The sequence below is a fragment of the Astyanax mexicanus genome, chromosome 10, assembly GCF_023375975.1.
Source record: "Astyanax mexicanus isolate ESR-SI-001 chromosome 10, AstMex3_surface, whole genome shotgun sequence".
In the NCBI taxonomy this organism is placed as follows: Eukaryota; Metazoa; Chordata; class Actinopteri; order Characiformes; family Acestrorhamphidae; genus Astyanax; species Astyanax mexicanus.
In genome coordinates this window covers 14,530,663-14,602,274 of record NC_064417.1, presented here as the reverse complement: position 1 = coordinate 14,602,274, position 71,612 = coordinate 14,530,663, and the positions used below count along the sequence as shown (strand labels likewise).

The following is a 71,612-nucleotide window of genomic DNA, read 5'->3' as shown; positions in this document are numbered from 1 at the left end:
TAAACGCTGAAAACTAAAAATGTTTGGTTAAACCCTGAAATCTAAAAACATTTGGATAAATGCTAAAATCTTGAAAGTGGTTGCTAGGCAGTTGCTAACGTCTTACAGGTGGTTGCTAAGCTGTTGCTAAGCGGTTGCTAGTTATTTGCTAATGTATTACACATGGTTGCTAAGTGGTTGCAAGGCGGTTGCTAAACAGTTGCTTACGTTTTCCTAGTGGTTGCTAAGGTGTTGCTAAGTGGTTGCTAGGCAGTTGCTATCGTTTCTAATGTGGTTGCTAAGCTGTTGCTAGGCTGTTGCTAACGTTTTCCAGGTGGTTGCTAAGGTGTTGCTAAGTGGTTGCTAGGCAGTTGCTAACGTTTTCCAGGTGGTTGCTAAGGTGTTGCTAAGTGGTTGCTAGGCAGTTGCTAACGTTTTCCAGGTGGTTGCTAAGGTGTTGCTAACTGGTTGCTAGGCAGTTGCTATAATTTCTAAAGTGGTTGTTAAGTGGTTGCTAGGCAGTTGCTAACGTTTTCCTAGTGGTTGCTAAGGTGTTGCTAAGTGGTTGCTAGGCAGTTGCTATCGTTTCTAAAGTGGTTGCTAAGCTGTTGCTAGGCTGTTTCTAACGTTTTCCTGGTGGTTGCTAAGGTGTTGCTAACTGGTTGCTAGGCAGTTGCTATCATTTCTAAAGTGGTTGCTAAGTGGTTGCTAGGCAGTTGCTAACGTTTTCCAGGTGGTTGCTAAGGTGTTGCTAAGTGGTTGCTAGGCAGTTGCTAACGTTTTCCAGGTGGTTGCTAAGGTGTTGCTAACTGGTTGCTAGGCAGTTGCTATAATTTCTAAAGTGGTTGCTAAGTGGTTGCTAGGCAGTTGCTAACGTTTTCCTAGTGGTTGCTAAGGTGTTGCTAAGTGGTTGCTAGGCAGTTGCTATCGTTTCTAAAGTGGTTGCTAAGCTGTTGCTAGGCTGTTTCTAACGTTTTCCAGGTGGTTGCTAAGGTGTTGCTAACTGGTTGCTAGGCAGTTGCTATAATTTCTAAAGTGGTTGCTAAGTGGTTGCTAGGCAGTTGCTAACGTTTTCCAGGTGGTTGCTAAGGTGTTGCTAAGTGGTTGCTAGGCAGTTGCTAACGTTTTCCAGGTGGTTGCTAAGGTGTTGCTAACTGGTTGCTAGGCAGTTGCTATAATTTCTAAAGTGGTTGCTAAGTGGTTGCTAGGCAGTTGCTAACGTTTTCCAGGTGGTTGCTAAGCAGTTAATAGGTGGTTGCTAAACCCTGGCTGGGGTGCCGGGGTGTCCAAACTTTTGACTGATAGCTGCTCCATACAGCAGCTCCTCCATACACTCACAGTACTGGAGGAGCAGGGGAGAGAAGGGGTTCCGTGCGCAGAGCTGCTCGTGTGTGAGATGGAACTCTGGGCCCCCCATTCATTTCTATGGGAAAACTTCGTACGACATTTGTACGAAATCCGTACGACGTATCGTTTCGTAAAGCATATTTTCGGAAAGAACTCACTAAGTTCTATAGACCATCCGAATTTCGTCTTCATATCTCAAAAATTCTGACGTTCACAGCCGTTCAAAAATCTTCTAGTTCATTGTCTATGGAAAAAAGGGCGTACGTTTACGAAGTTTTTACGAAAACCGTACGATATATCGCTCCAAAAAGCACAAGCAACGTAATTCACTATAGGTCCCACGATCCCTGAAAGTTTCGTGATTCTACGTTAAAAGCCCTAGGAGGAGTAGCGTTTAACAAAAGTGAGGAAGAATAATAATAATAATAATAATAATAATAATAATAATAATAAGAAGATTACGAAGAACAAGAAGTTGGCTTTTCCAAGCCAACTTAATAAGAAGATTACGAAGAACAATAAGTTGGCTTTTCCAAGCCAACTTAATAATAATAAGATTTCGAAGAACAATAAGTTGGCTTTTCCAAGCCAACTTAACTAGAAAAGGCAAAGTTCGTGAACGAACTTTAAGTTGGCTTGGAAAAGTACGCTAATAATGTTAAAAAGTTAAAACAGTTGCTAAGCTGTTTCTGTCTGAAGAGTGTGAAGAGTCGTTGATATGCTGTTAACTTTTCGCTAAAGACTTAATGCCAAAAAAGCTGAAATCTAAAAACGTTTGGTTAAATGCTGAAATCTAAAAACGTTTGGTTAAATGCTGAAATCTAAAAACGTTTGGTTAGATGCTAAAAAAACTGTTGCTAGGCAGTTGCTAACGTATTCCACATGGTTGCTAAGTAGTTGCTAAGTGGTTGCTAGGCAGTTGCTAACGTATTCCCCGTTGTTACTAAGTGGTTGCTAGGCAGTTTGTGTTTGGAATGTGGTGTGGAGTATGTGTGGTGGAGTGTGGGGTGAGTTGTGTATATCAGGTGTGGAGTGTGTCTGTTGTGGAGTGTTTGTGGTGTGGTGTGTAGAGAGTGTGGTGTGGAGTGTGTGTGGTGTGGTGTGTAGAGTGTGGTGTGTGTGTGGAGTGCATGGGGTGTGGAGTGTGTAAAGGGTGGGGGGGGTGTGGTTTGGAGTGAGGTGTGTGTGGTGTGTGGAGTGTGTGGTGTGTGTGTGTGGTGTGGGGGGTGTAGTGTGTAGTGTGTATGGGGTCTGGAGTGTGTGTGTGGTGTGGGCTTTGGAGTGTGTGGGGTGTGGAGTGTGTGTGGTGTGTGGAGTGTATGTGGTGTGCGCAGTGTGTGTGGTGTGTCCACATGGTTGCTAAGTGGTTGCTAGGCAGTTGCTAACGTTTTCAAGGTGGTTGCTAAGGTGTTGCTAAGTGGTTGCTAGGCTGTTGCAATAATTTCTAAAGTGGTTGCTAAGTGGTTGCTAGGCAGATAATAACATATTCCACAAGGTTGCTAAGTGGTTGCTAGGCAGTTGCTAACATATTCCACATGGTTGCTAAGTGGTTGCTAGGGAGTTGCTAACATATTCCACATGGTTCCTAAGTGGTTGCTAGGCAGTAGCTAACATATTCCACATGGTTGCTAAGTGGTTGTTAGGCAGTTGCTAAGGTGTTGCTATGGTACCTGGGGTGGTTGCTAAGGTGTTGCTAAGTGGTTGCTAGGCTGTTGCAATAATTTCTAAAGTGGTTGCTAAGTGGTTGCTAGGCAGATAATAACATATTCCACAAGGTTGCTAAGTGGTTGCTAGGCAGTTGCTAACATATTCCACATGGTTGCTAAGTGGTTGGTAGGGAGTTGCTAACATATTCCACATGGTTCCTAAGTGGTTGCTAGGCAGTAGCTAACATATTCCACATGGTTGCTAAGTGGTTGCTAGGCAGTTGCTAACATATTCCACATGGTTGCTAAGTGGTTGCTAGGCAATTGCTAACCTATTCCACATGGTTGCTAAGTGGTTGCTAGGCTGGTGCAATCATTTCTAAAGTGGTTGCTAAGTGGTTGCTATGCAGTTGCTAACATATTCCACATGGTTGCTAAGTGGTTGCTAGGCAGTTGCTATCATTTCCAAAGTGGTTGCTAAGTGGTTGCTAGGCAGTTGCTAACATATTACACATGGTTGCTAAGTGGTTGCTAAGTGGTTGCTAGGCAGTTGCTAACATATTCCACATGGTTGCTAAGTGGTTGCTAAGTGGTTGCTAGGCAGTTGCTAACATATTCCACATGGTTGCTAAGTGGTTGCTAGGCAGTTGCTATCATTTCTAAAGTGGTTGCTAAGTGGTTGCTAGGCAGTTGCTACCATATTCCACATGGTTGCTAAGTGGTTGCTAGGCAGTTGCTAACGTTTTCCAGGTGGTTGCTAAGGTGTTGCTAACTGGTTGCGGTGTGGGCTGTGGAGTGTGTGGGTGGGATGTGGAGTGTGTGGGATGTGGACTGTGAGTGTGGTGTGGAGTGTAGTGTGCCTGGTGTGGAGTGTGGGTTGTGGTGTGTGAACTGTGTGGGGTGTGGTGTCTTGAGTGTGGGGTGTGGAGTGTGTGTGGTGTGTGGAGTTGGTGTGGTGTGGAGTGAGTGTAGAGTGTGTGGTGTGGACTGTGTGGAGTGTGGACTATGTGTGGGGTGTGAAGTGTGGACTGTGTGTGGGGTGTGCAATGTGTGTGGTGTGGAGGGTGTGTGGTGTGGAGTGTGTGTGGTATGTGTGGTGTAAGGAGTGTGTGGTGTGGTGTATGTTTGGTGGAGTGAGGTGTGTGTGGGGTGTGGACTGTGTGTGGTCTGGGGTGTGGACTGTGTGTGGTGTGGGGGGTGTGTGGTGCGGGGTGTCGTTTGGACTGTGTGTGGGGTGTGTGTGGTGTGGTGTGTAGAGTGTGTGTAATGTGGTGTGTGGTGTGTGTGGGTTGTGGTGTCTAGACTGTGTGGGGTGTGGTGTGGGGTGTTGAATGTGTGTGGTGTGTGTAGTGTGTGTGGAGTGTGGACTGTGTGTGGGGTGTGGCCTGTGTGTGGTGTGGTGTATGTGTGGTGGAGTGTGGGGTTTGTGTCAGGTGTGGAGTGTGTGTGGTGTGGGGTATGTGTGGTGTGAAGTGTGTGGGGTGGAGTGTGTATGGTGTGGGGTATGTGAGCTGTGGAGTGTATGCGTGGTATGGAGAGTGTGGGGTATGTGTGGTGTAGGGTGTGAAGTGTGTGTGGTATGTGTTGGGCGGAGTGTGTATGGTGTGGGGCATGTGAGCTGTGGAGTGTGTGTATGGTATGGAGTGTGTGGGGTGTGGGGTATGTGTGGTGTGAAGTGTGTGTGGTGTGGGGTATATGAGCTATCGAGTGTGTGTGTGGTTTAAAGTGTGTGTGGTGTGGAGTGTGTGGTGTGGGGTGTGAATTGTGTGTGGTATGTGTGGGGTGGAGTGTGTGTGGTGTGGGCTATGTGAGCTGTGGAGTGTGTGTGGTTTAAAGTGTGTGTGGTGTGGGGTGTGAAGTGTGTGTGGGGTGGAGTGTGTGGTGTGGGCTATGTGAGCTGTGGAGTGTGTGTGGTTTAAAGTGTGTGTGGTGTGGGATTTGTGTGGTGTGGATTGTGTGTGGTGTGGGGTATGTGTGGTTTGAAGTGTGTGTGGTGTGGGGTATGTGTGGTTTGAAGTGTGTGTTGTGTGGGGTTTGTGTGGTGTGGAGTGTGTATGGTGTGTGGGATGGAGTTTGTTTGGTGTGGGGTATGTGTGGTGTGGAATGTGTGTAGGGTGTGGTGTGGAGTGTTTGTAGTGTGAGGTGTGGACTGTGTGTGGTGTGTAGAGTGTGTGTGGTGTGGACTGTGGAGTTTGTGTGGTGTGGAGTATGTGTGGTGTGGAGTGAGTGTGGGGAGTGGACTGTGTGTCGTGTGGTGAGTGTGTGGAGTGTGTGTGGTGTGGGGTGTGAAGTGTGTGGTGTGGTGTATGTGTGGTGTGTGCGTGTGTGTGGTGTGGGGTGTGTGTAGTGTGTGTGGTGTGGACTGTGGAGTTTGTGTTGGGTATGTGTGGTGTGGAGTGAGTGTGGGGAGTGGACTGTGTGTCGTGTGGTGAGTGTGTGGAGTGTGTGTGGTGTGGGGTATGTGTGGTTTGAAGTGTGTGTGGGGTGGTGTGGTGTGGTTTGTGTGTGGTGTGTGCGTGTGTGTGGTGTGGTGTGTGTGTAGTTTGGTATTGGTTCTGGTGTGGGTTGTGTTCAGCAGTATCTTCTCCATACAGATACAGTACTGAGGAGCAGGGCAGAGAGGGGGAACGTGCGCAGGATCGGCTGGTGTGTGTGAGATTGCCAACATTCCGCCCATTCATTCCTATGGGGAAAGTTCGTACGATAATTTTACGAAACCCGTAAATCGTATCGGTGAGATCAGCATACCGTCTGAAACGTCTCTGCAAGTTCTGTATGTCTTGTGAATTTCTTGGTTCTAGCTTGAAAATTGTGACTTTTAGAGCAGTTTGAAAAAAGTGTGAATGGAAGTCTATGGGAAAAAATCTGACTTTGGCAGACCACCGATCGGACCCTGGTGGTCCGATCACTTAGAAAAGCACAAGCACACCCCGCGGCAATAGGTTCTATCATCTTGTGAAGTTTGGTGGTTCTAGCTTGAAAACTGTAGGAGGAGAAACTGTTTATAAAAAGTTTATAGAATAATAATAATAATAATAATAATAATAATAATAATAATAATAACTAGAAAAGGTAAAGTTCGTGAACAAACTTTAAGTTGGCTTGGAAAAGAACACTAATAACGTTAAAAAGTTAAAATGGTTGCTAAGCTTTTTCCGTCTGAAGAGTGTGAAGAGTCATAGATATGCTGTTAACTTTTGGCTAAACGCTAAATGCCAAAAACGCTGAAATCTAAAAACGTTTGATTAAACGCTGAAATTTAAAAACGTTTGATTAAACGCTGAAATCTAAAAACGTTTGGTTAAACGCTGAAATCTAAAAACATTTGGTTAAACGCTGAAATCTATAAACGTTTGATTAAACGCTGAAATCTAAAAATGTTTGGTTAAACGCTGAAATCTAAAAACGCTTGTTTAAATGCTGAAATCGTAAAACTTTTGGTTAAACTTTTGATTGCTAATGTGTTGCTAGTCGGTTGCTATCATTTCTGAAGTGGTTGCTAAGCTGTTGCTAGGCAGTTGCTAATGTTTTCCAGGTGGTTGCTAAGCTGTTGCTAACTGGTTGCTAGGCAATTGCTAACATATACCAGGTGGTGGCTAGGGTGTTGCTAGGTTGTTGCTAAGGTGTTGCTATGGTATCCGGGGTGATTGCTAAGATGTTGCTAGGTGGTTGCTAACATGTTGCTAGGTGGTTGCTAAGGTGTTGCTATGGTATCCAGGGTGGTTGCTAATGTGTTGCTAGGTGGTTGCTAGGGTCTTGCTAGGTGGTTGCTAAGCTATTGCTAACTGGTTGCTAGGCAATTGCTAACATATACCAGGTAGTTGCTAAGGTGTTGCTAGGTGGTTGCTAGGGTGTTGCTAGGTTGTTGCTAAGGTGTTGCTATGGTATCTGGGGTGGTTGCTAAGATGTTGCTATGTGGTTGCTAGGGTGTTGCTATGGTATCTGGGGTGGTTGCTAAGGTGTCGCTAGGTGGTTGCTAGGGTGTTGCTAGGTGGTTGCTAAGGTGTTGCTATGGTATCTGGGGTGGTTGATAAGGTGTTTCTAAGTGGTTGCTAAGGTGTTGCTATGGTATCCGGGGTGGTTGCTAAGATGTTGCTAGGTGGTTGCTAAGGTGTTTCTATGGTATCTGGGGTGGTTGCTAAGGTGTTGCTATGGTATCCGGGGTGGTTGCTAAGATGTTGCTAGGTGGTTGCTAAGGTGTTGCTATGGTATCTGGGGTGGTTGCTAAGGTGTTTCTAGGTGGTTGCTAGGTGGTTGCTAAGGTGTTGCTGTGGTATCCGGGGTGGTTGCTAAGATGTTGCTATGCGGTTGCTAAGGTGTTGCTATGGTATCTGGGGTGGTTGCTACGGTGTTGCTATGGTATCTGGGGTGGTTGCTACGGTGTTGCTAGGTGGTTGCTAAGGTGTTGCTATGGTATCCAGGGTGGTTGCTAAGGTGTTGCTAGGTGGTTGCTAGGTGGTTGCTAAGGTGTTGCTAGGTGGTTGCTAAGGTGTTGCTATGGTATCTGGCGTGGTTGCTAAGGTGTTGCTAGGTGGTTGCTAGGTGGTTGCTAAGTGGTTGCTAGGTGGTTGCTAAGGTATTGCTAGGTGGTTGCTAAGGTGTTGCTATGGTAACCGGGGTGGTTGCTAAGGTGTTGCTAGGTGGTTGCTAGGTGGTTGCTAAGGTGTTGCTAGGTGGTTGCTAAGGTGTTGCTATGGTATCTGGGGTGGTTGCTAAGGTGTTGCTAGGTGGTTGCTAGGCAGTTGCTATCATTTCTAAAGTCGTTGCTAAGTGGTTGCTAGGCAGTTGCTAACGTTTTCCTAATGGTTGCTAAGGTGTTGGTAAGTGGTTGCTAGGCAGTTGCTATCGTTTCTAAGGTGGTTGCTAAGTGGTTGCTAACGTCTTCCTAGTGGTTGTTAAGGTGTTGCTAAGTGGTTGCTAGGCAGTTGCTAACGTTTTCCAGGTGTTTGCTAAGTGGTTGCTAACTGGTTGCTAGGCAGTTGCTATAATTTCTAAAGTGGTTGCTAAGTTGTTGCTAAGTGGTTGCTATGCAGTTGCTAACGTTTTCCAGGTGGTTGCTAAGTGGTTGCTAGGCAGTTGCTAACGTTTTCCAGGTGGTTGCTAAGCAGTTAATAGGTGGTTGCTAAACCCTGGCTGGGGTGCCGGGGTGTCCAAACTTTTGACTGATAGCTGCTCCATACAGCAGCTCCTCCATACACTCACAGTACTGGAGGAGCAGGGGAGAGAAGGGGTTCCGTGCGCAGAGCTGCTCGTGTGTGAGATGGAACTCTGGGCCCCCCATTCATTTCTATGGGAAAACTTCGTACGACAATTGTACGAAAACCGTACGACGTATCGTCAAAACGTTTACATTTTCGGAAAGAACGCGGTAAGGTCTATAGACTGTCCGATTTTCGTATTTGTATGTCAAAAATTGTGGCGGTTACGGACGTTTAAAATTTCGCCCCATTCATTCCTATGGGAAAAAAATGCGTACGTTTACGAAGTTTTTACGAAAACCGTACGATGTATCGCTTCAAAAAGCACAAGCAACCTAATCGGGTATAGGTTCTACGATACTGCAAAATTTCGTGATTCTACGTCACAAGCTGTAGGAGGAGTAGTGTTTTAAATTTTGTTGCGAGAATAATAATAATAACTAGAAAAGGCAAAGTTCGTGAACGAACTTTAAGTTGGCTTGTCAAATAGTTACTAAGTTGTGTAGTGTGGTGTGGAGCGTGTGGGGTGTGGAGTGGGTTGTGGAGTGTGTTTGGTGTGGTGTGTTTGGAATGTGGGGTGGAGTGTGGTGTATGTGTGGTGGAGTGTGGGGTGAGTTGTGTGTATTAGGTGTGGAGTGTGTGTGTTGTGGAGTGTGTGTGGTGTGGTGTGGAGTGTGTGTGGTGTGGTGTGTAGAGTGTGGTGTGTGTGTGAAGTGTGTGTGGAGTGCATGGGGTGTGAAGTGTGTGTGGTATGTGTGTGTGGTGTGGGGTATGTGAGCTGTGGAGTGTGTGTGTGGTTTAAAGTGTGTGTGGTGTGGGGTTTGTTTGGTGTGGAGTGTGTGTGGTGTGGGGTATGTGTGGTTTGAAGTGTGTGTGGTGTGGGGTTTGTGTGGTGTGGAGTGTGTGTGGTGTGGGGTATGTGTGGTTTGAAGTGTGTGTGGTGTGGGGTATGTGTGCTGTGGAGTGTGTGTGGTGTGGGGTGTGAAGTGTGTGTGGTATGTGTGTGGTGGAGTGTGTGTGGTGTGGGGTATGTGAGCTGTGCAGTGTGTGTGTGGTTTAAAGTGTGTGTGGTGTGGGGTATGAAGTGTGTGTGGGGTGGAGTGTGTGTGGTGTGGGCTATGTGAGCTGTGGAGTGTGTGTGGTTTAAAGTGTGTGTGGTGTGGGGTGTGTGTGGTGTGGGGTATGTGTGGTTTGAAGTGTGTGTGGTGTGGGGTTTGTGTGGTTTGAAGTGTGTGTGGTGTGGGGTTTGTGTGGTGTGGAGTGTGTGGTGTGGGGTATGTGTGGTTTGAAGTGTGTGTGGTGTGGGGTATGTGTGGTTTGAAGTGTGTGTGGTGTGGGGTATGTGTGGTTTGAAGTGTGTGTGGTGTGGGGTTTGTGTGGTGTGGAGTGTGTGTGGTGTGGGGTATGTGTGGTTTGAAGTGTGTGTGGTGTGGGGTATGTGTGCTGTGGAGTGTGTGTGGTGTGGGGTGTGAAGTGTGTGTGGTATGTGTGGAGTGGAGTGTGTGTGGTGTGGGGTATGTGAGCTGTGGAGTTTGTGTGTGGTTTAAAGTGTGTGTGGTGTGGGGTATGAAGTGTGTGTGGGGTGGAGTGTGTGTGGTGTGGGCTATGTGAGCTTTGGAGTGTGTGTGGTTTAAAGTGTGTGTGGTGTGGAGTTTGTGTGGTGTGGAGTGTGTGTGTGGTGTGGGTTATGTGTGGTTTGAAGCGTGTGTGGTGTGGGGTATGTGTGGTTTGAAGTGTTTGTGGTGTGGAGTGCGTGGGGTGTGGAGTGTGTGGGGTGTGTAGAGTGTGTGGGGTGGTGTTGGTTGTGTGTGGGGTGGGGTGTGGAGTGTGTTTGGGGTGGGATGTGGAGTATGTGTGGTGTGGAATGTGTGTAGTGTGTGGTGTGGAGTGTGTGTAGTGTGGGCTGTGGACTGTGTGTGGTGTGGGGTGTGTGTGGTGTGTAGAGTGTGTGTGGTGTGGGCTGTGGAGTGGGGTGTGAAGTGTGGAGTGTGTGGTGTGGAGTGTGTGTGATGTGGAGTGTATGTAGTGTGGGGAGTGGACTGTGTGTTGTGTGGGGTGTGTAGAGTGTGTGGTGTGTGTGTGGGGTTTGGTGTGTGTGGTGTGGGGTATGTGTGGTGTGGGGTATGTGTGGTGTGGAGTGTGTGGGGTGTGTAGAGTTTGTGGTATGTGGAGTTTGTGTGGTGTGTGGTGTGTGTAGTGTTGTATTGGTTCTGGTGTGGGTTGTGTTCAGCAGTATCTTCTCCATACAGATACAGTACTGAGGAGCAGGGCAGAGAGGGGGGCCGTGCGCAGGATCGGCTGGTGTGTGTGAGATGGCCAACATTCCGCCCATTCATTCCTATGGGGAAAGTTCGTACGATAATTTTACGAAAACCGTAAATCGTATCGGTGAGATCAGCATATCGTCTGAAACGTCTCTTCAAGTTCTGTATGTCTTGTGAATTTCGTGGTTCTAGCTTGAAAATTGTGACTTTTAGAGCAGTTTGAAAAAAGTGTGAATGGAAGTCTATGGGGAAAAAAGTGACTTTGACGGAACCGTGCTAGAACCCTGGTTCTCCGATCGCTTAGAAAAGCACAAGCAACTTAAGTGGCTATGGGTTCTACCATCCTGTGAAGTTTGGTGGTTCTAGCTCGAAAACTGTAGGAGGAGTAGCGTTGAGAAATTTTAGCGTAGAATAATAATAATAATAATAATAATAACTAGAAAAGGTAAAGTTCGTGAACGAACTTTAAGTTGGCTTGGAAAAGAACGCTAATAACGTTAAAAAGTTAAAATGGTTGCTAAGCTTTTTCCGTCTGAAGAGTGTGAAGACTCATTGATTTGCTGTTAACGCTAAATGCTAAAAACGCTGAAATCTAAAAACATTTGGTTAAACGCTGAAATCTAAAAATGTTTGATTAAACGCTGAAATCTAAAAACGTTTGGTTAAACGCTGAAATCTAAAAACATTTGGTTAAACGCTGAAATCTAAAATTGTTTAATTAAACGCTGAAATCTAAAAACGTTTGGTTAAACGCTGAAATCTAAAAACATTTGGTTAAACGCTGAAATCTAAAAACGTTTGATTAAACGCTGAAATCTAAAAATGTTTGGTTAAACGCTGAAATCTAAAAACGCTTGTTTAAATGCTGAAATCGTAAAACTTTTGGTTAAACTTTTGATTGCTAATGTGTTGCTAGGCGGTTGCTATTATTTCTGAAAAAGCTGCTAAGCTGTTGCTAGGCAATTGCTAATGTTTTCCAGGTGGTTGCTAGGCAGTTGCTAAGTGGTTGCTAGGCAGTTGCTAACGTTTTCCAAGTGGTTGCTAGGCAGTTGCTTAGTGGTTGCTAGGCAGTTGCTAACGTTTTCCAGGTGGTTGCTAAGTGGTTGCTAGGCAGTTGCTAACATATTCCAGGTGGTTGCTAGGCAGTTGCTAAGTGGTTGCTAGGCAGTTGCTAACGTTTTCCAGGTGGTTGCTAAGTGGTTGCTAGGCAGTTGCTAACGTATTCCAGGTGGTTGCTAGGCAGTTGCTAAGTGGTTGCTAGGCAGTTGCTAACGTTTTCCAGGTGGTTGCTAAGTGGTTGGTAGGCAGTTGCTAACGTTTTCCAGGTGGTTGCTAAGTGGTTGCTAGGCAGTTGCTAACGTTTTCCAGGTGGTTGCTAGGCAGTTGCTAAGTGGTTGCTAGGCCATTGCTAACGTTTTCCAAGTGGTTGCTAGGCAGTTGCTAAGTGGTTGCTAGGCAGTTGCTAACATTTTCCAGGTGGTTGCTATGTGGTTGCTAGGTAGTTGCTAACATATTCCAGGTGGTTGCTAGGCAGCTGCTAAGTGGTTGCTAGGCAGTTGCTAACGTTTTCCAGGTGGTTGCTAAGTGGTTGCTAGGCAGTTGCTAACGTTTTCCAGGTGGTTGCTAGGCAGTTGCTAAGTGGTTGCTAGGCAGTTGCTAACGTTTTCCAGGTGGTTGCTAAGTGGTTGCTAGGCAGTTGCTAACGTATTCCAGGTGGTTGCTAGGCAGTTGCTAAGTGGTTGCTAGGCAGTTGCTAACATTTTCCAGGTGGTTGCTAAGTGGTTGCTAGGTAGTTGCTAACATATTCCAGGTGGTTGCTAGGCAGCTGCTAAGTGGTTGCTAGGCAGTTGCTAACGTTTTCCAGGTGGTTGCTAAGTGGTTGCTAGGCAGTTGCTAACGTTTTCCAGGTGGTTGCTAAGTGGTTGCTAGGCAGTTGCTAACGTTTTCCAGGTGGTTGCTAGGCAGTTGCTAAGTTGTTGCTAGGCAGTTGCTAACGTTTTCCAGGTGGTTGCTAAGTGGTTGCTAGGCAGTTGCTAACGTATTCCAGGTGGTTGCTAGGCAGTTGCTAAGTGGTTGCTAGGCAGTTGCTAACGTTTTCCAGGTGGTTGCTCAGTGGTTGCTAGGCAGTTGCTAATGTTTTCCAGGTGGTTGCTAAGTGGTTGCTAGGCAGTTGCTAACGTATTCCAGGTGGTTGCTAGGCAGTTGCTAAGTGGTTGCTAGGCAGTTGCTAACGTTTTCCAAGTGGTTGCTAGGCAGTTGCTAAGTGGTTGCTAGGCAGTTGCTAACATTTTCCAGGTGTTTGCTAAGTGGTTGCTAACTGGTTGCTAGGCAGTTGCTATAATTTCTAAAGTGGTTGCTAAGTTGTTGCTAAGTGGTTGCTAGGCAGTTGCTAATGTTTTCCAGGTGGTTGCTAAGGTGTTGCTAAGTGGTTGCTAAGCAGTTAATAGGTGGTTGCTAAAACCTGGCTGGGGTGCCGGGGTGTCCAAACTTTTGACTGATAGCTGCTCCATACAGCAGCTCCTCCATACACTCACAGTACTGGAGGAGCAGGGGAGAGAAGGGGTTCCGTGCGCAGAGCTGCTCGTGTGTGAGATGGAACTCTGGGCCCCCCATTCATTTCTATGGGAAAACTTCGTACGACAATTGTACGAAAACCGTACGTTGTATCACTTCGCAACCTGCTATTCATTTAAAGATCTCGATAAGATCTATAAGCTCGCCGAATTTGGTGTTCGTATCTCAAAAATTGTGGCGGTTACGGACGTTTAAAATTTGGCCCCATTCATTCCTATGGGAAAAAAATGCGTACGTTTACGAAGTTTTTACGAAAACCGTACGATGTATCGCTTAAAAAAGCACAAGCAACCTATTCGGGTATAGGTCCTACGATACTGCAAAGTTTCGTGGTTGTACGTCAAAAGCCCTAGGAGGAGATAGTGATTAAATTTTGCGAATAGAATAATAATAATAAGAATAAGATTACGAAGAACAATAAGTTGGCTTTTCCAAGCCAACTTAATAATAAGAAGAAGAATAAGAAGAACAGTAAGTTGGCTTTTCCAAGCCAACTTAATAATAATAATAATAATAAGTAGAATAAGAAGATTACGAAGAACAGTAAGTTGGCTTTTCCAAGCCAACTTAATAATAAGATTACGAAGAACAGTAAGTTGGCTTTTCCAAGCCAACTTAATAATAATAATAATAATAATAATAATAAGATTACGAAGAACAGTAAGTTGGCTTTTCCAAGCCAACTTAATAAAAACTAGAAAAGGAAAGTTCGATAACGAACTTTAAGTTGGCTTGGAAAAGTACGTTAATAACGTTGAATAGTTAAAATGGTTGCTAAGATATTTCTGTCTAAAGCATGTGAAGAGTGGTTGCTATGCTGTTGACTTTCGGCTAAATGTTGAAGTCCAAAAAGTTTTGGCTAACATGGTGAAAAGCTTATAATTATCTTATAAAGTAAAGTGTTGCTAAGTGGTTGCTAGGTAGTTGCTAGGCAGTTGCTAATGTAGTCCACATCGTTGCTTAGTGTTTGCTAATTGGTTGCTAGGCAGTTGCGAACATATTCCAGGTGGTTGCTAAGCTGTTGCTAACTTGTTGCTAGGCAATTCCTAACGTATTCCAAATGGTTTTTAAGTGGTTATTAGGCAGTTTCTAATATTTTCCATGTGGTTGCTAACTGGTTGCTATGGTATCCGGGGTGGTTGCTAAGGTGTTGCTAGGTGGTTGCTAAGGTGTTGCTATGGTATCTGGGGTGGTTGCTAAGGTGTTGCTAGGTGGTTGCTAAAGGGTTGCTAGGTGGTTGCTAAGGTGTTGCTATGGGATCTGGGGTGGTTGCTAAGGTGTTGCTATGGTATCCGGGTTGGTTGCTAAGGTGTTGCTAGGTGGTTGCTAAGGTGTTGTTATGGTATCCAGGGTGGTTGCTAAGGTGTTGCTAGGTGGTTGCTAGGGTGTTGCTAGGTGGTTGCTATGGTATCCCGGGTGGTTGCTAAGGTGTTGCTAGGTGGTTGCTAAGGTGTTGCTATGGTATCCAGGGTGGTTGCTAAGGTGTTGCTAGGTGGTTGCTAGGTGGTTGCTAGGGTGTTGCTAGGTGGTTGCTAAGGTGTTGCTAGGTGGTTGCTAAGGTGTTGCTATGGTATCCGGGGTGGTTGCTAAGGTGTTGCTAGGTGGTTGCTAAGGTGTTGCTATGGTATTCTGGGTGGTTGCTAAGGTGTTGCTAGGTGGTTGCTAGGCAGTTGCTAAGGTGTTGCTATGGTATCCTGGGTGGTTGCTAAGGTGTTTCTATGTGGTCGCTAAGGTGTTGCTAGGTGGTTGCTAAGGTGTTGCTAGGTGGTTGCTAAGGTGTTGCTATGGTATCTGGGGTGGATGCTAAAGTGTTGCTAGGTGGTTGGTAGGCGGTTGCTTAGGTGTTGCTATGGTATCCGGGGTGGTTGCTATGGTGTTTCTAAGTGGTTGCTAAGGTGTTGCTAGGTGGTTGCTAAGGTGTTGCTATGGTATCCAGGGTGGTTGCTAAGGTGTTGCTAGGTGTTGCTATGGTATCCTGGGTGGTTGCTAAGGTGTTTCTAGGTGGTTGCTAAGGTGTTGCAAGGTGGTTGCTAAGGTGTTGCTATGGTATCCAGGGTGGTTGCTAGGGTGTTGCTAGGTGGTTGCTAAGGTGTTGCTAGGTGGTTGCTAAGGTGTTGCTATGGTATCCAGGGTGGTTGCTAAGGTGTTGCTAGGTGGTTGCTAGGTGGTTGCTAGGGTGTTGCTAGGTGGTTGCTAAGGTGTTGCTAGGTGGTTGCTAAGGTGTTGCTATGTATCCAGGGTGGTTGCTAAGGTGTTGCTAGGTGGTTGCTAAGGTGTTGCTAGGTGGTTGCTAAGGTGTTGCTATGGTATCCGGGGTGGTTGCTAAGGTGTTGCTAGGTGGTTGCAAGGTGGTTGCTAAGGTGTTGCTAGGTGGTTGCTAGGGTGTTGCTAGGTGGTTGCTAAGGTTTTGCTAGGTGGTTGCTAAGGTGTTGCTATGGTATCCAGGTTGGTTGCTAAGGTGTTGCTAGGTGGTTGCTAAGGTGTTGCTATGGTATCCGGGGTGGTTGCTAAGGTGTTGCTATGTGGTTGCTAGGGTGTTGCTAGGTGGTTCCTAAGGTTTTGCTAGGTGGTTGCTAAGGTGTTGCTATGGTATCCAGGGTGGTTGCTAAGGTGTTGCTAGGTGGTTGCTAAGGTGTTGCTATGGTATCCGGGGTGGTTGCTAAGGTGTTGCTATGTGGTTGCTAGGGTGTTGCTAGGTGGTTCCTAAGGTTTTGCTAGGTGGTTGCTAAGGTGTTGCTATGGTATCCAGGGTGGTTGCTAAGGTGTTGCTAGGTGGTTGCTAAGGTGTTGCTATGGTATCCGGGGTGGTTGCTAAGGTGTTGCTAGGTGGTTGCAAGGTGGTTGCTAAGGTGTTGCTAGGCGGTTGCTAAGGTGTTGCTATGGTGTCTGGGGTGGTTGCTAATGTGTTGCTATGGTATCCAGGGTGGTTGCTAAGGTGTTGCTAGGTGGTTGCTAAGGTGTTGCTAGGTGGTTGCTAAGGTGTTGCTATGGTATCCGGGGTGGTTGCTAAGGTGTTGCTAGGTGGTTGCAAGGTGGTTGTTAAGGTGTTGCTAGGTGGTTGCTAGGGTGTTGCTAGGTGGTTGCTAAGGTTTTGCTAGGTGGCTGCTAAGGTGTTGCTATGGTATCCAGGGTGGTTGCTAAGGTGTTGCTAGGTGGTTGCTAAGGTGTTGCTATGGTATCCGGGGTGGTTGCTAAGGTGTTGCTAGGTGGTTGCAAGGTGGTTGCTAAGGTGTTGCTAGGCGGTTGCTAAGGTGTTGCTATGGTGTCTGGGGTGGTTGCTAAGGTATTGCTAGGTGGTTGCTAAGATGTTGCTATGGTATCTGGGGTGGTTGCTAAGGTGTTGCTAGGTGTATCTAACTGGTCGCTAGGCAGTTGCTACCATTTCTAAAGTGGTTGCTAAGCAGTTGCTAGGCAGTTGCTAACGTTTTCCAGGTGGTTGCTAAGGTGTTGCTATCTGGTTGCTAGGCAGTTGCTAACGTATTACACATGGTTGCTAAGTGGTTGCTAGGCAGTTGCTAATGTTTTCCAGGTGGTTGCTAAGGTGTATCTAACTGGTTGCTAGGCAGTAGTAGATAAAAAGAAAGAGTGTTAAATGTAGAAGTAAAGAAAAAGGGAGAGCCTGAAATAGAGAAGTAGAGAGAAAATCAGCGTGAGAAGTAGAGAAAGAACACCCGAGAATGTGAGAAAAAGAGTGACAAGTAGAGAGAAATATTGAGCGAGAGAAAGAGAATTAGGGAAAAAGAGAGATCAAGAAATAAAGAAGTAGAGAAAGAAAGAGGATGTAGTAGAGAGATAGATAGGAAGAGAAAGCAAGACAGAAAAGTAGAGTGAAAGAGAAGTAGAGAGAAGAGCAAGAAATAGAGAGTAAGAGAGAATAGAGAAATAGAAAAGTAGAAAGAAAGAGACAGAAAAGTAGAGAGAGTGAGAAATAGAGAAGTAGAGAGAGAGTGAGAAAGAGAGAGTGAGATAGAGAAGTAGAGAGAGAGTGAGAAATAGAGTGAGAAATAGAGACGTAGAGAGAGAGTGAGAAAGAGAGTGAGAAATAGAGATGTAGAGAGAGAGTGAGAAAGAGAGTGAGAAATAGAGACGTAGAGAGAGAGTGAGAAATAGAGTGAGAAATAGAGACGTAGAGAGAGAGTGAGAAAGAGAGTGAGAAATAGAGGAGTAGAGAGCAAAAGAGAGTGAGAAATAGAGAAGTAGAGAGCAAAAGAGAGAGTGAGAAGTAGAGAAGTAGAGAGCAAAAGAAAGAGTGAGAAATATAGAAATAGAGAGAGAGTGGGAAAGAGAGTGAGAATTAGAGAAGTAGAGAGCAAAAGAGAGAGTGAGAAAGAGAGAGTGGTTGCAAAGCCCTGGCTGGGGTGCCGGGGTGTCCAAACTTTTGACTGATAGCTGCTCCATACAGCAGCTCCTCCATACACTCACAGTACTGGAGGAGCAGGGGAGAGAAGGGGTTCCGTGCACAGAGCTGCTCGTGTGCGAGATGGAACTCTGGGCCCCCCATTCATTTCTATGGGAAAACTTCGTACGAAAATTGTACGAAAACCGTACGTCGTATCACTTCGCAACCTACTATTAATTTTAAGATCTCGGTAAGATCTATAAGCTCGCCAAATTTGGTCTTCGTATCTCAAAAATTGTGGCGGTTACGGACGTTTAAAATTTCGCCCCATTCATTCCTATGGGGAAAAAATGCGTACGTTTACGAAGTTTTTACGAAAACCGTACGATAAATCGCTCCAAAAAGCACAAGCACGCTAAGTTGGCATAGGTCCTACGATCCGTGAAAGTTTCGTGATTCTACGTTGAAAGCTCTAGGAGGAGTAGCGTACAGAAAAAAAGGCGTAAGAATAATAATAATAAGAAGAAGAAGAAGATTACGAAGAACAATAAGTTGGCTTTTCCAAGCCAACTTAATAAGAAGAAGATTACGAAGAACAATAAGTTGGCTTTTCCAAGCCAACTTAATAACTAGAAAAGGTAAAGTTCGTGAACGAACTTTAAGTTGGCTTGGAAAAGCACACTAATAACGTTGAAAAGTTAAAATGGTTGCTAAGCTGTTTCTGTATGAAAAGCACTGAACTGTTTAACTGTAAGTGCTAAACCTCATTACCGTGTTACTCAGTGCCTTTTTCTCTGAAATAAAAATAACACTTTGTAAAAGGTATTTTACCTACATTAAGGATTCATAGGGAGTAGGGAGAAGGGACCATGTTGTGAACTGGACGCGCCCCACAGACGTGCCCTAGCAGCGCGCGCAGAGGAGCGGCTTATTGCTTGGTCTGAGGTAGGTGTGGCTAACAGTCACTGGAATGAGTTTAATGTGTCATAAAGGTGAAAATACAACAAAAGACGCCACGTTTAATGTCTTCTTCGTATATTTAGTTAGAAATCCGACTAATAAATATAAATCATACCGAATTATTTAGAAAAAAGGTTAAAATACTGTTATTTCTGTGTTTGTACAAACCTAGGTTGCTAGCGTGCTAGCTAACAGGCAGCTCAGAGTTAGCGGGCTAGCTAGCGTTAGCTCCCTCAGAATGATACAGGGAATTCTAACATTTACACTCATACACAGACCTCAGACACCTGGATATTTGAGAAACAAAAGATAAAAAAGCATAATGAGCTAGCTAGCTAGTTAATTATTGGGTTTTTCAGTTTTTCAGGCAGTATTTTAGCTAACATTAGCAGTTAGCCATCCACTGCAGTCTGCCATGCACTGGTTTAAACTGGTTTAATCTGGTTTAAACCAATGCAGAGTGTTCTAAAGACTGACTGAACACTACTGCAAGGGTGCTGCAAATTTTATCTTCCTCCATTATTATGTATGTTCAATTACAAGCATTTAAACAATATTTTCACAGTTTCTGTTCCTTACTGGAGTTATCTATTATCATCACTGTTCAAAACCTACTGCAGATACAATTAGTAACAAGCTCTCTGTTTTAAATATTTTTAATAAATGTATTTGACTAAAATATTCCAAAGTCTGTCTAAGGGGTGTTGTATTAGTCAGCATTAAACCTTATATGTTAATTTTAAATTATAGCAAATTAGGGTGTTAAACATCTATTTTGTTATAAATGTCATTAAATCTTAACTCAACATTGCAATTTAAAATATCACCAATTTCTTTAAAAAAGACGTGTAATAAAATTAATAAAGTAATTCATAACTAATTATTAACAATATTTTTTTAAATAGTTACTGCTGTTACAGTGTAAGTTAAAAATAATTAATTTATTTTCGGATTCTAAAAGTAAATAAGTTTTTGCCTGTTGACACACTAACAATGTTAACAACAGTGAAAATATGCCAGACGTTTTAAATGTAAATTTTACTCAGTAAATTGTGGAGTGTACTGTAATGATAAGTTTTCATCTGACATATAATTGACTTTAAATTATTTATTGTGGCTTTAAGCTCAAAAAGAGTTACTAATTACTTCCTTTTTTAATTGTACAGGATCAAGAAAGCTGTGGCGTTACAAGAAAGCACTTGTAAGTATAAACAATTGATCAATTCTAACAGTTAAATAATTCATAATTAGATATGTTAAGATCTTAAAGGAAAGTAAAGTCGCTCTGGATAAGGGCGTCTGCTAAATACCTTAAATGTAATGTAAATGTAAAATCTGTGATCAGCCGATATTTCTCAATTTAGCCAATGCTCTGATCAGATCATATTAGGGAGATTAGGTTTATAGCAGCTCTGTAGCTCACTGTTCCATATTCAACAGCTAAATGTTACTCTTTACAAAATTCAATAGTATGTCTTTTTTAAATCCTGCTTCACTAGCCTTAAGATTTACATTTGTTAGACAAATAATTTGTAGACTGTAATTTATGTATGTATAAAACTTTGATCTGAATGTAGTTTTTTAGAAGTAGCTGTTAGAAGTAGTTAGAACAAAACCTAATGTTAGTGCAATTTGCATTTCTCTGTTTTTACAGGTCCCGAAAGTCCTTCTCCAAACTGACTCTGTTGAGAAAACGGCACCAAACTGACTCTGTTGAGAAAACGGCACCAAACTGACTCTGTTGAGAAAACGGCACCAAACTAACTCTGTTGAGAAAACGGCACCAAACTAACTCTGTTGAGAAAACGGCACCAAACTGACTCTGTTGAGAAAACGGCACCAAACTAACTCTGTTGAGAAAACGGCACCAAACTAACTCTGTTGAGAAAACGGCACCAAACTGACTCTGTTGAGAAAACGGCACCAAACTGACTCTGTTGAGAAAACGGCACCAAACTAACTCTGTTGAGAAAACGGCACCAAACTGACTCTGTTGAGAAAACGGCACCAAACTAACTCTGTTGAGAAAACGGCACCAAACTGACTCTGTTGAGAAAACGGCACCAAACTGACTCTGTTGAGAAAACGGCACCAAACTAACTCTGTTGAGAAAACGGCACCAAACTGACTCTGTTGAGAAAACGGCACCAAACTGACACTGTTGTGAAAACAGAACAATTTGAGATAATATTGTTGTAAAACCATAACCATTTGAGATCAGACACTGTTGTGAATACAAAACACCCTTTGAAGACAGACATTTGTGAAAACTGAACCCCCTGAAAACGGAACCCTTTAAAAACACTGTTGTGACAAGATAATCCTTTGAACAGACCTTTTTCTTTATTTATCCTGTTAGTATTTTCTTGTGATTTGTTTCAGTTCTGGTGATCTAAAGAAGCAGACTATCTGAAGCTGAAGACCATCTCCATCTGGACCTTATCTGCATTTGAAGACTGTCAAACATCCACATCATTACATTTAGTTAATTTCCTTGCCATTTTATTGCTTATTCGTAATTTTAATCCAACTTTCATTTATTAAAGACTGCATATTGCTTGTGGATTGGATTCCTTCTGTTTTTGAATTATATGTACACTTTATTGTTATATTAAATATTGTGTGTGGATACTAAGTTTTTTTCTGAATATATTTTAGATCTATTTAAGCCTTATAAATAAGGTTGTTTCATAAGAAACTATTTTTGCTTTTAGAAACTGACTCTAGTAAATTGATATCTTGAACCAACACATATCTTGGGTACTGAGTTTTGAAAAATAATTTGATTAAATTGAGGAAAAATATACATAGTCTTTAACGAAACGTTGTAAGGGATATATATATCTAATTTGCATAAAGGTTCTTCAATCAGAAAAGGTATTATACCCATTTCACTCTATATAGTTGTGGACATTTTGTTAGGTTGTTATTTGAGGTACTTGCTTTACAGCAGTAACAAACTAATCAAGCAAAAGTAGCTAAACAATATATTTGTGTACCCAACATTAAAACTGCAAGAACGTCTTGGACATTTCAGAGTTTACTGCGTAAGATCTGGACATTTTGTTAGGTTGTTATATATCTTGGGTACTGAGTTTTGTAAGTGTGAAAAATAATTTGATTAAATTGAGGAAAAATATACATAGTCTTTGGAAAAAACTGAAATTCTTTATTTAAAAAACATTGTAAGGGATATATATCTCAGCTGGGTAAAGGTTCTTCAATCAGAAAATTATACCCATTTCACTTCATATAGTTGTGGACATTTTATTAGGTTGTTATTTGAGGTACTTGCTATACAGCAGTAACAAACTTATCAAGCAAAAGTAGCTAAACAATATATTTGAGTAGTGAACAATAAAATTGCAAGAACTTCTTGGACATTTCACTGGGTAAGATTTACATTTTTTATATCAAGGTTTACTGTGGTATACTGTTAAAACTAAAAAAATGCCGAAGAAAAGCAAGAAAGTCGCAGCAAAGCAACGTGAGGCAGCAAAGGTAAAACCCGAAAGTGCTGAACAGCCGGTAAACAACGTTAGTACACACGTGGCCACAGTCTGTGCATTTCATAATCAAGACGATGACCGCTATGAGCTGTTTAGTAGAGGAGTTCAGTGTACCTGTAATTCTCTTACATTTCTAGCAGTACACAGTGAAAATAACGACCTGACCAGCCTAAACCTTGACCAGATATTAACACAGGGTGATGCTGTTTATACTCAGGTTAAACAAACATTACTGAATGAAGGGAGGTTTCAGAGTAACCTGCTGGCATCTGATGAGCTTCCCTGTACAGTAGAGACAGACACGCAGTGTTATAGTGTTATTAAACACCCACAGAGATACGGATTTCTGAGAGATGAGGCCCGTCAGGGGATGGATGAGTATGTGAATTTGGAGAGAGCACTAAACTGTCTGAGAGGTGATGTAACTGATGCTCTGCTGATCACTGGAGGAACGTGTGTTGCTGTGTTCAGAGATCGCTCAGGTAGATTCGGGTTCTTTGATCCTCACTGTAGAACACCTGATGGACTAAAAGCTGATGAGAATGCAGGTACTGCTGTGATGCTCACATTTGCAAATTTAGAGGACATGACTGAAAGATTACTAATACTGTACCAGGTGTGTCTTAAACTGAAAGATTATCATCAGTATGAGCTCCTCCCCGTGTCTTTTGTGAACATAAACACAGCAACTGCTGCAGAAGCTACTGATAATCAAATAACAGAAGACCCCTGTCCTGATCTGCAGGCTGACATTAGCCAATCTGTGCCACAACCTGTGACTAAATTAACCAAAACTCAAAAAAGAAGGCTTTATTACCGTCAAAAACACATTAAGAGAAAAGAGTCCGCACAGACACAGGGAGTGAAGAACAGATTAAGCCGGACAAGCAAATATGCAAATGATCCCAAATTCAAAGAAAAGATGAAACAGCGCAGTCGAGTGTTTTACACTGAAAATGTAAATTACAAACTTGCGAAGCAAAAGTCTGTGAAATTTAATTACATAATAAACTCAGTGTATAAAGCAAAGCAAAACTGCACATTACCTACAGGTACAAATGTAATCCAGATTACAGAGAAAAACAAAGGCGGTATGTTACAAACAGCTACAGAAAAAACCCAGATTACAGAGAAAAACAAAGGCGGTATGTTACAAACAGCTACAGAAAAAACCCAGATTACAGAGAAAAACAAAGGCGGTATGTTACAAACAGCTACAGAAATAACCCAGATTACAGAGAAAAACAAAGGCGGTATGTTACAAACAGCTACAGAAAAAACCCAGATTATAGAGAAAAACAAAGGCGGTATGTTACAAACAGCTATAGAAATAACCCAGATTACAGAGAAAAACAAAGGCGGTATGTTACAAACAGCTACAGAAATAACCCAGATTACAGAGAAAAACAAAGGCGGTATGTTACAAACAGCTACAGAAATAACCAAGATTACAGAGAAAAACAAAGGCGGTATGTTACAAACAGCTACAGAAATAACCCAGATTACAGAGAAAAACAAAGACAGTACATTACAAACAGCTACAGAAAAGATGAGGCTTTCAGGCAAAGACAGAAACAGTATTTTACTTATCGATATAGAACCGATCTCAATTTTTCTGAGCAGAAGAAACTGAAATTTAAAAGCCTGCACCAGACTGATGTGCATTTCAGGATAAATCACAGAGAACAATGTTTACTGCGGTTAAAAAACAGAGCATCTAGACGTGATGCCTTACACAAGATACACTGTGCACAACAAATACAGAGGAAATACAGACTAAACCGTTTCCAGCTACAGGGAAACACACCATTACAAACACAACAGTCACTAAACAATGAAAGCCTGAATCCACAAGTGTTAAAAGCTCTAGTTCATTTTAAGGAAATTATAAAAGCTGGTCCAAGTTACATTTGCACAGTCTGTCACAGAGCATTATTTTCTGATCAGGTCCGTCTGTGTGATCACACAAACTATCAAAAAAATCCAGCAATAACTTCAACTTGCTTGACTGGAAAATATGTTCACACCTGTTCCTCTGAGTGTCCTGATAGCTGTGCACCTGAAGAAATGAAAAATGAGTGGATCTGCCACAGCTGTCATGATAATTTGAGTAAAGGGAGAATGCCTTCCATCGCTTCGGCTCACAGTAAAGCTGAAAAGACGACTGTGTTACTCAGGCCATTATCAGTTCCAGACCATATCTATGCAGAAGGTCCTGTCTGCCTTACTTAAACTGAAGGAAATCCATTCTGAATACAGAGACATTGTAATAAACAATGTGGAGCAGGATGAATTATTTGATGATTTTCCAGACCAAATAAATGCTGATGATATTCCAGAAGATGAATTAGACTTGAACACGAACTCTGACAATGATGAAACAGTAGAGCAGAACCCTGAGAGTGAACATGATGTAGATAATGAGGCTGAAAGCACAGAACAGAACACAGGTCTTGCATTAGACACATGTCTACAACCTCCAGATCTCGGTCAGCATCTGTTGTCATTCAATGATGGAATATTTTGCATTGCCCCAGCTGAGAAAAACAATCCAGTAAGCATGTTTAAAGTTCCTAAACTGGAAGCAATGGCTTTTCCTGTTCAGTTTCCAACAGGTGAAAACACATTTGATGAACCAGACAGACACACAGCTCTCTCACCCAGCAGATATTTTAATGCCAGGCTGTTTTCTGCTGATAATCGCTTTGCAAGAGACACAAACTACATTTTCTTTGCTCAGTTTGTTACTGAAATGAATCAAGCAACTTCCAGCATGTCAATCCAGCTGAGAAAAGCAAAATCAGTGACACGTGAAGGCCGGAAAATCAACAGTGCACTCTTACAGGACAAACGTGAATTAGAGAAACTCATACACAATAATGAGGGAAGCCGTTTTATGCAACCCCTTCGTGGGACACCAGCCTTTTGGCAGAAAACACTCAGAGACCTTTTTGCAATGCTTCGTCAATTAGGAACTCCCACATTCTTCTGTACATTCAGTGCTGCAGAAATGAGATGGCCCGAAGTGATCACAGCAATTAAAGCACAGCAAGGTGAATCTGTGGACTTTGCATCCCTGGACTGGTCAGAGAAATGTGAGATACTGCGCAGTAATCCTGTCACAGCCATGCGCATGTTTGAGAAACGTGTAGAAGCTCTTATGAACCTTATTCAGTCTCCTGCTCAGCCCATTGGTCAGATCGTTGACTTCTTTTTTCGCGTTGAGTTCCAACAGAGAGGCTCTCCACGCATTCACTGCTTATTCTGGGTGAAAGGTGCTCCAGAATTTGAGAATGACCAAGATCAGGATGTTTGTGATTTCATTGACAGACACGTCTCATGCAAACTGCCAGACCCAAACACAGACCCTGAACTGAACAGAATTGTCTCAGAAGTTCAAACACACAGCAGAAATCACTCTAAATCATGCAAAAAGAATAATAAACACTGCAGGTTTGGATTTCCTAAACCCCCCATGATGAAAACACTCATTACACGCCCCAGACCACCCCCTGACACTGACTCAGATGATGAAGGTGCAGAAAAAGATGAACCTGTGACACAAGCTAAATCAAAGCTTCAGCCAGTGTGGGATCTGCTGAATGATAAGACTCAGAACTTTGAAAGCATCACACAGCTGCTAGAAACTGTAAAAATGACGTACGAAGAGTACAAAGACAATGTAAACAGTCTCAGTTCAGCAAGTGTAGTTATAATGCAACTTGAACCAAATGATTGCTGGGTAAACGGCTACAATCCATTGCTGCTCAGAGCCTGGGATGCCAACATGGATATACAGTTCATCCTGAACCCATACACCTGTATAATGTACATTCTGTCATACATCTCAAAAGGTGAACATGAGATGAGTGAATACCTGAAAGGAGTGATAAAAGAAATGTGTCCCACCACATCTGAAAAAGAAAGCATGAAACAGGTGATGCATGCCTATGCTAAAAACAGAGAAGTCAGTGCACAGGAAGCTGTAGCTCGAACCTGCAGTCTAAAACTGAAATCATCATCCCGTGCTGTGATTTTCATACCCACTGATGATAATGCAGTAAAGATGAGTCTGCCTATGAGCTGCTTACAGGACAAAGCCCCTGATGATGAGAATGTGTGGATGACTGGATTAGCAGAAAAGTACATGGCCAGACCTGAAACACCAGAGTTTGAGAACATGTGCATGGCTGAATTTGCAAGTGAATATCGGGTTGTTTATGCAGATCAGAGAAAGGGTAAAAATGTACTTCCACTGCAGAATGACATGGGACACATCAAAAAGCGAACCAGAGGAAAGCCTGCCATCATTCGATTTGCACGTTTTTCACAACAGAAACATCCAGAAAAATTTTATGGAACAGTACTAAAATTGTACCTGCCACACCGCAGCAGCTCACAGCTTAAAACTGCTCAGTTCAACACGTATGAAGCCTTTTATGCCTTTGCCTCAGTTAAACTCCCAGGAACAGACACACTGCAGCGTGTTTACACCACTGTAAATGAGAACAGAAAGAAGTATGAAAAGCACAGTGAAGCTATTGATAAGGCCATTGAGAATTTTGAACAGAATGGTCCTATTGAAGATGCCTGGACTAACTTGGCTCCAACAAATGAACTGATCAGATTAGAGTGCATGATTGAGCAAGAACCCACAGATCCCACTGATATAACTGAAGCAGATGATGTTCCAGATTTCGCTCCATCCACATCTGATAACAGAACAGCCATGCCTGTAATAGAAGCTCCACAGGTGAATCCTGCAGTGATCAGAAAAATGTATCAGAGCCTGAATGAGACACAAGCTGCTGTGTTCTATAAGATAAGGGATTGGTGTAAAAGAAAAGTGCAGAATGAAAATCCAGAACCGTTTTTTTATTATGTAGCTGGAACAGCAGGAACAGGAAAAAGTCACCTTATTAAGTCTGTGTTTGCAGAGGCCACCAAAATCTTACAGAAACTGCCATGTGTAAGAGAGGAAGCTGATATGTCCAAACCCACAGTGCTTCTGAGTGCATTTACCGGCTGTGCCAGTCATAACATTAATGGAAAAACACTCCATGCACTCCTGAAACTCCCGAGAAGCCTGAAACCTCCATATCAGGGACTTGGAAACAGTCTGGATGAGATCAGAGCAAACTTTTCTAATTTACAGATCATGATCATTGATGAAATATCCATGGTGTCTAAACCATTATTCGCCTATGTAAATTGGAGATTGCAGCAGATTAAGGGAAATGATAAACCCTTTGGTAACATTTCTATTATGGCTGTCGGTGATTTCCAGCAGTTACCACCACTAGGAAGGGCCAGGCCACTGTGTGTGTATGAGGATCATGTGCTGGACTTCTGGAGAGATCACTTTAAGATGATCACACTGACTGAAATCATGCGTCAGAAAGATGATCTTGCCTTTGCTGAGCTGCTGAACAGACTGAGAGTGAAACAGAAACATGAAGCTCTGACTGATGCTGACAGATGTATGCTGGAACAGGTCATTAAACCTATTGAAGACTGTCCCCAAGAAGCCTTACACATATTTCCTACTAATAAAGAGGTGGATGATTTTAACTCAGCAGCCATAACCACACGATTTTCAGATATCACTAATATAGATGCAGAGGATTATAAGAAAGACCCTCGATCAGGACAGATGCAGAAACAGGGTGCCCCTTTTAAAGGAGAGAAAGGTGATCTAATGGACAGACTACAGGTGGCAGTTGGTGCACGAGTGATGATCACCAGAAATATTGATGTAGAATCTGGGCTGGTGAATGGATCTTTTGGTAAAGTGGCTAAAATAATCACACAGACCTGTAACAGTGTTCCTGTGGTTCAGATGATCGGTGTTGAGCTGGATAATGCTGATGCAGGAAGGAAACACCGCAATAAAGTACCTGGAGAAACTGATAATCTCGTTTACATTGAGAGAGAAGAGGAAAGTCTGAAAAAGAAAGGAACAGTTCGAAGACAGTTTCCTTTAAAGTTAGCCTTTGCATGCACTGTTCATAAAGTTCAGGGAATGACAACTCATTCTGCTGTCGTGTCACTAAAGAAAATATTTGAACCAGGCATGGCTTTTGTTGCACTGAGCAGAACTACATCACTTACTGGACTACACATTATTGACTTTGATGAAAAGAAAATTTTCTGTGATCCTGAAATCAGCGCTGCACTGGAGAACATGCCCAAAGCTGACCTGTGTACTGTCCAGCCACTTCTGCACATTGCAAGAGACCCAAATCTGAGCTCAACACTGAAGATAATACATCACAACACAGAGGGTCTACAGAGTCATATTGAAGATATCAAAACCCATCATGAACTCCTCCTATCAGATGTTCTGTGTCTGACTGAGACTCATCTGACCGGTTCTGCTGTTCCTGACTGTCTTCAGTTGAATGGTTATAGAATGTATCAGCGTAACAGACATGTTTCCTACACTAACTACACTCATCTATCCAACAAAAGTGGAGGAGGGGTTGCCATTTATGTTAAAAATCACCTTCAGGCCCGTCCAGTGCAATATGTGCAGAATGTCACAGATCTGGAGTTTTTGCTATTAAAGGTTGATTCTCCAAAACAGGTTGTGATTGCAGTTGTGTACAGACCTCCAAACTACAGACTTCATGCAAAACCTAGATGCCCTTTTGAACTTCCTGGAGATCATGGACTACAAACCTGCTGTGGTATGTGGAGACTTTAATGAAGATCAACTGAGTAACATGAACAAACCCATTCTAAACTTATTCCAATCAAAAGGATTCACACAGATTATTAATCATGCTACAACGGAGAAAAACACACTATTAGATCCAGTTTTTATTTCTAACCCAAACAGTGTTGCATCAGGAATTCTAAATACATACTACAGCTACCATAATCCTGTATATTGTGTGGTATAATAAAATAGACATTATAACAAACGGAGTGTATGTAGTGCAAACCAGTATATTTAGAATGCATAATAAAATCATGTATACATTTTTTTTAGGTATTAATCAAAAGAAAGTACTTACTTATACAAATAAAAACATTTATGTTGGAACAGGTCATTAAACATTAAAGAATGTCCTCCAGAAGCATTACACATATTTCCTACTACAGTTTTTTTTTATAGCTGCTAAGAAAACGTTTACCAGTACTTTAGACACCATTTTTTCTTTAGTCAATCACTGTGCAACCACTGTGAAAAAAATAAAAGCTAGTGACATTACAGAAATGCATCACGTTTGTTTTTTTAAGTACATTTTAAGTAATTGAGTGATATTTATTATATAGAACTATTGTGTAGACAAAAATAGTCTGTGGCAGTCATTCAGTAAAAAAGGAGCAAGGTAGGGACATGACATTGTTGTCAAACTCTAGAAAAATGTTATTATAAATGTCATTAGCCTTAGTTCCATATGTGCACAATTAAAATACACAAATATAAAAATAATCCTTACTTTTATTTGAACACTGCCACACACTCTTTTTATCCTTCTCTCTTATTGTAGAAGAACTATTTATTTCCAGAGGTGTCAAATTATAAAGAACAAATACTTTGTTACTTTACTTAAGTAGAAATGTAGGTTATCTACACTTTATAGGAATAATTATTTTTACATCTTCATTTTTACTTTCTACTCCGTACCATTTAAAAATAGTTTGTACCTTTTCATTTTAGCTTGTTTTCAAATGTCTAACTAAGATTCTTTACAGTTTTTTACAGCTGCTAAGAAGCGTTTATCAGTACTTTAGACACTTTTCCTAAACTCTAAATACAGCAACACACCCACCTTATACAATAAACCGAATAGTTGATTTCCTGCACAAAAGCACATTTTGTTCTCACAACACAAAAACCTGGATCCACATTAACTAATTATTTCAAAACACTAACACATGTTCTCTGTTCCAGAACTACGTATAGTCAATCACTGTGCAACCACTGACAAATTAGTAAAAGCTACTGACATTATAGAAACAACTCCACATTTGTAAAAATATATGCCTAACACATCAGATGGTCAGCACGTGGCTAATGCATAGCTCCATTCAATCACAAGTGGCCAGGTGCACCAGAATGGCCCAAGGCTACACAGAGAGCCCCACCAAGCTCTCTGGCAGCCTGAGAAAGCTGTGAAAGTTCCACAGTTGATCTCCTCCTGTTATTGTTTGGTGTGGGGGGGTGGGGGGGGGGTACACAGGTGTTCTTGGCTTAAATTTTCTGGTGGCAGTTGAATGCAGAGTGCTGAGAAAAGGCCAGAGACTTCAGTCAGCCAAGAGAGTTAGAGTGTTTACTCTGCATTGCTGGAATAGCCCAAGGCTACAAGCACGCTCAGTGCACCACCCAAGGCCAACCCCCTCTCTTTACATTGAGGAACAGCAACACCTCAACAGCCACAATGGACACTTTATGGGCAGCACAGAGCAACAACCCCAACACTATGGAGACTTCAGTTGCACAGAGAACCCCTCCAACTTGCCAGGCACCCGGCTCCTCCAGAGCACTACCTAACCCTCCCCCATCTCTCTACATGGTTTGAGGGATGGCAACACCTCAACAGCCACAGTGGACAGTCCAGGGGCTGCACAGACAACTCTGCCAAGCACCACTAGTCCACTACCAAAGCTCCCTATCTCTTTACATGGTTTAAGGGACAGCAACACCCCAACAGCCACAGTGGACAGTCCAGGGGCTGCACGGAGAACACTGCCAAGCACCACAAGTGCACTACCACCAGAAGTTTCCCATCTCCTTATCATCTCCCCATGTGGCTCATAGGAAAGCAACAACCCCAACACAACGGAGAGTCCAGGGGCTACACAGAGAACTTTGATAAGCAGCAACACAGAAAAAAACTGTATATTCCTGGCACCAAAGCAAAATACCTGAGCTGATCAGAATAATAAAACAGTGGGAATAAGTTACCCCTTTTGTTGTTGTTGCCCTTAAAAAGGAGGTGATTGTCAGTTGGGACTAGGACTATTAATTTACTGCACTCATACTTACTCATTTACTGCACTTGAACAAAGTTGGGGGCAGTGTGACTTTGTTCTTTTGTTTTATTTAAATCACATGGCTTTTAGGTTATTTTTTGATGTATAATTTATTTGTTATTCACGTGTGTGGCAAGTGTTGTCTTGTATTATGTGTGTGTGATGAGATAAGTGAACAACACTATTTTTGCACAGTATTTATGTAAGTGTATGTTTTAGTGTGTGTGTGTGTGTTGAGTTTAGTGTGTGATGTGATAAGGCAACAACATTTTTGCACAGTATTTATGTGAGTGATGTGATTAGGCATCAACACTATTTTTTATTTAGACGTGTGTGTGTTGAGTTCAGTGTGTGTAATGTGCTAAGTGAAAAACACTTTTTTCACAGTTTTGTATTTGAATATGTGTGTCAGTGTGTGTGTTGGTTGAGTTTAGTATGTGTGGTGATAAGTGAACAACATTTTTTGAACAGTATTTATATATGTGTGTATGTGTGTGTGTGTTGAGTTTAGTCTGTGTGATGTAATAAGGCATCAACTATTTTTGCATAGTATTTATTTGAGTATGTGTGTGTTTGTTAATTTTACTGTGTGTTGTGATAAGTCATCAACACTCTTTGCACAGTATGTATATATATTTGTGAGGCTAGTATGTGTGATGTGATAAGTGAACAATACTATTCCTGCATAGATTTTTTGTGTGTGGGGGGGATGTGAAATGTGAACACCACTGTTTTTGCACAGTATTTATGCATGTGTGTGTGTGGTTGGGGGTGGGGGGGGGGTATGTGTGATTGTTTCAATAAAAATAAATACTATGCAGAGTATTTGTAAATTGTTCTCATTTTAGGGGGCCATGTTGCTTTTCCGAGTCTGAGAGAGTGTAGTTGGCCATGCTTATGTTCTTTCTGTATTTTTTTTAAATAATACATAAGAATATGTAAGTCCAAAATATTTTGGTTAAATGCTGAAATCTAAAAACTTTTGAAAATGCTGGAATCTAAAAACGTTTGGTTAAATACTGAAATCTAAAAACTTTTAGTTAAATGCTGAAATCCAAAAACTTTTAGTTAAATGCTGAAATCTAAAAACTTTTAGTTAAATGCTGAAATCTAAAAACTTTTGAAAATGCTGAAATCTAAAAACTTTTGAAAATGCTGAAATCTAAAAACATTTGGTTAAATGCTGAAATCTAAAAACTTTTAGTTAAATGCTGAAATCTAAAAACTTTAAGTTAAATGCTGAAATCTAAAAACTTTTGAAAATGCTGGAATCTAAAAATGTTTGGTTAAATACTGAAATCTAAAAACTTTTAGTTAAATACTGAAATCTAAAAACTTTTAGTTAAATGCTGAAATCTAAAAGCTTTAAGTTAAATGCTGAAATCTAAAAACTTTAAGTTAAATGCTGAAATCCAAAAACTTTTAGTTAAATGCTGAAATCCAAAAACTTTTAGTTAAATGCTGAAATCCAAAAACTTTTAGTTAAATGCTGAAATCTAAAAACTTTTGAAAATGCTGAAATCTAAAAACTTTTAGTTAAATGCTGAAATCTAAAAACTTTTAGTTAAATGCTGGAATCTAAAAACTTTTAGTTAAATGCTGAAATCTAAAAACATTTGGTTAAATGCTGAAATCTAAAAACTTTTAGTTAAATGCTGAAATCTAAAAACTTTTAGTTAAATGCTGAAATCTAAAAACTTTTGAAAATGCTGGAATCTAAAAACATTTGGTTAAATGCTGAAATCTAAAAACTTTTAGTTAAATGCTGAAATCCAAAAACTTTTAGTTAAATGCTGAAATCCAAAAACTTTTAGTTAAATGCTGAAATCTAAAAACTTTTAGTTAAATGCTGAAATCCAAAAACTTTTAGTTAAATGCTGAAATCTAAAAACTTTTAGTTAAATGCTGAAATCTAAAAACTTTTGAAAATGCTGAAATCTAAAAACTTTTAGTTAAATGCTAAAATCTAAAAACTTTTGAAAATGCTGAAATCTAAAAACTTTTGAAAATGCTGAAATCTAAAAACATTTAGTTAAATGCTGAAATCTAAAAACTTTAAGTTAAATGCTGAAATCTAAAAACTTTTAGTTAAATGCTGAAATCTAAAAACTTTTGAAAATGCTGGAATCTAAAAACGTTTGGTTAAATGCTGAAATCTAAAAACTTTTAGTTAAATGCTGAAATCTAAAAACATTTGGTTAAATGCTGAAATCTAAAAACTTTTAGTTAAATTCTGAAATCTAAAAACTTTTAGTTAAATGCTGAAATCTAAAAACTTTTGAAAATGCTGGAATCTAAAAACGTTTGGTTAAATGCTGAAATCTAAAAACTTTTAGTTAAATGCTGAAATTTAAAAACTTTTAGTTAAATGCTGAAATCTAAAAACTTTTAGTTAAATGCTGAAATTTAAAAACTTTTAGTTAAATGCTGAAATCTAAAAACTTTTGAAAATGCTGAAATCTAAAAACTTTTGAAAATGCTGAAATCTAAAAACTTTTGGTTAAATACTGAAATCCAAAAACTATAACTATGGTTAAACTATGGTTGCTAAGCTGTTGCTAACTGGTTGCTAGGCAGTTGCTAACATATACCAGGTGGTTGCTAAGCTGTTGTTAGGCAGTTGCTAACATATTCCTTATGGTTGCTAAGTAGTTGCTAACTGGTTGCTAGGCAGTTGCGTACATTTTCCAGGTGGTTGCTAAGATGTTATTAAGTGGTTGCTAGGCAGTTGCTATCATTTTCTAGGTGGTTACTAAAGTGTTGCTAACTGGTTGCTATGCAGTTGCTATCATTTCTAAACTGGTTGCTAGGCAGTTGCTAACGTTTTTCAGGTGGTTGCTAAGGTGTTGCTACCTGGTTGCTAGGCAGTTGCTAATGCTTTCCAGGTGGTTGCTAAGGTGTTGCTGACTGGTTGGAAGGCAGTTGCTGTCATTTCTAAAGCAGTTGCTAAGCTGTTGCTAGGCAGTTGCTAACATTTTCCAGGTGGTTGCTAACATGTTGCTACCTGGTTGCTAGGCAGTTGCTAATGTATTCAATGTGGTTACTAAGTGGTTGCTAGGCAGTTGCTGTCATTTCTAAAGTGGTTGCTAAGCTGTTGTTAGGCAGTTGCTAACGTTTTCCAGGTGGTTGCTAAGGTGATGCTAAGTGGTTGCTAGGCAGTTGCTATCATTTCTTAAGTGGTTGCTAAGTGGTTGCTAGGCAGTTGCTAACGTTTTCCATGTGGTTGCTAAGGTGTTCCTAACTGGTTGCTAGGCAGTTGCTATCATTTCTAAAGTAGTTGCTAAGTGGTTGCTAGGCAGATGCTAACGTTTTCCATGTGGTTGCTAAGTGGTTGCTAACTGGTTGCTAGGCATGTTTCTATCATTTCTAAAGTGGTTGCTAGGTGGTTGCTAGGGTGTTGCTATGGTATCTGGGGTGGTTGCTAAGGTGGTTGCTAGGTGGTTGCTAAGTGGTTGCTAGGGTGTTGCTAGGTGGTTGCTAAGGTGTTGCTATGGTATCTGGGGCGGTTGCTAAGGTGTTGCTAGGTGGTTGCTAGGGTGTTGCTAGGTGGTTGCTAAGGTGTTGCTGTCCGGTTGCTAAGGTGTTGCTATGGTATCCTGGGTGGTTGCTAAGGTGTTGCTAGGTGGTTGCTAAGGTGTTGCTATGCGGTTGCTAAGGTGTTGCTATGGTACCTGGGGTGGTTGCTAAGGTGTTGCTAGGTGTTGCTAGGCAGTAGCTAACGTTTTCCAGTTGGTTGCTAAGGTGTTGCTAAGTGGTTGTTAGGCAGTTACTATCATTTCTAAATTGGTTGCTAAGTGGTTGCTAGGCAGTTGCTAACATATTCCACGTGATTGCTAGGTGGTTGCTAAGCAGTTGCTAACATATTCCACATGATTGCTAAGTGGTTGCTAGGCAGTTGCTTATGTTTTTCAGGTGGTTGCTAAGCTGTTGCTATTTGGTTGCTAGGCAGTTGCTATCATTTCTAGAGTGGTTGCTAAGTTGTTGCTATGCAGTTGATAACGTTTTCCAGGTGGTTGTTAAGGTGTAGCTAACTGGTTGCTAGGCAGTTACTAACGTATTCCAGGTGGTTGCTAAGTGGTTGCTAGGCAGTTGCTCTCATTTATAAAGTGGTTGCTAAGCTGTTGCTAGGCAGTTTCTAACGTTTTCCTGGTGGTTGCTAAGGTGTTGCTAACTGGTTGCTAGGCAGTTGCTATAATTTCTAAAGTGGTTGCTAAGTGGTTGCTAGGAAGTTGCTAATGTATTCCAGGTGGTTACTAAGTGGTTGCTAGGCAATTACTATCATTTCTAAATTGGTTGCTAAGTGGTTGCTAGGCAGTTGCTAACATATTCCACGTGATTGCTAGGTGGTTGCTAAGGTGTTGCTAAGTGGTTGCTAGGCAGTTGCTAACGTTTTCCAGGTGGTTGCTAAGGTGGTTGCTAAGCAGTTAATAGGTGGTTGCTAAACCCTGGCTGGGGTGCCGGGGTGTCCAAACTTTTGACTGATAGCTGCTCCATACAGCAGCTCCTCCATACACTCACAGTACTGGAGGAGCAGGGGAGAGAAGGGGTTCCGTGCGCAGAGCCTCTCGTGTGTGAGATGGAACTCTGGGCCCCCCATTCATTTCTATGGGAAAACTTTGTACGACAATTGTACGAAAACCGTACGTCGTATTAATTTAAAGATCTCGATAAGATCTATAAGCTCGCCGAATTTGGTGTTCGTATCTCAAAAATTGTGGCAGTTACGGACGTTTAAAATTTGGCCCCATTCATTCCTATGGGAAAAAAATGCGTACGTTTACGAAGTTTTTACGAAAACCGTACGATATATCGCTTCAAAAAGCACAAGCAACCTGAACCGCTATAGGTACTACGATACTGTAAAATTTCGTGATTCTACGTCAAAAGCTGTAGGAGGAGATGCGTACAACAAAAAAAGCGCGGAATAATAATAATAACTAGAAAAGGTAAAGTTCGTGAACGAACTTTAAGTTGGCTTGGAAAAGAACACTAATAACGTTAAATAGTTAAAATGGTTGCTAAGCTTTTTCCGTCTGAAGAGTGTGAAGAGTCATTGATATGCTGTTAACTTTTGGCTAAACGCTAAATGCCAAAAACGCTGAAATCTAAAAACGTTTGATTAAACGCTGAAATCTAAAAACTTTGGTTAAACGCTGAAATCTAAAAATGTTTGATTAAACGCTGAAATCTAAAAACGTTTGATTAAACGCTGAAATCTAAAAACGTTTGGTTAAACGCTGAAATCTAAAAACGTTTGGTTAAACGCTGAAATCTATAAACGTTTGATTAAACGCTGAAATCTAAAAATGTTTGGTTAAACGCTGAAATCTAAAAACGCTTGTTTAAATGCTGAAATCGTAAAACTTTTGGTTTTTAATGTGTTGCTAGGCGGTTGCTATCATTTCTGAAGTGGTTGCTAAGCTGTTGCTAGGCAGTTGCTAATGTTTTCCAGGTGGTTGCTAAGCTGTTGCTAACTGGTTGCTAGGCAATTGCTAACATATACCAGGTGGTTGCTAGGTGGTTGCTAGGGTGTTGCTAGGTTGTTGCTAAGGTGTTGCTATGGTATCCGGGGTGGTTGCTAAGATGTTGCTAGGTGGTTGCTAACGTGTTGCTAGGTCGTTGCTAAGGTGTTGCTATGGTATCCAGGGTGGTTGCTAATGTGTTGCTAGGTGGTTGCTAGGGTCTTGCTAGGTGGTTGCTAAGGTGTTGCTATGGTATCTGGGGTGGTTGCTAAGGTGTTACTAGGTGGTTGCTAGGGTGTTGCTAGTTGGTTGCTAGGTGGTTGCTAAGGTGTTGCTATGCGGTTGCTAAGGTGTTGCTATGGTATCCGGGGTGGTTGCTAAGGTGTTGCTAGGTGGTTGCTAGGTGGTTGCTAAGGTGTTGCTATGCGGTTGCAATGGTATCCAGGGTGGTTGCTAAGGTGTTGCTAGGTGGTTGCTAGGGTGTTGCTATGGTATCCAGGGTGGTTGCTAAGGTGTTGCTAGGTGGTTGCTAGGTGGTTGCTAAGGTGTTGCTAGGTGGTTGCTAAGGTGTTGCTATGGTATCTGGGGTGGTTGCTAAGGTGTTGCTAGGTGGTTGCTATGTGGTTGCTAAGGTGTTGCTATGCGGTTGCTAAGGTGTTTCTAAAGTGGTTGCTAAGTGGTTGCTAGGCAGTTGCTAACGTTTTCCATGTGGTTGCTAAGTGGTTGCTTAGTGGTTGCTAGGCAGTTTCTATAATGTCTAAAGTGGTTGCTAGGCAGTTGCTAACATATTCCACGTGGTTACTAAGTGGTTGCTAGGCAGTTGCTGTCATTTCTAAAGTGGTTGCTAAGCTGTTGCTAGGCAGTTGCTAACGTTTTCCAGGTGGTTGCTAAGGTGTTGCTAAGTGGTTGCTAGGCAGTTGCTAACGTTTTTCAGGTGGTTGCTAAGCTGTTGCTATTTGGTTGCTAGGCAGTTGATATCATTTCTAGAGTGGTTGCTAAGTGGTTGCTATGCAGTTGATAACGTTTTCCAGGTGGTTGCTAAGGTGTAGCAAACTGGTTGCTAGGCAGTTGCTAACGTATTCCAGGTGGTTGCTAAGTGGTCGCTAGGCAGTTGCTATAATTTCTAAAGTGGTTGCTAAGCAGTTGCTAATGTTTTCCTAGTGGTTGTTAAGGTGTTGCTAAGTGGTTGCTAGGCAGTTGCTTTCATTTCTAAAGTGGTTGCTAAGCTGTTGCTAGGCAGTTTCTAACGTTTTCCTAGTGGTTGCTAAGGTGTTGCTACCTGGTTGCTAGGCAGTTGCTAACGTTTTCCAGGTGGTTGCTAAGTTGTTGCTAAGTGGTTGCAAGGCAGTTGCTAACGTTTTCCAGGTGGTTGCTAAGGTGTTGCTAAGTGGTTGCTAGGCAGTTGCTAACGTTTTCCAGGTGGTTGCTCAGGTGTTGCTAACTGGTTGCTAGGCAGTTGCTATAATTTCTAAACGCTGAAATCTAAAAACGTTTGGTTAAACGCTGAAATCTAAAAACGTTTGGTTAAACGCTGAAATCTTAAAACGTTTGGTTAAACGCTGAAATCTAAAAACGTTTGATTAAACGCTGAAATCTAAAAACGTTTGGTTAAACGCTGAAATCTAAAAATGTTTGATTAAACACTGAAATCTAAAAACGCTTGTTTAAATGCTGAAATCGTAAAACTTTTGGTTAAACTTTTGATTGCTAATGTGTTGCTAGGCAGTTGCTATCATTTCTGAAAAGGTTGCTAAGCTGTTGCTAGGCAGTTGCTAATGTTTTCCATGTGGTTGCTAAGCTATTGCTAACTGGTTGCTAGGCAATTGCTAACATATACCAGGTAGTTGCTAAGGTGTTGCTAGGTGGTTGCTAGGGTGTTGCTAGGTTGTTGCTAAGGTGTTGCTATGGTATCTGGGGTGGTTGCTAAGATGTTGCTACGTGGTTGCTAGGGTGTTGTTAGGTGGTTGCTAAGGTGTTGCTATGGTAACCGGGGTGGTTGCTAAGGTGTTGCTAGGTGGTTGCTAGGTGGTTGCTAAGGTGTTGCTAGGTGGTTGCTAAGGTGTTGCTATGGTATCCTGGGTGGTTGCTAAGGTGTCACTACGTGGTTGCTAGCGTGTTGCTAGGTGGTTGCTAAGGTGTTGCTATGGTATCTGGGGTGGTTGCTAAGGTGTTTCTAAGTGGTTGCTAGGTGGTTGCTAAGGTGTTGCTATGGTATCCGGGGTGGTTGCTAAGATGTTGCTAGTTGGTTGCTAAGGTGTTTCTATGGTATCTGGGGTGGTTGCTAAGGTGTTTCTAGGTGGTTGCTAGGTGGTTGCTAAGGTGTTGCTATGGTATCCGTGGTGGTTGCTAAGATGTTGCTAAGTGGTTGCTAAGGTGTTGCTATGGTATCTGGGGTGGTTGCTAAGGTGTTTCTAGGTGGTTGCTAGGTGGTTGCTAAGGTGTTGCTATGGTATCCGGGGTGGTTGCTAAGATGTTGCTAGGTGTTTGCTAAGGTGTTGCTATGGTATCCGGGGTGGTTGCTAAGGTGTTGCTAGGTGATTGCTAGCTGGTTGCTAAGATGTTGCTAGGTGGTTGCTAAGGTGTTGCTATGGTATCTGGGGTGGTTGCTAAGGTGTTGCTAGGCGGTTGCTAGGTGGTTGCAAGGGTGTTGCTATGGTCTCCGGGGTGTTTGCTAAGGTGTTGCTTGGTGGTTGTTAAGGTGTTGCTAGGTGTTGCTAGGCAGTTGCTAACGTTTTCCAGTTGGTTGCTAAGGTGTTGCTAAGTGGTTGCTAGGCAGTTACTAGCATTTCTAAATTGGTTGCTAAGTGGTTGCTAGGCAGTTGCTAACATATTCCACGTGATTGCTAGGTGGTTGCTAAGCAGTTGCTAACATATTCCACATGATTGCTAAGTGGTTGCTAGGCATTTGCTTATGTTTTTCAGGTGGTTGCTAAGCTGTTGCTATTTGGTTGCTAGGCAGTTGCTATCATTTCTAGAGTGGTTGCTAAGTTGTTGCTATGCAGTTGATAACGTTTTCCAGGTGGTTGTTAAGGTGTAGCTAACTGGTTGCTAGGCAGTTACTAACGTATTCCAGGTGGTTGCTAAGTGGTTGCTAGGCAGTTGCTCTCATTTCTAAAGTGGTTGCTAAGCTGTTGCTAGGCAGTTTCTAACGTTTTCCTGGTGGTTGCTAAGGTGTTGCTAACTGGTTGCTAGGCAGTTGCTATAATTTCTAAAGTGGTTGCTAAGTGGTTGCTAGGAAGTTGCTAATGTATTCCAGGTGGTTACTAAGTGGTTGCTAGGCAGTTGCTAACGTTTTCCAGGTGGTTGCTAAGGTGTTGCTAAGTGGTTGCTAGGCAGTTGCTAACGTTTTCCAGGTGGTTGCTAAGCTATTGCTAACTGGTTGCTAGGCAATTGCTAACATATACCAGGTAGTTGCTAAGGTGTTGCTAGGTGGTTGCTAGGGTGTTGATAGGTTGTTGCTAAGGTGTTGCTATGGTATCCGGGGTGGTTGCTAAGGTGTCGCTAGGTGGTTGCTAGGGTGTTGCTAGGTGGTTGCTAAGGTGTTGCTATGGTATCTGGGGTGGTTGCTAAGGTGTTTCTAAGTGGTTGCTAGGTGGTTGCTAAGGTGTTGCTATGGTATCCGGGGTGGTTGCTAAGATGTTGCTAGGTGGTTGCTAAGGTGTTTCTATGGTATCTGGGGTGGTTGCTAAGGTGTTTCTAGGTGGTTGCTAGGTGGTTGCTAAGGTGTTGCTATGGTATCCGGGGTGGTTGCTAAGATGTTGCTAGGTGGTTGCTAAGGTGTTGCTATGGTATCTGGGGTGGTTGCTAAGGTGTTTCTAGGTGGTTGCTAGGTGGTTGCTAAGGTGTTTTTATGGTATCCGGGGTGGTTGCTAAGATGTTGCTAGGTGGTTGCTAAGGTGTTGCTATGCGGTTGCTAAGGTGTTGCTATGGTATCTGGGGTGGTTGCTACGGTGTTGCTAGGTGGTTGCTAAGGTGTTGCTATGGTATCCGGGGTGGTTGCTAAGGTGTTGCTAGGTGGTTGCTAGGTGGTTGCTAAGGTGTTGCTAGGTGGTTGCTAAGGTGTTGCTATGTTATCTGGGGTGGTTGCTAAGGTGTTGCTAGGTGGTTGCTAGGTGGTTGCTAAGTGGTTGCTAGGTGGTTGCTAAGGTATTGCTAGGTGGTTGCTAAGGTGTTGCTATGGTAACCGGGGTGGTTGCTAAGGTGTTGCTAGGTGGTTGCTAGGTGGTTGCTAAGGTGTTGCTATGGTATCTGGGGTGGTTGCTAAGGTGTTGCTAGGTGGTTGTTAGGCAGTTGCTATCATTTCTAAAGTGGTTGCTAAGTGGTTGCTAGGCAGTTGCTAACGTTTTCCTAATGGTTGCTAAGGTGTTGGTAAGTGGTTGCTAGGCTGTTGCTATCATTTCTAAAGTGGTTGCTAGGCAGTTGCTATCGTTTCTAAGGTGGTTGCTAAGTGGTTGCTAACGTTTTCCTAGTGGTTGTTAAGGTGTTGCTAAGTGGTTGCTAGGCAGTTGCTAACGTTTTCCAGGTGGTTGCTAAGGTGTTGCTAAGTGGTTGCTAGGCAGTTGCTAACGTTTTCCAGTTGGTTGCTAAGCAGTTAATAGGTGGTTGCTAAAACCTGGCTGGGGTGCCAGGGTGTCCAAACTTTTGACTGATAGCTGCTCCATACAGCAGCTCCTCCATACACTCACAGTACTGGAGGAGCAGGGGAGAGAAGGGGTTCCGTGCGCAAAGCTGCTCGTGTGTGAGTTAGAACTCTAGGCCCCCCATTCATTTCTATGGGAAAACTTTGTACGACATTTGTACGAAAACCGTACGTTGTATCACTTCGCAATATACCGTACGTTGTATCACTTCGCTATAATTTCTAAAGTGGTTGCTAAGTGGTTGCTAGGAAGTTGCTAATGTATTCCAGGTGGTTACTAAGTGGTTGCTAGGCAGTTGCTAACGTTTTCCAGGTGGTTGCTAAGGTGTTGCTAAGTGGTTGCTAGGCAGTTGCTAACGTTTTCCAGGTGGTTGCTAAGCTATTGCTAACTGGTTGCTAGGCAATTGCTAACATATACCAGGTAGTTGCTAAGGTGTTGCTAGGTGGTTGCTAGGGTGTTGATAGGTTGTTGCTAAGGTGTTGCTATGGTATCCGGGGTGGTTGCTAAGGTGTCGCTAGGTGGTTGCTAGGGTGTTGCTAGGTGGTTGCTAAGGTGTTGCAATGGTATCTGGGGTGGTTGCTAAGGTGTTTCTAAGTGGTTGCTAGGTGGTTGCTAAGGTGTTGCTATGGTATCCGGGGTGGTTGCTAAGATGTTGCTAGGTGGTTGCTAAGGTGTTTCTATGGTATCTGGGGTGGTTGCTAAGGTGTTTCTAGGTGGTTGCTAGGTGGTTGCTAAGGTGTTGTTATGGTATCCGGGGTGGTTGCTAAGATGTTGCTAGGTGGTTGCTAAGGTGTTGCTATGGTATCTGGGGTGGTTGCTAAGGTGTTTCTAGGTGGTTGCTAAGGTGTTTTTATGGTATCCGGGGTGGTTGCTAAGATGTTGCTAGGTGGTTGCTAAGGTGTTGCTATGCGGTTGCTAAGGTGTTGCTATGGTATCTGGGGTGGTTGCTACGGTGTTGCTAGGTGGTTGCTAAGGTGTTGCTATGGTATCCGGGGTGGTTGCTAAGGTGTTGCTAGGTGGTTGCTAGGTGGTTGCTAAGGTGTTGCTAGGTGGTTGCTAAGGTGTTGCTATGTTATCTGGGGTGGTTGCTAAGGTGTTGCTAGGTGGTTTCTAGGTGGTTGCTAAGTGGTTGCTAGGTGGTTGCTAAGGTATTGCTAGGTGGTTGCTAAGGTGTTGCTATGGTAACCGGGGTGGTTGCTAAGGTGTTGCTAGGTGGTTGCTAGGTGGTTGCTAAGGTGTTGCTATGGTATCTGGGGTGGTTGCTAAGGTGTTGCTAGGTGGTTGTTAGGCAGTTGCTATCATTTCTAAAGTGGTTGCTAAGTGGTTGCTAGGCAGTTGCTAACGTTTTCCTAATGGTTGCTAAGGTGTTGGTAAGTGGTTGCTAGGCTGTTGCTATCATTTCTAAAGTGGTTGCTAGGCAGTTGCTATCGTTTCTAAGGTGGTTGCTAAGTGGTTGCTAACGTTTTCCTAGTGGTTGTTAAGGTGTTGCTAAGTGGTTGCTAGGCAGTTGCTAACGTTTTCCAGGTGGTTGCTAAGGTGTTGCTAAGTGGTTGCTAGGCAGTTGCTAACGTTTTCCAGTTGGTTGCTAAGCAGTTAATAGGTGGTTGCTAAAACCTGGCTGGGGTGCCAGGGTGTCCAAACTTTTGACTGATAGCTGCTCCATACAGCAGCTCCTCCATACACTCACAGTACTGGAGGAGCAGGGGAGAGAAGGGGTTCCGTGCGCAAAGCTGCTCGTGTGTGAGTTAGAACTCTAGGCCCCCCATTCATTTCTATGGGAAAACTTCGTACGACATTTGTACGAAAACCGTACGTTGTATCACTTCGCAATATACCGTACGTTGTATCACTTCGCTATAATTTCTAAAGTGGTTGCTAAGTGGTTGCTAGGAAGTTGCTAATGTATTCCAGGTGGTTACTAAGTGGTTGCTAGGCAGTTGCTAACGTTTTCCAGGTGGTTGCTAAGGTGTTGCTAAGTGGTTGCTAGGCAGTTGCTAACGTTTTCCAGGTGGTTGCTAAGCTATTGCTAACTGGTTGCTAGGCAATTGCTAACATATACCAGGTAGTTGCTAAGGTGTTGCTAGGGTGTTGATAGGTTGTTGCTAAGGTGTTGCTATGGTATCCGGGGTGGTTGCTAAGGTGTCGCTAGGTGGTTGCTAGGGTGTTGCTAGGTGGTTGCTAAGGTGTTGCTATGGTATCTGGGGTGGTTGCTAAGGTGTTTCTAAGTGGTTGCTAGGTGGTTGCTAAGGTGTTGCTATGGTATCCGGGGTGGTTGCTAAGATGTTGCTAGGTGGTTGCTAAGGTGTTTCTATGGTATCTGGGGTGGTTGCTAAGGTGTTTCTAGGTGGTTGCTAGGTGGTTGCTAAGGTGTTGCTATGGTATCCGGGGTGGTTGCTAAGATGTTGCTAGGTGGTTGCTAAGGTGTTGCTATGGTATCTGGGGTGGTTGCTAAGGTGTTTCTAGGTGGTTGCTAGGTGGTTGCTAAGGTGTTGCTATGGTATCCGGGGTGGTTGCTAAGATGTTGCTAGGTGGTTGCTAAGGTGTTGCTATGCGGTTGCTAAGGTGTTGCTATGGTATCTGGGGTGGTTGCTACGGTGTTGCTAGGTGGTTGCTAAGGTGTTGCTAGGTGGTTGCTAAGGTGTTGCTATGGTATCTGGGGTGGTTGCTAAGGTGTTTCTAAGTGGTTGCTAGGTGGTTGCTAAGGTGTTGCTATGGTATCCGGGGTGGTTGCTAAGATGTTGCTAGGTGGTTGCTAAGGTGTTTCTATGGTATCTGGGGTGGTTGCTAAGGTGTTTCTAGGTGGTTGCTAGGTGGTTGCTAAGGTGTTGCTATGGTATCCGGGGTGGTTGCTAAGATGTTGCTAGGTGGTTGCTAAGGTGTTGCTATGGTATCTGGGGTGGTTGCTAAGGTGTTTCTAGGTGGTTGCTAGGTGGTTGCTAAGGTGTTGCTATGGTATCCGGGGTGGTTGCTAAGATGTTGCTAGGTGGTTGCTAAGGTGTTGCTATGCGGTTGCTAAGGTGTTGCTATGGTATCTGGGGTGGTTGCTACGGTGTTGCTAGGTGGTTGCTAAGGTGTTGCTATGGTATCCGGGGTGGTTGCTAAGGTGTTGCTAGGTGGTTGCTAGGTGGTTGCTAAGGTGTTGCTAGGTGGTTGCTAAGGTGTTGCTATGTTATCTGGGGTGGTTGCTAAGGTGTTGCTGGGTGGTTGCTAGGTGGTTGCTAAGTGGTTGCTAGGTGGTTGCTAAGGTATTGCTAGGTGGTTGCTAAGGTGTTGCTATGGTAACCGGGGTGGTTGCTAAGGTGTTGCTAGGTGGTTGCTAGGTGGTTGCTAAGGTGTTGCTATGGTATCTGGGGTGGTTGCTAAGGTGTTGCTAGGTGGTTTTTAGGCAGTTGCTATCATTTCTAAAGTGGTTGCTAAGTGGTTGCTAGGCAGTTGCTAACGTTTTCCTAATGGTTGCTAAGGTGTTGGTAAGTGGTTGCTAGGCTGTTGCTATCATTTCTAAAGTGGTTGCTAGGCAGTTGCTATCGTTTCTAAGGTGGTTGCTAAGTGGTTGCTAACGTTTTCCTAGTGGTTGTTAAGGTGTTGCTAAGTGGTTGCTAGGCAGTTGCTAACGTTTTCCAGGTGGTTGCTAAGGTGTTGCTAAGTGGTTGCTAGGCAGTTGCTAACGTTTTCCAGTTGGTTGCTAAGCAGTTAATAGGTGGTTGCTAAAACCTGGCTGGGGTGCCAGGGTGTCCAAACTTTTGACTGATAGCTGCTCCATACAGCAGCTCCTCCATACACTCACAGTACTGGAGGAGCAGGGGAGAGAAGGGGTTCCGTGCGCAAAGCTGCTCGTGTGTGAGTTAGAACTCTGGGCCCCCCATTCATTTCTATGGGAAAACTTCGTACGACATTTGTACGAAAACCGTACGTTGTATCACTTTTATTATTATTATTATTTAAAGATCTCGATAAGATCTATAAGCTCGCCGAATTTGGTGTTCGTATCTCAAAAATTGTGGCAGTTACGGACGTTTAAAATTTGGCCCCATTCATTCCTATGGGAAAAAAATGCGTACGTTTACGAAGTTTTTACGAAAACTGTATGATATATCGCTTCAAAAAGCACAAGCAACCTGAACCGCTATAGGTACTACGATACTGTAAAATTCCGTGATTCTATGTCAAAAGCTGTAGGAGGAGATGCGTACAACAAAAAAAGCGCGGAATAATAATAATAAGAAGATTACGAAGAACAATAAGTTGGCTTTTCCAAGCCAACTTAATAATAATAATAATAATAAGAAGAAGAAGATTACGAAGAACAATAAGCTGGCTTTTCCAAGCCAACTTAATAATAAGAAGATTACGAAGAACAGTAAGTTGGCTTTTCCAAGCCAACTTAATAATAAGAATAAGAAGATTACGAAGAACAAGAAGTTGGCTTTTCCAAGCCAACTTAATAAGATTTCGAAGAACAATAAGTTGGCTTTTCCAAGCCAACTTAATAATAATAACTAGAAAAGGCAAAGTTCGTGAACGAACTTTAAGTTGGCTTGGAAAAGTACGCTAATAACGTTTAAAGGTTAAAATGGTTACTAAGCTGTTTTTGTCTGAAGAGTGTGAAGAGTTGTTGATATGCTGTTAACTTTTGGCTAAACGCTAAATACCAAAGTCCAAAAACATTTGGCGAAAATCTAACGTCCAAAAATTTTTGGCTAAAAGCTAAAGTCCAAAAACTTTTGGCTAAACTATGGCTAATAAAGCAGTGTTCAAAAACGTTTGGCTAAATGATGGAATTCAAATACTTTAGCTAATAGAGAAGTGTCCACACCCCTTTGGCTAAATATTGAAATTTTAATAATTTAACTAATAAAGGAGTGTCCAAAAACTTTTGGTTAAAAGTGGTTGAGAAAGCTACAAAGCAGTTTATTCAGCAGCTCCTCAAAACACACAGTACAGAAGAACAATGCAGAAAGGGTTGTCACCGCTAGGTGGCAGTAAAACTGTAAATGTGCACTCAAGCTTATAAAGGAGGGAGCGCACTCATTCCATCTGAAGTGCCCTGGATTAACTTAGTTCTTAAACTTAAAATTTTACACCCACTGAAGCACTGAAATGTACCTTGAACTCTTAAAACATGTTACCGTGTTTTTCATTGCCTTTTGTCTGAAATATGATGCACGGGGTGTGTGTAAATTTGTTGTTATCTAAATAATGTAATTCTTAGGGAGTAGGGAAGAAGGGAGCATGTAGTCAAATGGATGTACCCACAGACGTGGCCTAAGAGCGCGTGCGTCAAAGGAGCGGATCATTGCGGTCTCTGAGGTAAGTAGAGCTGACGGCTCTGGAATGAGTTTCTGTGTGGAAAAAGGTGAAAACACGGCGAAATACGCCCCTTTTAATGTCCACTTCGTGTATTTAGTTAGATAGTTGACTAATATGTATAAACTACTTAACAGCGTGTGTTAATATAGCTAAAACGTCGTTATATCTGTGTTTGTATAATGCTAGGTTAGCGTGCTAGCTAACACTACAGGCAGCTCAGAGAGGCAAGCTAGCATTAGCTCTGATACAGGGAATTCCTGCTTTAATCACAGATTAATTTTACACTCATACACAGAATTCGGGTAGCTGAATGTTCCAGAAACAAAAGATGACCCGAGCTAACCCGGCTAACTATTGGGCTTTTCAGTTATAAACTAATGTGGCAGTATTTTAGTTAGCGGTTAGCTATCCACTGCAGCCTGACCTGCCCTGAAAACCGGTTTAAGCCGGTTCAGCTAACCCAGCACGCTCTGCCACTGATTCTGACTGAACGCTGCGCAGCAGTGGAAATTCTTATTATCTGAATAATGTGAATATTTTATCAGCAGTTAAAATATATTATATATATTAAATATTATTTCTCAGTTTCTGGTTCATTATCTGTTAACGAAATATTGTCACTATTAGTAACAAGTTTACCGTTTTGTTGTTAGTAAATGCAGCTACAGTATGATCAGAATACACAATAACGCGCCCTGACCCGCCCGCGGGCCAAAACAAATTTCACACTTAATGTCTGGCTGTGTTTATGAATAATTATAGGCTCAATATAGACACCCAATATGCCATATTAAAGCTTAGAATCTCTGCTTTCTTAGTTATTTAGCATATTTAGCTGTATTTACTTTCAGAAAATAAAAAAAATCAGTTAATTATTAATTAGTTGCTAGATATATGCATTTTCAATCACTTTCTTTTTTGTCAACAGTTGCAGTACTGACATTCATTGTGTGAGTAAACACTTCCAGTACATTTCAATGATACATGTCTCGAGTAATTTAGTTAGAGCTGTCAACTAACTTAATTGAATGCTTGTATGTTCTTTATTAAAGTTGTATTAATTCTGCTATCAGAAAGTAGGGTTTAAACATCTATTAAACTATTCAGAACTGTTGTTAAGAACTCCCACATTTAGTTACTGTAATAATTTGTTGCCAATAAATCCTTTAACATGCTTTGTTGTATGAAGCTCATGAATTGGTTTTTTTTTCAGTTTTGAATTCTTTGCAACATACTGGCCTTTCTTTTTACATTTTTACTAATATACATTTTTCTTTTCTGCAGTTGCTGATCTTGACGTTCCAAGTGTAAGTTAACCATTTAAATGCATAAGTACAATGTGTTGCCATTTTAAATGAACTTTTCGTTCTCATAGTAAGTTGAAAATAAATTCTTCAATAAGCCTGGTTTCTCAAAGTAATAAGGTTTATTACATTGCACAGTGCACAATAATGGCACTTTAATTATACTATAAAATTCTGATAAATAGTTATATTAATTAGTCAATGAATTATTTCTTGTCTGCTTTAGTTGTAGTTAATTAAACCAGTGTTTCCTAGCTTGTTTTAGTCGTAACACACTAAAAAGGATAATCTGATTTATGATTAATTTACCAAGTGTCCAATTTCTTCCTTTTTCTTATTTTACAGGAACAAGAAAGAGAGAGAACTACAGTGCTTGTAAGTACAGACAATTAACTGATTTAACAATTGATTAGTACCAGCACTTTTAAATAAATTATAATTAGAAATTAGAGTTTGAGATTGAGATTAGAGATTTAATGCTGCACTGTGTATAATAAACCAATAGGTTTATAGGTTTACAGACTCTGGAAACTCACCAAGTAAGCCCACCAGTGTGCTGTGCCCATTGTAACATTTACAAAAGGGATAACATTAGTCAACAGCCGAAGACAACTTCACACACTAGAAATTGTAACTGGACAATACTCTGGAGTAATTAGTTACTGATAGTTACTGACTGGACTGGACTGTTGCTCTCTTGTGCCAATATCATCTTTTCAAAAGTAAATTCTGCGTTTCATTTGTAATAAACTATTTGGAGTCACTGAGTCTAAAGTAAAAAAAAATAATAAAAATTGAAGTTTGCTACACGTAATGGGTAGAAAATGACTTCTTAACTAAACTACGCACCCAGTAATGTTAAAATATGATTGCTGCATATTAAAAGTTAAAAGGTGTCATTCCGATGTTTTTGTTTCTCTTTTTTTTACAATTTCAGGGTTCCCTGTTATTGCCTGGTAGGGGTGACCCGAGGCCTTGCTACCAGGTTACAAGTTTACCTGGTAAGTTTATATTTCAATGATACTTCAGAGATATGGAGGACCAAAAATGACATGAGTATAAATAAATAAATGCATATATAAATGTAGAAATAAATGAATAAATAAATAAATACAAGCATAAATAATTGTAAAGGTAAATAAATAAATACATTTCTTATTTATTGATTGATTTTATTTATTTATTCATTTACATGTGCATTTATTTATTTATTCATTCATTTATTTCAACATTTCTACATTTATTTATTTATTTCCACATTTCTTCATTTATTTATTTCTGCATTTGTATGGTAATTAGGTAGGTGGTCCTATCCTCGCTCTAAAGCAGGATTGGTTGCGGCTCACTCGCGCGCCAGGACACAGCAGCTCGCGTGCCAGTGTTGCGGTGAATTCAGTCCCTCTGTTCCCCCTTCACTGCGCATGTCGCAGCTCAGATAGGCCCCATTTGTTCTCATTTGCGCTCTTCTTTCAGTTTCTTTGCGTCGGCGACGTTTTACTTCTGTTGTAAAAAAAAAAAAACAACTTAAATTCATACTTAAAAGTGTAAAAAATTGTGAGAATAGGTTTAAATGCTCATTAAAAACATACAATGACTAGATTTCGTTCTGTTGTCCGCTCCGTGCAATAGACTGAGTTCAGCTGATCTAGTGTACCGTTTATATAAAGCTATATTATTCTGTTCAGACTCCAGTAAGTATGGTTTATTGGGATTCTCTAGTCTCACCAAATTTCATATAAAATAATACCACAGACCAACTGCTGTGCCATGTAATGTAGTTTATTTATATTAGCAATAAATATTTCAAACATTTATACATGTATTTACCTAATTTAGTGAGTGTGGTGAGACGAGACAATCCCAATAAACCATACTTACTGGAGTGTAAACAGAATAATATAGCTTTATATAAATGGTACGGCTAAATCCACTAGATCAGTTGAACTCAGTCTATTGCACGGAGCGGAAAACCAAGCGAAATCTAGTCATAGTATGTTTTTAATGAGCATTTAAACCTATTCTGACTATTTTTAACACTTTAAAGTATGAAATTAGAAGTAAAAAGTCGCAAACGCGAAGAATCAGAAAAAAAAAGAGCGCAACAAGAACAAATGGAGCCTTTCTTGCTCCTGACCCTGCTTTAGAGTGAGGATAGGACCGCGTTCCTAATTAACATACAAATGCAGAAATACAGAAATAAATAAATAAATGAATAAATAAATAAAAGCTCATATAAGTGAATAAATAAATAAATCAATAAATAAGAAATGTATTTATTTTAATTATTTACCTATACAATTATTTATGCGTGTATTTATATTTATTCATTTATTTATATCTACATTTATATGTGCATTTATTTATTTATACATTTTTGGTCCTTCATACAGGGATAGCTCTTTGTAGTTTTGTATATTGCACGGTGCAGTACTGATATGGATATGTGTAACTTTTTGTTTTCCCATTTTGTTTTCACAGGTTTTGAAGATCTCTCTTTTTCTTTATTCCCAATCCCCCTTTTCTATCATCTCTTTTTTCGTCCAATCCCCTTTCTATCCACTTGCACCTGCAAGTACAACGATAAAGGGCATTCAGTTGAACCCCTGAAAACGGAACTCTTGAAAACCCCCTGAAAACGAAACTCTTGAAAAATAACCCCTTGAAATCTAAACTCTTGAAAAGGAAGGGCATTCAGTTGACCCCTGAAAAACGGCTTCATAGGGCATTCAGTTGACCCCTGAAAAACGGCTTCATAGGGCATTCAGTTGACCCCTAAACAACGGTTTGAAAAGGGCATTCAGTTGACCCCTAAACAACGGTTTGAAAAGGGCATTCAGTTGACCCCTAAACAACGGTTTGAAAAGGGCATTCAGTTGACCCCTAAACAACGGTTTGAAAAGGGCATTCAGTTGACCCCTGGAAACGGAAATCTTGAAAAAAAAGATCCCCTTGGCAAACTTGTTTCCCTCATTTAACCCTGTATAGTGTTTCCTTGTGATTGGTTTCAGGTCAGACAATTCTCTAAAGAAGCAAACTCTTCACCCGAAGACAGTCATCACATTGACCGCGGCATCTGGAGCTGAAGACACACACATTCACATTATCGACTGAAGCTGCAGTTACCTGTCATTTCTTATAGCAGTATATTGTGATTTAAAAACATCCAGCTTCTTACAGTGTGTACATACCACATTTAATACATTTAGTAAAAATACAGTCTATTAAAATATTTGTTGCTGAACCTTTTTACACATTAAATACGTAATTATTTCATAAAAAGTTATTTCTTTTAGCAGTTGTCTTTTGTAAGCTTGTTTCCTACAGAGGTATAATCACATTTTTGGGTTGTGAGTGTGTTTTAAGGAGATACAATTGCATCTAGATACTGGATTGTAGTATATAAGAAAGCTGTTTGAGTGTACAATTTAAGGGGAAAATTACGTTTTGAGAAGTTATTAATAAAAAAAGAATTTTTACATATATATATTTTTTTCATTTAGTTGACTGCATTTTATTGTAATTTTTGTCAGCCAGTTATTTCTGCAATTAATTTATCTTTTTCTATAATCCTTATATACAAATCTTTTTCAATTGTACTTTTACTATAAACAAATTTTACAGACCTCTGCTTCAGTGTAGCCACTGGTAAAACTGCAAGGGTATCTTGGTCATATCTACATATCTTTTGGAAAAGTTTAAAGCCCTACTTTATTTGGTAAGTTTGTGTTAATAAAAAAAGCATTACTACCTTACAGCAGTATTTATCAAACATTACTGGGTTATTGTACTTTATAAAATTATAAACCATTAGACAAGTGTATACGTTTGCTAAGTGCGGACCACGCCTAAAGAAGTAGAGAAAGAAGAAGGAAAAAGGGGAGAGAACTCAGGGAAATTTGGGCTGGAGTTCTGAACTGCGTGCTTGAAGAAGCGTGCAGTTATATCCCCCCCTTTTTATTTAATGAGAAGTGGAAGAGTAGAAAAAGGGGGTTGTTGGGGAGGAGGTGGGTTGCGAACTTTCATCACGAGAGATGGTTAGTTAGGGGAGGTATTTATAGGACGGTTGATTGATACGGGGTGGAGTTAGAACGTAGAGTTCGGGCGTGGTCCTTCTCCCAAACTTTTGTTATTACATAACATCATTTTGCTAAGTGCGGACCATGCCTAAAGAAGTAGAGAAAGAAGAAGGAAAAAGGGGAGGGAACTCAGGGAAATTTGGGCTGGAGTTCTGAACTGCGTGCTTGAAGAAGCGTGCAGTTATATCCCCAAAATTGGAGCTTGTGTGGAAGCTAGTTTGGAATGAGCCGGTCTCAAACCGTCTGGTTGGGAACGGATGTATAGGTTATAAGCTTGGGAAGACCACCGGCCGGGGAGCTTGATCGTGTGCTCGGAGATTCCTTGTCTGGAGGCGTTGGATGCTGCACGATGTAAACTGAGTGGGCGGAGAATTGATCTGGTGAGTAACTACTGGGAGAAAGGATGCGACGGAGATGTGTTGGAACTTTGAGATTATACTACTAGATTCCGTTGTGAACAGAGGATCTAAAGGTGATGCTTGTTGAAAGAGGCGGAGATTAAGTGGTGGACGAGTGGTTCGTACGGGCTGAGGGGTGAGTCAAGTTTGAATAGATAGAGGATCGTGGTTTTTTTTTTGCCAATTTGGTCCGTTTGCTTCATTCTTGAAGGTAAGGGTATCTGAGTCAAGGATGATGAGATCTGAAATTAGGGGCTGAGAAGGAGTTGTGGGAGGTTTTAAGGGAAGTAAATTGAGCATCTGAGGAATCTAAGTAGAAGGACGGCTGAAAGGATGGTTTGTTGAGCTTGGAAGATCAGTTCGTTTACACGGGGGTTAGGTGAAGTGTAGTTTGTGAAAATGAAGGTACCGAGGTTGGGTTGCATTTGCATGCGGAGCCAAGGATCTGAATTTCTGTAACTGAAAACGAAAAAGAATAGAATTAAATTCCATCAGCGATAGAATTAAATGGACCTGAGGTGTGAACAGCTTTAGTGGTGAACTGATGCTTAATGGAGTGCCAAGTGAGACGACGGATAAAAGGCAAGATTTCTAGCGATTTGGAGCAATTTTTTTTTTTTTTTTTTTTTTTTTTTTTGATGTGGACTGCGGCGAGATTGATCAGAGTGGAGTAGAATAGATTTTGACCATTCATGTCCCCAAAGGAGGGCAGCGACGAGGACCGCATATAAGTCCAGAGGCTGCGCGGCGGAGCAGATGAAGTTCTCCGGCCAAGCAGAAGCGACCAGAGGAAGGAGCGGCATCTGTGAATAGCTTAATATCAAAAGAGCTGGAAGCTGCGTTGGCGTAGAAGGAAAACCCGTTCGATTGCAGAGGAGGCACAGCCAGAAATAGAGCTCTGACGTGCAGTATCAGTTGAGCATAACGAATGGTGGAGGGCTCGGACGAAAAAGCCAAGCAGAGGAGGCGGGAAATGAAAGAACGACGGGAAAATGAAAAGAACGAGTCCAGAAAGATCCCAAGAAACTCGAGAGATGTGGAGGGACCAACGGAGTTGTCCAACGGCGGGGCACGGAGGCGAGTGAAAGCGCTGGTCATGGCTTCAAGACCCATCGAGAGGGGCGAGGAAGGAGGACCGATGACGAAGTTACCCAGGAGGTGGAGCACGAACTGGGGCCCGTGTTAAGCAAATCCAGCAGAGCGCCTTAGCAAAGGAGTCGAAGCTTGGGGTTACTTTGCACCCGAAAGCAAGGTGAACTGAAAAACGGACTCTGAAAAGGCGCCAGGAGTCAGGATGGAGAGGGAGGATTTTGAAAGCCGAAACCACGTCAGCCTTAGACAGCCAGGCCCATCGCGGGATGGGGAGCTTCGTCCCGCAAACACACGTCAATGAAGTTCCAGATCCGGGGCGTCTTGGAATGTAGCAGGGTTCCAGTGTTGGAGATGAACCGCAGCGCGAGCTGAGAGGGGGCGGCGCTGTAGATGGAGAATGAAGGTCATGAAGCTCCAGCAAGGAGCTGAGCGGGTGCTGCAAGCCTGGTGAGAAACGGCGAGAGAGGAGGCGGGGAGAGAATTGACGGAGTAAAGGAAGGAGAAAGGCTGGCTGGAAGGGACGGGTTGGAGAATAGTGTTGCCAACTGCAGGAAAGGAAAGTAGCCATTGGCTGCAATTTGTGATTTAAACTCCTTAAATGTTAGAATGTTACAAATGAACTCTAACAAATGAACTACGTCCGTTGCTTTTATAAATAGGCAGAGACTTCTGAAATAACTCAATTTTAACGTAAATTACATGATTAAGTTTTTTTTTTTTTTTTTGACAGTCAGCGGCGGCTTTAGGTTTTTTGAAGAGCGGTGCGAGTGTGTGGTCTGACTGGGCGGGGCTCGCGGCAGCACCTGCTGCTCGCTGAGGAGAAATTGAAGAGCATGTGTGTTCATTTAAACTCTCAATAACGAACAAAAACTACGTTGGCAAGTTGGCAACACTGTTGGAGAACAGCAGGAGGAACGCAGAAATGGAGAAGGAGGATGACAGAGAGGGGGTTCGAATGACTGAGGGGAAGAGGGAAACGAGAGAGACGAGAGAAACGAGGCGCTGAGGCGAAGTTGGTGCCGCGCCAGGGGTGCGAGAGCTGCAGCAGCGGCGAGGGGGTTTGGACGACAGGGGGAGTTGGACGACTGAGGGAGGGGGAGTTGGACGACAGAGGGAGGGGGAGTTGGACGACAGAGGGAGGGGGAGTTGGACGACTGAGGGGAAGAGAGACGAGGCGCTGAGGCGAAGTTGGTGCCGCGCCTGGGGCGCGAGAGCTGCAGCGGCAGCGAGTTGAGCGGGTGACGTCATCAGGCCGCGACGCCGGTGAGGCTCATGTGCGCTGTTCAGAGGTTCAGTGAAAAGTTCCGCTTTTGGAGCAGAAAGGGGGAAAGGGACGCCGCGGCCCTTCAAAAACCCGCTGCAGCTTAACAACAGTCCAATCGGACATGCGAGGAGGCTGGGACTTACTAGGAGAGAGGGGCCCAGGGCCGGCGAGGCCGGCCGAGGAGGACGGGCGTCCGGAGTGGCGAGCCCGCGCAGGAAGAGTAGGGGAAGGGGGAGAAGAGCGGCGGGAGTGCCGAGATCTGGGGGTGCACTGGTGAGGACGACCGACCCGGGAGGAAGAATAAGCAGTAGCCGGAGTAGAACCAGGAGTAGCCGGAATGGAGATTACGGAGTTCAGACGACAAGCCCGGCGAGGTGGAGTAGGGGAAGGGGGAGAAGAGCGGCGGGAGTGCCGAGATCCGGGGGTGCACAGGTGAGGACGACCGACCCGGGAGGAAGAATAAGCAGTAGCCGGAGTAGAACCATCAGTAGCCGGAATGGAGATTATGGAATTCAGACGACGAGCCCGGCGAGGTGGAGGAGGGGAAGGGGGAGAAGAGCGGCGGGAGTGCCGAGATCCGGGGGTGCACTGGTGAGGACGACCGACCCGGGAGGAAGAATAAACAGTAGCCGGAGTAGAACCAGGAGTAGCCGGAATGGAGATTACGGAATGAGACGACGAGCCCGGCGAGGTGGAGCAGGAGTGGAGACAGGCTGGCTAGGAGGGAAGAGGTCCTCGTCGGAGGCGGTGAGTTAAAGGTCCATGACGGAGAACAAGCTAATGCTAGCAGGCGGGTGCGGCAGATTCGACTGTTGCTAACTTTCATCACGAGAGATGGTTAGTTAGGGGAGGTATTTATAGGACGGTTGATTGATACGGGGTGGAGTTAGAACGTAGAGTTCGGGCGTGGTCCTTCTCCCAAACTTTTGTTATTACATAACATCATTTACAGCAGTGTTTAAACATATTACTGGGTTATTGTAATTTATACAAATTTAAGCCATTAGACAAACGTACACCACAGCAGTATTTATCAAATATTTTACTGGGTTATTGTAAATTGTAAACCATTACACAATCATATCTTAAAGAAATATTTTGGGGAAAGTAATACATTTTACTGGGTAAGACTTTATTGTGGGCTGCACTGTTTATATATTTGTAGCCATTTTACTAGCTTGATATTTCTGATTAATATAAACACTAGTGCTAGTAAGTTACAGAGTTTATCAAACAAGCTATTATAATTTTCCATATCTGGAAGACAGGGTTTTATTAAGAATTTTTATGTATATATATTTTTCATTTAGTTGACTACATTTTATTGTAATATTTTTTGTCAGCCAGTTATTTCTGCAATTAATTTATCTTTTTCTATAATCCTTACATACAAACCCTTTTCAATTGTACATTTACTATAAACAAATTTTACAGACGTCTGCTTCAATGTAGCCACTGGTAAAACTGCAAGGGTATCTTGGTCATATCTGCATATCTTTTGGAAAAGTTTAAAGCCCTACTTTATTTGGTAAGTTTGTGTTAATAAAAAAAGCATTACTACCTTACAGCAGTATTTATCAAACATTACTGGGTTATTGTACTTTATAAAATTATAAACCATTAGACAAGTGTATACGTTACAACAGTGTTTATTAAACATATTACTGGGTTATTGTAATTAATAAAAATTTAAACCATTAGACTAGTGTATACATTACAGCAGTATTTATCAAATATTTTACTGGGTTATTGTAATTTATAAAATTATTATAACAAGCATATACGTTACAGCAGTGTTTATCAAACATATTACTGGGTTATTGTAAATTGTAAACCATTACACAATCATATCTTAAAGAAATATTTTGGGAAAAGTAGCCATTTTACTAGCTTGATATTTCTGATTAATATAAACACTAGTGCTAGTAAGTTACAGAGTTTATCAAACAAGCTATTGTAATTTTCCATATCTGGAAGACAAAGTTTTATTGTAACGAATAGAGAAATGCCGAAGAAAAGCAAGAAAGCCGTCGCAGCAAAGCAGCGTGAGGCAGCAAAGTTAAAACCCCGAAATGCTGAACAGCCGGTAAACAACGTTAGTACACACGTGACCACAGTCTGTGCATCTCACAATCAAGCAGATGACAGGTATCAGCTGTTTAGTAGAGGAGTTCAGTGTACCTGTAATTCACTTACATTTCTAGCAGTACACAGTGAAAATAACGACCTGACCAGCCTAAACCTAGACAAGATATTAACACAGGGGGATGCTGTTTATACTCAGGTTAAACAATCATTACTGAATGAAGGGAGGTTTCAGAGTAACCTGCTGGCATCTGATGAGCTTCCCTGTACAGTAGAGACAGACACGCAGTGTTATAGTGTTATTAAACACCCACAGAGATTCGGGTTTCTGAGAGACGAGGCCCCACAGGGGATGGAAGAGTATGTGAATTTGGAGAGAGCACTAAACTGTCTGAGAGGTGATGTAAATCATGCTCTGCTGATTACTGGAGGAAGGTGTGTTGCTGTGTTCAGAGATCGCTCAGGTAGATTCGGGTTCTTTGATCCTCACTGCAGAACACCTGATGGACTAAAAGCTGATGAGAACGCAGGTACAGCTGTGATGCTCACATTTGCAAACTTGGAGGACATGACTGAAGGGTTACTAATACTGTACCAGGTGTGTCTTAAACTGAAGGATAACCATCAGTATGAGCTCCTCCCCGTGTCTTTTCTAAACATAAACACAGCAACTGCTGCAGAAGCTACTGATAATCAAATAACAGAAGACCCCTGTCCTGATCTGCAGACTGACATTAGCCAATCTGTGCCACAACCTGTGACTAAATTAACCAAAACTCAAAAAAGGAGGCAATATTTACATCAAAAGCACATTAAAAGAAAAGGACAGGCCCTACAGACAGAGGGAGAAAAGAAGGAGAGGTTAAACTGGAAAGGCAAATATGCAAATGACCCTGAATTCAGAGAAAAAATTAAACAGCGCAGCCGAGTGTCTTACACTAAAAATAAAAATTACAGACTTGCAAAGCTAAAATCAATAGGAGTTAATTACATAGTTAACACAACTTACAGAGCAAAGCAAAAACTGTACGTTACAAACAGCTACAGAACTAATCCAGATTACAGAGCAAAGCAAAAAGTGTATGTTACAAACAGCTACAGAACTAATCCAGATTACAGAGCAAAGCAAAAACTGTATGTTACAAACAGCTACAGAACTAATCCAGATTACAGAAAAAAACAGAGACAGTATATCACGAACAGCTACAGAACTAATCCAGATTACAGAAAAAAACAGAGACAGTATATCACGAACAGCTACAGAACTAATCCAGATTACAGAAAAAAACAGAGACAGTATATCACAAACAGCTACAGAACTAATCCAGATTACAGAAAAAAACAGAGACAGTATATCACAAACAGCTACAGAACTAATCCAGATTACAGAAAAAAACAGAGACAGTATATCACAAACAGCTACAGAACTACTCCAGATTACAGAAAAAAACAGATATGGAACATGATCAACAGGTACAAAAATAACCAAGATTATAGAGAAAAAAAGATACAGTACATTACACACAGGTACAAAAATAACCAATATTACAGAGAGAAAAAGAGACAGTACATTACACACAGCTACAGAAAAGATGAGGCTTTCAGGCAAAGACAGAAGCAATATTTTATGAATCGTCTGTCTGATCTGCATTTCAGGATGATTCACAGAGAACAGTGCTTACTGCGGTCAAAAAACAGAGCATCTAGACTTAACACCCTACACAAGATACAAGATACACAAATACAGAGGAAGTACAGACTTAACCATTTTCAGCAGCAGAGAAACACAACAGTACAAACACAAAACAATGAATCCCTAAATCCAGAAGTGCAGAAATCTCTAATCCATTTTAAGGAAATCATAAAAGCTGGTCCGAGTTACGTCTGCACAGTCTGTCACAGAGCATTATTTTCTGATCAGGTCCGACTGTGTGATCACACACACTACCAAAAAAACCCATCAATAACATCAAATTGCTTGACTGGAAAATATGTACACACCTGTTCCTCTGACTGTAATGATAACTGTGCACCTAAAGAAATGAAAATTGAGTGGATCTGCCACAGCTGTCATGATAACTTGAGTAAAGGGAGAATGCCTTCCATTGCTTCTGCAAACAAACTCCAACTCGCACCCATTCCAGCAGAACTGTGTGATTTAAATATACTGGAGAGACATCTCATAGCTAAATATGTGTGTTTTGCAAAGGTCATCAGTCTTCCAAAAGGTCAGCAGAGAGCTATTAAAGGTGCTGTTGTGTCGGTTCCTTCAGATGTTGAAACAACAGTAAATGTTTTACCCAGACCGAGCAGTGAATCTCAGCTACTCACAGTGAAGCTGAAAAGACGACTGTGTTACTCAGGCCACTACCAGTTCCAGACCATATCCATGCAGAAGGTTCTGTCTGCCTTACTTAAACTAAAGGAAATCCACTCTGAATACAGAGACATTGTAATAAACAATGCGGAGCAGGATGAATTATTTGATGATTTTCCAGACCCAATAAATGCTGATGATATTCCAGAGGATGAAATAGACTTGAACATGAACTTTGACAATGATGAAACAGTAGAGCAGAACCCTGAGAGCGAACATGATGTAGATAATGAGGCTGAAAGCACAGAACAGAGCGCAGGTCTCGCATTAGACACGTGTCTACAACCTCCAGATATTGGTCAGCATCTGTTGTCATTCAATGATGGAATATTTTGCATTGCCCCAGCTAAGGAAAACAATCCAGTAAGCATGTTTAAAGTTCCTAAACTGGAAGCGATGGCTTTTCCTGTTCAGTTTCCTACTGGAGAAAACACATTTGATGAACCTGACAGACACACAGCTCTCTCACCCAGCAGATATTTCAATGCCAGGCTCTTTTCTGCTGATAATCGCTTTGCAAGAGACACAAACTACATTTTCTTTGCTCAGTTTGTGACTGAAATGCATACAGCATTTTCCAGCATGTCAATCCAGCTAAGAAAAGCAAAATCAGTGACCCGTGAAGGCCGAAAAATCAACAGTGCACTATTACAGGACAAACGTGAATTGGAGAAACTCATACACAATAATGAGGTCACAAGGTTCCTCCAACCACTTCGTGGATCTCCAGCCTATTGGCAGAAAACACTCAAGAGACCTTTTTGCAATGCTTCGCCAACTGGGAACTCCCACATTCTTCTGTACATTCAGTGCTGCAGAGATGAGATGGCCCGAAGTGATCACAGCGATTAAAGCACAGCAAGGTGAATCTGTGGAATTTTCAGCCCTGGACTGTTCAGAGAAATGTGAGATACTGCGCAGTAATCCTGTCACAGCCATGCGCATGTTTGAGAAACGTGTAGAAGCTCTTATGAACCTTATTCAGTCTCCTGCTCAGCCCATTGGTCAGATCGTTGACTTCTTTTTTCGCGTTGAGTTCCAACAGAGAGGCTCTCCACACATTCACTGCTTATTCTGGGTAAACGGTGCTCCAGAGTTTGAGAATGACCAAGATCAGGATGTTTGTGACTTCATTGACAGACACATTTCATGCAAACTGCCAGACCCAAACACAGATCCTGAACTGAACAGAATTGTTTCAGAAGTTCAAACACACAGCAGAAACCACTCTAAATCATGCAAAAAGAACAATAAACACTGCAGGTTTGGATTTCCTAAACCCCCCATGATGAAAACACTGATCACACGACCCAGACCACCCCCTGACACTGACTCAGATGATGAAGGTGCAGAAAAAGATGAACCTGTGACACAAGCTAAATCTAAGCTTCAGCCAGTGTGGGATCTGCTAAATGATAAGACTCAGAACTTTGAAAGCATCACACAGCTGCTAGAAACTGTAAACATGACATACGAGGAGTATAAAGACAATGTAAACAGTCTCAGTTCAGCAAGTGTAGATATAATGCAACGTGAACCAAATGATTGCTGGGTAAACGGCTACAATCCATTGCTGCTAAGAGCCTGGGACGCCAACATGGATATACAGTTCATCCTGAACCCGTACACCTGCATAATGTACATTCTGTCATACATCTCAAAAGGTGAACATGAGATGAGTGAATACCTGAAAGGTGTGATTAAAGAAATGTGTCCAAACACATCAGAGAGAGAAAGCATGAAACAGGTGATGCATGCCTATGCTAAAAACAGAGAGGTCAGTGCACAGGAAGCTGTAGCTCGAACCTGCAGTCTAAAACTGAAATCATCATCCCGTGCTGTGATTTTCATACCCACTGATGATAATGCAGTAAAGATGAGTCTGCCTATGAGCTGCTTACAGGACAAAGCCCCTGATGATGAAAATGTGTGGATGACAGGATTTGCAGAAAAGTACATGGCCAGGCCTGAAACACCAGAGTTTGAGAACATGTGCATGGCTAAATTTGCTAGTGAATATCGGGTTGTTTATTCAGATCAGAGAAAAGGTAAAAATGTACTTCCACTGCAGAATGACATGGGATACATCAAAAAGCGAACCAGAGGAAAACCTGCCATTATTCGATTTGCACGTTTTTCACAACAGAAACATCCAGAAAAATTTTATGGAACACTACTAAAACTTTACCTGCCCCACCGCAGCAGCTCACAGCTTAAAACTGCTCAGTTCAACACTTATGAAGCCTTCTATGCCTTCGCCTCAGTTAAACTGCCAGGAACAGAAACACTGCAGCGTGTTTACACCACTGTAAATGAGAACAGAAAGAAGTATGAAAAGCACAGTGAAGCTATTGATAAGGCCATTGAGAATTTTGAACAGAATGGTCCTATTGAAGATGCCTGGACTAACTTGGCTCCAACAAATGAACTGATCCGATTAGAGTGCATGATAGAGCAAGAACCCACAGATCCCACTGACATAACTGAAGCAGATGATGTTCCAGATTTCGCGCCATCCACATCTGATAACAGAACAGCCATGCCTGTAATAGAAGCTCCACAGGTGAATCCTGCAGTAATCAGAAAAATGCATCAGAGCCTGAATGAGACACAAGCTGCTGTGTTCTATAAGATAAGGGATTGGTGTAAAAGAAAAGTGCAGAATGAAAATCCAGAACCATTTTTATATTATGTAGCTGGAACAGCAGGAACAGGAAAGAGTCACCTTATTAAGTCTGTGTATGCAGAGGCCACTAAAATCTTACAGAAACTGCCATGTGTAAGAGAGGAAGCTGATATGTCCAAACCCACAGTGCTTCTGAGTGCATTTACCGGCTGTGCCAGTCATAACATTAATGGAAAAACACTGCACGCACTCCTGAAACTCCCAAGAAGCCTGAATCATATCAGGGACTTGGAAACAGTCTGGATGAGATCAGAGCAAACTTTTCTAATTTACAGATCATGATCATTGATGAAATATCCATGGTGTCTAAACCACTGTTTGCCTATGTGAATTGGAGATTACAGCAGATTAAAGGAAATGATAAACCCTTTGGTAACATTTCTATTATGGCTGTCGGTGATTTTCAGCAATTGCCACCACTAGGAAAAGCTAGGCCACTGTGTGTGTATGAGGATCATGTGCTGGACTTTTGGAGAGATCACTTTAAGATGATCACACTGACTGAAATCATGCGTCAGAAAGATGATCTTGCCTTTGCTGAGCTGCTAAACAGACTGAGAGTAAAACAGAAACATGAAGCTCTGACTGATGCTGACAGACATATGCTGGAACAGGTCATTAAACCTATTGAAGACTGTCCCCCAGAGGCATTACACATATTTCCAACTAATAAAGAAGTGGATGATTTTAACTCAGCAGCCATAACCTCACGCTTTTCAGATATCACTAAAATAGATGCAGAGGATTATAAGAAAGACCCTCGATCAGGACAGATGCAGAGACAGGGCGCCCCTTTTAAAGGAGAAAAAGGTGATCTAATGGACACACTACAGGTGGCAGTTGGTGCACGAGTAATGATCACGAGAAATATTGATGTAGAATCTGGGCTGGTGAATGGATCTTTTGGTAAAGTGGCTAAAATAATCACACAGACCCGTAACAGTGTACCTGTGGTTCAGAAGATCGGTGTTGAACTGGATAATGCTGCTGCAGGACGAAAACATCGAAGTAACGTACCTGGAGAAACTGATAATCTTGTTTACATTGAGAGAGAAGAGGAAAGTCTGAAAAAGAAAGGAACAGTTAGAAGGCAGTTTCCTTTAAAGTTAGCCTTTGCATGCACTGTTCATAAAGTTCAGGGAATGACAACTCATTCTGCTGTCGTGTCATTGAAGAAAATTTTTGAACCAGGCATGGCTTATGTTGCACTGAGCAGAACTACATCAGGTGGACTACACATTATTGACTTTGATGAAAAGAAAATTTTCTGTGACCCTGAAATCAGCGCTGCTCTGGAGAACATGCCCAAAGCTGACCTGCGTACTGTCCAGCCATTTCTGCACATTGCAAGAGACCCAAATCTGAGCTCAACACTGAAGATAATACATCACAACACAGAGGGTCTACAGAGTCATATTGAGGATATCAAAAGCCATCATGAACTCCTTCTATTGGATGTTCTGTGTCTGACCGAGACTCATCTGACCGGTTCTTCTGTTCCTGATTGTCTTCAATTGGATGGTTATAGAATGTATCAGCATAACAGACATGTTTCCTACACCAACTACACTCATCTATCCAACAAAAGTGGAGGAGGGGTTGCCATTTATGTTAAAAATCATCTTCAGGCTCGATCAGTGCAATATGTGCAGAATGTCACAGATCTGGAGTTTTTGCTGGTAAAGGTTGATGCCCCAAAACAGGTTGTGATTGCAGTTGTGTACAGACCTCCAAACTACAGACTGTCAGACTTCATGCCAAACCTTAATGCCCTTTTAACCTTCCTTGAAATCATGGACTACAAACCTGCTGTGGTGTGTGGAGACTTTAATGAAGATCAACTGAGTAACATAAACAAACCCATTCTAAACTTATTCCAATCAAAAGGATTCACACAGATTATTAATCATGCTACAACGGAGAAAAACACACTATTAGATCCAGTTTTTATTTCTAACCCAAACACGAGTGTTGCATCAAGAACTCTAAATACATACTACAGCTACCATAATCCTGTTTATTGTGTAGTGTAATTTATTATGCAGTTTAATGACCAAAATTATGAAGTACACTCCAGTATATTTAGAAAGCCTAATCAATCACATACACACTGTTTTAGGTATGGACAAAAGCACAATCCTAATACTATAAATAAATGTGATTATTTTCTGTTCTTTTTATTCAGTCACTTGGAGAGCAGCATGGAGCATAAAACTAAAAAAACAAAACAAAGAATTGTTACTTTAGAATAACATTTAAAAAAAATGACATGATACATTTTCATGAAAAATAAAAACAAAAATAAAAAATGACTAACAAATCAGAACAGAAACTGAAATCATAGGAACACATTTGTTTTAACCCTTAAGAGCCCAGACCCATTTTTGAACTCTAATGTCAAATTTAAACTTAAATTAGATCAATTCAGTGAGCGTCTGATTAGTTTTCGTTTCTTATTCCGGGCACATGACTGTAAATATTGTAACATTTAAATCATGATGCAACATAAATTACAACAATAGTGCAATATAAAATAATAGTGGAAAAAAGACCCCCTAAACCATGAGTGCACTACCAAAGACCCCCAGAAGCTTCAGAATCCCACTTTCATCTCTTATGTGGCTTGGGGGCTGGAACACCCCAACAGCCACAATGGATAGACCAGGGGCTGCCCAGGGAACTCCAGCAAGTTCCCCAACACCACCAGTGCACCAGTGCACTATCAAAGCCCCCAGGAGCTTCAGAATCCCACTATCATCTCTTTATGTGGCTTTTGGGATCTGAACACCACAACAGCCACAATGGACAGACCAGGGGCTCTACATGGAACTACACCAAGCTCCCCAGCACTACAAGTGCACTACCAAAGCATCCCAAAAGTTCAGAATCTCTTTAAATCCTTATGTGTATTTGGGAACCTGAACACCACAATAGCCTCAATGGACAGTCCATGAGCTGTATATGGAACTACACCAAGCTACCTAGCACCATCAGTGCATTACCAAAGCAACCCAGAAGCTTCAGAATGTCTTCAGTATCTCCTTACATAGCTCAGGGGACAGCAACAGTCTAGGGGCTGCAGAGAGAACACAACCAAGCTCCCCAGCACCACCAGTGGGATGACAAAAAATGCTGCCCAGATGCTTCAAAATCACTGTATTATCTCCCTACATAGCTCAGAGGACAGCAACACCCCAACAGCCACAATGGACAGTTCAGGGGCTGCAGAGAGAACACTACCAAGCTCCCTGGAACCACTAGTGTACCCCCCAGAAAGGTTCAGTATCCCCTTATTATCTCACTATGTTGACTGGAACAGGAAAACCCCAACAGCCACAATGGACAGTACAGGAGCTGAACAAAGAACCCCTGTGCTCTATCGGGGACCAGTGCAAAATACTGATGTTGCCCTCTAAAAGGGCCTAGACATTTCAAAGACTTGCTCATTGGAATGCAATTAGAAATGTATTTGCTGTTCTTGAACAAATTTGTAGGCAATATGACTGCTGTTTTGTTTTATTTAAGAAAAGTTGGCTGTACTATGATTTATTTGTTTATTGCTTTCAATGTATGGCATGTGCTGCCTTTTATTACACACACACACCATTTCATGTAGTTCAAGGTTAAGTGCATGTGATGAGCGAATAACACTTACAATATTTATAATATTTATGTACCTGTGCGTGTGTGTGTGTGTGTGTAAGAGAGAGATTTTAAGTGTGTATGTGTGTGTGTTGAGTTCATTACCCTATTATGCATGATTACATGTTTTGTTTAATTGTATTAAAAAACTTTAGACCTATCACAACTGGCTCCTCCAAATAGTCCTAGCATCAAACCTGGCTCCTCTAATTCATCCTCCTCTTGACTCTACCTAATCCTGGAACCAAACCTGGCTCCCCCATTCCCTTTTTGGCTCCTCCTCCTAAAACACTACAAACAGAGAGACATAAGTGCTGATCTGACATTTTTATATATATATATATATATATATATATATATATATATATATATATATATATATATATATAAAACAATACAGTCAAATCTGCAGACAAACCTGTAACTCTACAGGCTCAATATTTGTGTACTGCACTCAATGCCCAGTAAATGATGCCAGTGGTTTAACGGCAAATAAATTGTAAATAAATATGTAAATAAATTTGTAAACAAATTTAAACTGATATAGACGGATGACTGTAGTGTGTAGTAAAGCTGTATAAATGCTGTTGTTGGGGATTAAATCTATAAATAATAGTTAAACTGGTGTAGACTAATGTCTGTAGTGTGTAGTAAAGCTGTTTAAATGCTGCTATCGGGGGTTAAGTCTCCTCTCACTTGCCTAACGTGTGAAGAAGGGGAACGGTGTTCTCTGGAATGACTGTGTTTTTCCCAGGACTTTTGGGAATGAGTTGAATAATTCTAATGACACTTAATCTCACAGCAAAGCTCAAAAATCTGTCTTCCCTGGACAGTAGAGAGAGTCACTCAACCAAAAGCAAGATAAACTATTTTTAATACATTTAAATTTCACAATAAACAATAAATAAGCAGGTACCTTTGTCCATATAGTGCATATAATGATATCCTTTACCATTACAATTTCCTCTGATATAATAGCTTTACTAATTTAACTTATTATTATTATTATTATTACTTGCACCTTTCACCTAAAGGCATTTGAGTGTAGAATAGCTTTTACTGTAATAAAAAAAAACAGTAGAATGTCTGGCAGGAAAAGTTGCCAAATCATAAAAATACAAAAAATACTGTACATAATATAACAGTGACTTCCTGTAAAATTACAGCCTTTCCTTGTATATGTTCTCTGTAATTTTACAGTCAAAGTATGGTAAATTACATTAGAAGTATGTTATCGGAAGGTTGACATAATTTAAATAACAGCGTAGTTATGTTACTGGATAGAATGTACAGCATGAAAATATCAAATTACATGTTTTTTTTAAGTAAAGAAAGTACATTTTCGGTCATTTAAAACGTACAATTTGTCAATAAGTAGCTTTATTCTTTAAATGTAATCAGATAAATAAAAAATATCAGCTTTCTTAAAGTAGACTCTTTTTATTGTCTGTTGACACTCAAAACGAGGTGGCCCAACTACTTTATGAGCCAAGCTATCAATGTATGCTTTAAAACACAGATATTGTTGCATTTTTTAAGATATAGTGATAAACTACATGCCCATTACCAAAATCTGTTTATTAACTGAATGACCAGCCCCTTAAAGCACTGAGAAACATTCAGAAAGTGAATCCACTTATAATCCATATTGTCTAAACCCAGTCATATGGATAAACCTGCTATGAAACTACATCATGGTGATCCCTCTTAACTGAATATCTAATTAACATAGCCACTCCCTACAGACATCTGCATTGCATCCCATTTAGACCCGCCGCATGCTGCTGTGCATGCTCGGTTGCATTAAACGCAACTGCAAAAAAGTTCAGCAAAGCTCAACTTTATGCAAATGAATCCAGCCACCACGCTGTGTCCAGCCAATCAGCTGGCAACAGCAGGCTGACACAGGTGAGCCTCGCATACACACACACCGCAGGAGCCTTTAAACCAGGGAAGAGAAACTGAAAAAGGCGGAATATGGATTTATGGAACTATAGATTACAACAAGGTTGATTCAAAATTTAAAATCTTAAATTTATTATTGTTTACTTCTGTTGCCCCCTTTGAATATGCCCACATGGGAGCAGAGAGATCCAGCACGTCCACATGAGTTGAAGAAAAGTGCCAGTGGACACATACCTTTATAAAACAGGCTACAACACCCATAAAAACCCAGAGATATACTCCGCACCGCCACAATACACTCCAGCAGAAATTGGGCAATAAATGCTTGTGCACATAACAGTGTTTAACTAAATAATAATTTAGGGTAAGTAAAGTAAAGTAAAATCACTCACTAAAAGTAATATGGTGATTAAAATGGTATTATCAAAATAATAATTTGATATTAATATCAAAATAAATACATATACATAAAAATAAATATCATAATTTATAATTTATGGGCTTCATTATTAACACTGTTTAATTTATTTTAATAAATAAATACAGAAATAAATGAATGCAGAAATAAATATTTATGTAAATAATTAAACAAATGAATTAAAAGAAAAATTTTATGATGTTAATAAAGAAACCCATAACTAACAATTAAGATATTTATTTTATGAAAATGCATTTATTTTGATATTAATTATAATTATTCTTTACCATTTTAATTACCATATTACTTTTATATTACATACTTATTTATTTATTTTGAATTTTGGCAGTTTTGGTCCTCCATATAAATTAACATTCAAACCCCTTAAATTGTACAATTGAGTCAAATAACATTTTAATTTACAGAATTCGACTGTGCTTTTACAGAAGATTTATTGAAACAAATGTGACTTTCAGGTATATTCTTTATTTACATAAAATACTTTTTTTTTATTCTATGGTTATTAAAAAATGATTTTTATTTCAGTGTAGTATATATATATATATATATATATATATATATATATATATATATATATATATATAAATCTATCTCTTTGCACTTTCTGCTTTTTTCACTGGGCATATAAATATCAGGGTTGGCACCGAGTCAGTCAGTCACTCCGTCAAGACAGTCTGAGCTAGGTTTGGTCAGCAAGCTAGGGTCACTGAACCAAGTAAGTAACGAACTTACATTATGATAATAATTTATATGGATATATATATATATATGGATATATGAATAAACTAAAATATTATTATAATAGTAATACATAAATAAGTAACTAGGTTAACTTAGTTAATAAAGTAAAAAATTATGACTGATGGGACTATTCAGTTCTGCTATACAATGAACACTGTCGTACTGAACAACCAGATTTACCGTATTTTTCGGGCTATAAGGCGCACTTAAAATACTTATTTTTTCCCAAAAATCGTCATTGCGCCTTATAATGCAGTGCGCCTTGTGTATGGATTTTGCTTGTGTTTACTGACCTCGATTTTATGTGGTACACGGCGCTCTGTTGTGCAGAATTCCTCACCCACGCCAGAAAAAGATCCCCCTCTTGGGCTAGCGCGCGGTTACCTTTGACTGCCGTACTGCCTCTCGGCTGTGGCTCAGGGTAGCTAGTTTCCACTGTAGCTCCGTGTCCAGAACAAGGCGCCGGTAAACTTTCCTTTCCACCCGTTCTGGGGTAATAGCACAAACTGTTTCTTTTTAGCGCCCACTTCTAAGTAAAGTTTCCGGCGGGCCAGAAATATTTAATATTTCATAACTGGCTGTGTTTCTGAATAGTTATGAACAGTTACAGGTTCAATATAGACATCCAATATACCATTTTAAAGCTTAGAATCTCTGCTTTTGAGCTATTTAGCCTATTTAGTGGAATATCCTTTCAGAAAATAAACATTTAGGGCGAAATATGCCTTGGTTATGATTTTAATAATTCATAACTCTCATATTTGCGTTTATCGTTCGTCCATATTTAATCGAATGCGGTCATGTCATACACCATTCGAACCGTCTGGCTCTCCGGATTCCAGAACTGTGCTTTTACTGTAGGATGTATGTTTCATGAATTAAAGCTGCGTCAGAGCGCATGTTTCCAGTAATAAAAGGCTCTCCTTTTGTCCTGGGGTAACCTCCGGTCACTGCCGCCACCCCCCGAACACACACCCGCGCTCAGCCACAGGTCCTACCTTCAAAACGCGTCCAGACTAAAGAGAATCCATCAATCCAGTCTCCTGTAATCCACAGTTATATCCAAACAGCGCTGGAAATCACTTCATCCAGAAATGAAACTTATCCAATCTTTATCTCTGTTTTAAAACCGTTTTATTCACCGAATTCGGCACAACACGCTATTATAGTCAGAAGCCTCGCGGAGTAATGCGGTACTTGCTGTGCTTCAACATAATATTATGGTCTGTCGGAGCGTTGCGGCTACCGTTGTCAGGAGCGTCGTGGAGTAATACGTACTTGCTGTGCTTCAACATAATATTATGGTCTGTCGGAGCGTTGCGGCTACCGTTGTCAGGAGCGTCGTGGAGTAATACGTACTTGCTGTGCTTCAACATAATATTATGGTCTGTCGGAGCGTTGCGGCTACCGTTGTCAGGAGCGTCGCGGAGTAATACGTACTTGCTGTGCTTCAACATAATATTATGGTCTGTCGGAGCGTTGCGGCTACCGTTGTCAGGAGCGTCGCGGAGTAATACGGTACTTGCTGTGCTTCAACATAGTAATATTATGGTCTGTCGGAGCGTTACGGCTACCGTTGTCAGGAGCGTAGCGGAGTAATACTAACTGTGTTTCAACATAGTCTTACGGTGTGTGTGTAAGGACCGTGAAATGGCTCCAGTTAAGAGACATGCTTAAGAGACATTTAGTGCGCCTTATAATCCAGTGCGCCTTGTGTATGGACTAACACTAAAAATAGACCGTTCACTCATCGTGCGCCTTATAATACGGTGCGCCTTATAGTCCGAAAAATACGGTAATTGTCATGTGTCAGAATCTCCAAAAAAGAACATTTGGAGTTTAGAAATATATTTTATTAAATGTAATTAAAATACTTTGTGTATTTTCTGTTTAGCCTTATATTTTTAGCATTGTTTTTTTCCTGTTTATATATTTTTATATAATGTAAAACATTGTTTACAAATCATGAATGTCATTCAAAGTATCTAAAACAACATTATAAAGTAATCATTTGTGTTTTTTATGTTTGTGTCATTTGTGTTGTGTTGTGTATAGGTTGTCGAAAACACTGTTCTCAAAGTAAGTTGAAAATAATTCCTTCAGTAAACCTAAATATAATAAGGTTTTGTCTGTTACACTTATGAAGTATTAACATCAGTAAAAATGGGCTAACATTTTTTTAGTGCTTAGCTAATTGTGCAGTATACTACAGTACATAAGCAAGGGGAATTTATTGTTATCTTAAGTAGGGTGCGACAGGCCATGGATAATCCATGATCTGTACAGAGCAGTTCACTTGATTCAATAATTGTCAAACAATTATCCTACATATAAATCTGCAAGGTATATGACCACAGAAGATCTTTAGCTGAATGTGAAAAGTCTGGTGCTGCAAACAATTTATGCAAATCACTTTTTTTATCAGGAAATACAAAACAAGACAGGGATCATAGATGTACAAAATAAATAAACAGCAATCTCGGAAAATTAAATTGCAAGAAGCTGCAATCACTACAGCACATACAAGCATAAACTCTTTAGAGTACAGCATGAGTATATATAAATCATAAAAAAGCTATAATCATTTGGGCATGAATGGAGCTTCCTTTGTGTGAACCACACAGGCATAAATCTGTCACATTGTCTAACTATAGTCTAATGACCTGAAGTAGCTGTTAGAACTTAATACTTAGTATAATTTGCTAATTTTTCTGTTTTTTTTTCTGTTTATACAGGTCCTGCCAGACTTCTCTCTTTCTTTCTATCTGTTTTTCTGTGCCCCCTTAATCTTTATCCCCTGCCTCCTTTCTCTTTTCTGCCTTTTCTATCGGTCACAGACACTGTTCTGTACCAGGCGACCTCAAGGACCAGGTGGTTACAGACACTGTTCTGTGCCATCTGTATTAAAGGACCAGGTGGTTACAGACACTGTTCTGTGCCATCTGTATTAAAGGACCAGGTGGTTACAGACACTGTTCTGTGCCATCTGTATTAAAGGACCAGGTGGTTACAGACACTGTTCTGTGCCATCTGTATTAAAGGACCCAGGTGGTCACAGACACTGTTCTGTACCATCTGAATAACCTGTGAATAAGGACCCAGACGGTCACAGACACTGTTCTGTACCCTCTGAATAACCCGTGAATAAGGACCCAGACGGTCACAGACACTGTTCTGTACCATCTGAATAACCTGTGAATAAGGACCCAGGTGGTCACAGACACTGTTCTGTACCCTCTGAATAACCTGTAAGTAAGGAAACGGACGATCACAGACACTGTTTTGTACACTTGGAATATCAAAAAAAGAGACACTGTTCTGTACCATTTGAATATTAAAAAGAGACACGCTTTTTGTTATTGTTCTCATTTTATCCTGTGCAGTGTTTTCTTG

The 71,612-nt window shown here is 41.3% G+C and overlaps 2 long non-coding RNA genes across 4 annotated transcripts; both read left to right on the top strand.

Moving 5' to 3' along the window:
- Positions 1–18,118: 18,118 nt before the first annotated feature.
- LOC125804849 (uncharacterized) lies at positions 18,119–20,942 on the top strand. 2 transcript variants are annotated; one of them, XR_007441040.1, is made up of 3 exons: positions 18,119–18,292; positions 19,474–19,508; positions 19,962–20,942. It is a non-coding gene; the product is annotated as an uncharacterized LOC125804849 (long non-coding RNA). The 2 variants fall into 2 exon arrangements; XR_007441041.1 differs by lacking the exon at positions 18,119–18,292 and adding an exon at positions 18,618–18,833.
- Positions 20,943–46,112: 25,170 nt separating this feature from the next.
- Positions 46,113–50,996, top strand: LOC125804853 (uncharacterized). Of its 2 annotated transcripts, none has more exons than XR_007441059.1 (6): positions 46,113–46,210; positions 47,139–47,160; positions 47,495–47,517; positions 47,860–47,889; positions 48,452–48,515; positions 49,993–50,996. It is a non-coding gene; the product is annotated as an uncharacterized LOC125804853 (long non-coding RNA). The 2 variants fall into 2 exon arrangements; XR_007441060.1 differs by lacking the exon at positions 46,113–46,210 and adding an exon at positions 46,222–46,256.
- The last annotated feature ends 20,616 nt before the right edge of the window (positions 50,997–71,612 follow it).